The 68,541-nt window shown below is 53.3% G+C and overlaps 1 protein-coding gene across 5 annotated transcripts; it reads left to right on the top strand.

The window, feature by feature from the left end:
- The first annotated feature begins 4,180 nt into the window (after positions 1-4,180).
- PMEPA1 (prostate transmembrane protein, androgen induced 1) lies at positions 4,181-59,562 on the top strand. 5 transcript variants are annotated; one of them, XM_070381504.1, is made up of 4 exons: positions 4,181-4,308; positions 53,548-53,702; positions 56,753-56,806; positions 57,309-59,562. In XM_070381504.1, the coding sequence occupies exons 2-4, from the start codon at positions 53,592-53,594 to the stop codon at positions 57,855-57,857; spliced, it is 714 nt and encodes a 237-aa protein (XP_070237605.1). In that variant the 5' UTR covers positions 4,181-4,308; positions 53,548-53,591; the 3' UTR covers positions 57,858-59,562. The 5 variants fall into 5 exon arrangements, with proteins under 5 accessions (XP_070237605.1, XP_070237603.1, XP_070237602.1 ...); XM_070381502.1 differs by lacking the exon at positions 4,181-4,308 and adding an exon at positions 4,730-5,323; XM_070381501.1 differs by lacking the exon at positions 4,181-4,308 and adding an exon at positions 4,731-5,283.
- The last annotated feature ends 8,979 nt before the right edge of the window (positions 59,563-68,541 follow it).

The raw sequence follows: 68,541 nt of genomic DNA on the forward strand, positions 1-68,541 counted from the left end.
AGGCCCCTTAAACCACCAGCAGGACTAACGGGTAGGGAGCTGGGGGAAAAAGTGACTCAGCCGGAAGGGGTTTCCAAAGGTGGTAAGTTGGGAGTAGAAGTGGTTAAACCACTTCAGGCCGTTGGAGACTGCTTCTGAAAAGGCAGCTCTGTCCCACAGGCCTGGGGGTAGCAGGAGGTGAGAGGGCAGAGCTGGACCGCAGAGGCTGGGATCTGCCTTGTCCCCTCTGTCCGCTGTCAAAGCAGGCCCCAGCAGGCACAGTCAGGACACGGCCAGCCACCCTCAGCCACAGCCAAAACCCACGCTGGCTTCCTTGGTCCCCAACTGGCTGCCAACCTGGGCTTGGCACCTAAGCAGGACGTCTGCAGGATTTGCTGGGCCCTTTGTTCAAAAATGATCAGTTATGAAGAATTTCAAGATGGTGACAATAGAACATCAAACCAAGCACGGGCCCTTCTGAGCATAAGACACTGGCACCTGGCTGGGTTGCACACCCGTGAAGCTGTGTGCACGAAGCCCAGCCCTGTAGTGGGAGTGAGGCGTCCTCACTGGCCTGGACCACACGGTTTCTATCTGAAAACCTCCTTGTGGCGGATCCAGCCCCTGCTCAGGGCAGACAGCAGCATGTGCTGTTTGGAGGCCCTGAAACACCTGTGCCCAGCGGCTGTCTGGGAACACACACCCATTTCACAACCCCACCACCTGTAACTGGGTTGGGAAATGTGTTCTAAGTCCCAGATTTCCTTTAGTTCCTCTTCCACCAAGAACTTTGGCCTGGGCACTTGCTGTCCCCAGCCTGGGGTTCCTTCCCTGCTGTCCCACTCTGCTGAGGGGCCATCTGACCCCTTGGGATCCAGCTGCATCCAGGATGAGTCCTTTTGTTCCTTTCCGACTCTTGTCCCTCTGAAACCATTGCCTGGACTTACATGTTTACAAATCTGTTGTCTGTCTCACCTGCAAGCATCTGAGCCTCAGGAGGCCCCTAGGAAGATGCTCCATAAAGATGAGTTGAATGAAACTCCACCTCCTCTGAGTGGGCTACTCTGATTACTAACCCGGCCTCTATCTCACTGTTACCATGTCTGATGTAACTTAGTTTAGCTATGGGTTTGCATGCCTGTCTATAGTCTCTCTTGCCCACCGCCCCCCCACACCCACAATGTCACATGAGAGTGGGGAGTTTGTTTTTCTATTTTTTTATTTATGGCCATGCTGGGTCTTTGTAGCTATGTGAGCTTTTCTCTACTTGGGGCGAGTAGGGGCTACTCTTAGTTGCGCTGTGCAGGCTTCTCACTGTGGTGGCTTCTCTTGTTATGGAGCACAGCCTCAAGGATAAGTAGGGTCAATAGTTTTGGCTCCCAGGCTTTAGAGCACAGGCTCAATAATTGTGGTGCTCAGGCTCAGTTGCTCCATGGCGTGTGGGATCTTCCCAGACCAGGGATTGAACCAGAGGCCCTTACATTGCAAGGTGGAGTCTTTACCCCCAAGCCACCTGGGAAGCCCCGGGAGTTTGTTTGGGTAGCTGCCCTGTGTCTACTAGACCCAGTACAGTGCCTGGCACTGAAGAGGGGCACAAAGGAAGGAAATTCTTTCCCCAGCTTTCAGTCTTCTTCCCACGGACTCAGGCTGGTCCCACAGAGGTGGGCCACCTCCCGCTTCCAAGAGGGCAAGTTCTCCCACCCTGCCCACATCACCTCATCCCCTGACTGGTCCAGTAGTGGGCTCTGCCCTTCCTCATCACTGAATTCCCAGCATTACATAGGGCTGTGCCTGGCACACATAGGGTTGCCAGATTTAGCAAATAAAAACACAAGCCATCCAGTTAAATTTAAATTTCAGATAAGCAACACATAAATGTTTAGTGTAAGTATGTCCCAAATACTGCACAAGATACACTTATACAACAAGCTGTTCATGGTTTGTCTGACATTCACATTGATCTATCTGGCAGCCCCACGCACACAAGAACTTTCGTGAGTGTGGGTAGTCAGGTGCTTGCTTCTTCCAGAGCACCTCTGTCCCTGCCTGCTTCCTACTCAGCCAGGGGCCCTGTCATTGTGGGAAGACTTTCCAGTTGTCAATGCCCTCATCTGTAAAAGAGAAAATAATATCATACCAGTTCCTCCCCTCCCAAGATTCTATGAGGATTAACTAGCCTAACTGCTAATATATACATTGCTGGTGGCTCAGACAGTAAAGAATCTGCCTGCAGTGCAGGAGACCTGGGTTCGATCCGTGGATTGGGAAGATCCCCTGGAGAAGGAAATGGCTACTCACTCTAGTATTCTTGCCTGGAGAATCCCATGGACAGAGGAGCCCGGCGGGCTACAGTCCATGGGGTTGCAAAGAGTCAGACATGACTGAAGTGACTGAGCATGCATGCATGCTAATATATATTCAACCCTCTTCTTACCAACTTCCAAGCCACTGCCTCCTTCACCTCTTTGGATCACCCCAGGCAAAGACACTATTAGCATTCCCATTTCGAAGAGAAGGAAACTGAGGTCGGAGAGATGAAGGTACTCACCGAGGTCACATGACTGTGTCCCACTCATCTTTGGAGGTGCAGTTGCCACCATCACACTGACATTCTGCATTAAGGCCTCCAGGCAAAACTCACTTTGCAAACAGGACGGAGACCAATAACTCATTCCCGGTGACACCATCAAAACAGCATGTCCACAGTGTAGGTGCTCATTAAATGTTCCCGTGCTGTTGTCCCAGACAGATCAACCAGAGGTTGGTATTGTGGATTTGTTTTTTTCATCCACTGAATTAACTGGTTATTTTTGCCAGCCAGAGGTTTAACCTGGATTGTATAAAATGCTGCCCCATTTCCAAGACAATCAACCTGTGTGATTCTTGTGGTCGGACAGCCCAGATCAGCTGCAAGACTTCAGGATAGTAGAGACAGCCGCTCCTGGCCTCAGCCAATTCCTGGCACTCAGGGCTCGCTACAGCTCAAGGAATGTCTGTTGTTTGAATGACTCAAGGAATGGCTTAAAGGAGGGGAAATGCTGGTGACCCCCTGTGGCCTGACACGTGAATGGGGCTCAAGGTCATTCCCAGGCCCTGACAACATTCTCACTACCTCCCCCCATAAGCCCTGCCCCCAAGGAATGCTCAAGACTCTCCTGTTTTTCCTCTAAACTGCTGAAGTTAAACTGCAGCAAGACCTTCCCCCTCCTTCCTTAGACGTGTTGGTGAGACCTGCCTCTTCTTTAAGGGAGGGGCTGAGACTGCCATGAGTCTGTGACATGGGTGCCCTCCATGGTAAGTCCTGAGCAGGCCCTCCTTCCAGGGCCCTGGGCTTGGCTTCCTCACCAGCAAGTCACCCTGAGCTTGAACCCTCTAGAAAAAGCTTCCAGCTTGTGCTAAGAAAGCAAGAGGCATCACTGTGCCCAGTTGCAGAACAGAGCTCACCACTTCCTGGGCTGGCTTTGTCTGAGTTCTGCGAGATACAGCTATGGTTCCACAACTTTTAAGCCTCCCCCCACCAAGCTGCCCGCCTGGTCCCTGCCCGCCCTCGCCTCCCCCACCCCCCACCCCCGGGCCAATGCAAAAATTGTCTCTGCCTATTAAAAAAATTCCAGGCAGTACAGGGATATGTGGAGGATATTTCAAGAACTAAAAATATCTGGGGTAGGGGGTCTGACCTGGGTTCAGCTTAGAATTCCTTCATTGTGTGACACCCCCACCCCGCCAGTTTCCGTGTCTGTAAAATGGGAACAATAATATACCTGCCCCTCAGAGTAGGTGTCTGATTGCCTTCTTGTTTGGTAAGTTTCTGGCACAAGGTAGTAAGTACTTGTTAAATAAATAGAGACTCAGGGCAGGGTCTAGGAGAGGATACACCGAATTGTTGAGAGGATGGAGGTGTGCCAGGCAGGGGGGCCTCTTACATAATATTTTAATATCTTTTTAATTCCAGGAGACTGTGTTCTTGTAGCACTTGTGTAATTAAAACTTGAAATAAAAGTACACCCCCACACTTCCTCCCCCGTCTTTAGAACTCGGGAGCCGCTTCTTCCCCATCGCCCACCACAGGCCAGTGGCCCTTTGGGCAGCAGACGTAGGGTGTGGATTCGCCCCGGGCCTCGCTGGCCGGGACTGTGCAAGTCCCCAACACGTATTTACATGACAAGGGTTCCCGGGCGTTTCTCGGAGCAGTCCGGGGCGTGTCTACAGGAGTTCTAGTTTTCCCCAGTCGACCTCCTCTAGGTCGAGATAAATTGCGCGGGGGGCGCAGTGGGCTTGGGGCCTCTTGGAGCTGCAGATCTGGAATCGGGGAGTTGACTGCGAAATCAGGTAACGGATGATCTGAAGGGCTCCCCGCCTTTCCCTAATTTCCCTTGACCTGAGTCCGAGGGACCTCGTGCTCCTCTGAAGGGGGACAAGCTTCCCCCCAAAGCCTCGGTCAAGGACCCCGAGGTCCGGGTTGTGGGGAACGCACCCACAAAGGCTGGGACCCAATCCCGCTCTCCCGGGCCTGGCCTGAGAGGGTCAGAGCTTCCAAACTGACCGCCGTTTGGGAGGGGACGCTGCACCCTTCTTTCGCTTCGCGGGTCCCGGGTCTACGCGGACCGCCCTGCTCTGGCCCTTTAAGAGCCCGCCCCCTTCCCCGTCACCCCGCCCCGCGGCCCGGGGAGGGGGTGCGGGAGAACCTCGGCGGGGATTGGCGCAGCGCGCGCCCCCTCCCCGGCCCCCGCGCGGTGGGAACCGGCAGCCCCGTCTAGCGCTGACGTCAGACCGTCTGCCTGCCTCCGACCGCGGTCTCGGAGCGAAACCCGATCTCCTTGGACTTGAATGAGGAGGAGGAGGCGGCGGCGGCGGAGGCGCTCGGCTGGGGGAAGCTAGCAGCAGAGGCTCAGCCCCGCCGGCAGCGCGCGCCCCGGCTGCCAGCCCATTTCCCGGACGCCACCCGCGGGCACTGCGGACGCCCCCGGGGCTGCGGAGGGGCAGCCGGGGGGGCGCAGAGGAGCGCGGCCCCGAGCACTGAGTCCCACGGCGCCCCGGTAACTTGGCAGCGCCCAGAGCCCGGCTAGCCGGGGCGCGCCTTCCCCGCCGCGCGCCTCCTGCATGCGGGGCCCGAGCGCCGGGCGCCGGCCGGAGCCCCCCCCGGCCGCCCCCGAGCCCCCTGCGCCCCGCGCCGCTCCGCCGCGCCGTCCATGCACCGCTTGATGGGGGTCAACAGCACCGCCGCCGCCGCCGCCGCCGCTGGGCAGCCCAATGTCTCCTGCACGTGCAACTGCAAACGCTCTTTGTTCCAGAGCATGGAGATCAGTGAGTGACCCCGCGCCCCCTTCCCCGGAGGCCCCGTCAGGTTCGGACCCCGAATCGAGATGCAGATGCGGGGCGGGGGCCCGGGCCGTGCGCGCCCCCTCGGGCTGTGCGCCCTGCGCCCCGGCTGCGCCCGCCGCGCCCCGGGCGCGCCCTCCCGGCTCGCGGCAGCTGGCGGCCGGCCCGGCTTTGTCCCGCGGCGCTGAGAGCCTGGCACGGCCCCCGCTGCCCGCGCCCCGCCCGCCGGGACTCGGACCCGGGGCCGAGCAGCGCAGAGGGCGGCAGGGCGCCGTGCGCGGGAGGGCTGGGGCGGGTGGATCCGTGAAGTTTCCATTTTATTTCCCTAAGGGGCAGTCGCAATGGAGCAATTAGGCCGGCTCTTTATCAACTTTGGCTTGGGGGCAGGGGGGGAGTCCGGCGTGTGAGACACTGTCTGGCCTGCGCGGTGTCTGGAGCTCCGGGTGTGTGTCTGGAGTGTGCGTGGCGCTGTGGGTCTCGGTCTATGGGAGTGGGTTTCCGTGCCGTCCGTGGAGTGTGCTGTGACTGTGTGTCTCTGTCTGGGTCTCGGCTTCCCTCTCTGTGTGTCTGGCTGCCCCAGGAGTGTGTGCCCGAGTCTTCTTGGTCTCTGAGTCCCTCTGTGTCCGGGTCTGGGTACCTCTTTTGAGTGTGTGCGTCTCTCTGAGGGTCTGGGGACCATTTGTGTCCAGGTTTCCGAGTCCAGGGCTCAGCGCTGGCTAGACGTGGATCCTGAGTGTGTGTCATTGTGTGAGTGTCTGTGTCCCCGACGCACCTATAAATAGCCTCTGTCTGGACAGCTTGGCTCAGTCTGGCTGGGACGGTGGTTACAAATGAGTCAAAGTTTGGGGCTGTCTGTATTTGGGACTGCCTTGCTCCGAAAGGGGAGGTAGACTTAGGGTGGGGAGGGGAGTGTTTGAAGCTTGATGCTGACTGGCCCTGCACTCGGAAGAGTTGAGAGGGGAATAAGCCTGGAGTCCCAACATCCGTAGCCCACCCATGTGGGCTTTGGTCTAGGTGGTGAATTGACTGCCACTGCCAGGGGACTGCCTTCTAGCCTATACTCCCTACCCCTGCCCATCCTTTTGGGGACCTCTTGCCTCTCTGAGCTTTAGATTCCCAGTCTTTGCCCCCAGTCACTCCAGGCGGGGGTGGCACACAGCCCTTCCCTGCAAGGGCCAGCCTTCCAGCTGGGACCAGGAGTCCAGAGTCAGCCGCCACCAAGGCGAGGGCAGTCACTGGGTGACTCATAAGCCAGTTTCCGCAGGCGGCTGCCACAGTTTTCGGCCCCTGAGCCTGTACAGTGAAGCGCAAGAGGTAAAAATAACCCGTGACCGGCCAGGCTGGGGCAGGCTGGCTGGCTTTGGTGGTAGGTCCTTCCATCTGCCCGTGCCCCCCCTTCCCCGCCCTCCAGTCCTGGAATTGAAAGCCTTGCTCCGCCCCCCCCCCACCCCTCCCAGCTGCCCCACGCCAGGCCAGCGAGATGCCAGGAGAACCTGCCCAGAGCCAGCGTTTGCGGAATTGAGTTGCACTAAACCACATTGCTTCCAAAGGCCCTTTGTGAACTTGGGAGGCTAATGAAATGCACGAGGATATTATTAAAATATGTTCGCACACGTTTGGAGAGCTTCGTCCCTCTGTGGTGCTTTATTTCTTCCCCTCCTGTAAAGCTGTCTTAGGAGCTCCCCCTGCCCCACCAGGGGTTGGCGGTGTCAGCCAGAACTTATCCATTATGAGGGCTGGGCACAGTCAGACATTCCACTCTTCTTCCTTTGTGTTCAGGACTTTTTAAAAAATTCATTTTTATTTCTGTGCCTTCTTGGGCTAACTAGCCCTGACAGTATCTTGGCTGACACGGAGGGGCTGTTAAGTCCGTTGCCTGTTGTGACTGCTGTGCATCGGCATCCGAGAGGGACCCTTGAGGTTAGTGCGCCTGGAACCCGGGCCTGCTCCAGCTGGCCCCGAGGTGGCCCATTAGTCACCATATTCCGTGTATTTTTTACACATGGCCCCTGCTTCCTGGAAGAAAGCCCAGGGCAGGGAGGGAAGCGGTCTCTAAAGCGCAGGTATAATATAACAGTTTGTTGCAAGTGCTAATCAGGTTTCCCGGAAATGGTCTGATGAGGAAGCCTTTAAGGCCTGGAGTTTCTTTATACAAAAAGAAAGAAGGAAGGATGAAAGGAAGGAAAGAAACGGACAGTGGCCACTGTGCATTTCCCGTGGCCTGAGTTGGGGGTTCAAGTAGGTCAGAGTTGGATTTGGAAGTGGGCTGAAGGGCAGTGTCCAGGTGGCTCCTCTTCTAGAGATGAAGAGATGTCCCTTGGCAGTCCCTTAAGTTCTCTGGGCCTCAGCTCTCTCATCTGAAAAAGGAGACCATGATGGTTGAAAAAACAAACAAACTCTACCATCTTTTAAGATGAGACCTCTCCCCTCCAAAGTCTGGCTTGAATAGTGCTGGGCCCTGGTGTGGACGTCAGTGGCACCAGATTTCACAACCGGGGTTCATACCCTCAATTTAGAGATGCAGGGAAGTGACAGTGAAAAGCTTTGCCCAGGCCCCCAGTCAACGCTTAGACGTAGGTACTCGTGGAATGCACACACCATCTTGATTATGGAATGGGGGCCCCAGAGTAGGGGTCCACCTTCACCTTGTGGGCTGGAGATCAGCAGCATCTCCTTTGCCCCCGAGAGACTGGGAATTGGGTGGGCTCTGAGGATCATCTTGACTTTGACAAGACACTGCCCAGACTCTCCAGGGGCCCCCATCTTTTCTGAGCCTTGAGGGGTGAGGGCTGCTGTCTGATGGGAATTCACTGTTCCCAGAACACACCCTTGAAAAAATACACCCGTTTTGTAAATGAGCCAGGGGTCTTAGAATCAGACACAGCCAGCTCGAGTGACAGCCCACTGGAGATGATCGCTGAGGAGTCGGATGCACTGACTTTTGAGGAAAGGATTCCTCCTGGTATACGTTTGCATTTTTCTTGGCATTCTTTGACCTCGTTTTAGTTCTTCTGCGCCTGTTAGAAATCACCCCCTTTCTCCTCCAGCTTCTGCTTGAGACTTTTGGGGGCAGCCAGGTGCCCACTCTGCTTTCTGGACAGGCTGAATTGTGGGGCCAGACAATAACCAACTGTTGGTTCTGGTGGCAGTATTTCAGGAGGATCCTGGGAGGTGCCCCTGACCTAACCCTGCCCTGCATCTCTGCAGCAGTGTCTAATGTGGGAGCGTTTATTTTTTAAACAGTGGCATCATAAGTCCCTGATTCCTCTTCTCTGACCTCTTCTCCGATCCCGAAAATCTTCTTCAGCACTAGAGACTCAGAAGCTCACAGGACAGCCCAGTTTTCTGGCAATTTGTGTGGCACGTGTGCTATGCATGTGTAACACTTGAATGCCGGGGAATGTCAACCCGGGCTCTAGGATGCCTGGGCCAGACAGTTCCTTGCTGGGACGAAGGGGACGGTTGTCTTGGGTGTTGGTGTTTTACTCAGCATCCTGGCCTCTACCCTTTAGAGATCAGGAATAGGATTGTCCTTCCCCCACCAAGTTGTAACAACCAAGAATGTCTCCAGACTTTGGCAGGTGCTCTCTGAGAGGCACATTGTCCCTGGCTGACAACTACTGTTATAATCAGTTACTGGCTTTTCCAAGGGGACTGGGTGGGGGAAGAGGACAGAGATGATCATCAGTTCCCTTCCGAAATCAGTCCCCGTGAAGCCCAAGTTGGCATCTGCCACTCATCCACGTAGCCTTTATTGAGCACCTGTTGTGTGCCACACAGGGAGGATTGGAGCTCCTTCTTGATGAAATTTCCGGTTTTCGCCTTAAATTTGCTTTTACCACCGGGAAAGACGCAGGCACCCATGAAAACAGATATTTCAGGTTTCTGGTTAAACTATTGATTCAACATCAGCTTTTACACCCGTGGGCCCTCTCAGTTGGGACTTCTAACCCACATGTTTTCTGCCTGGGTTTTAGGTTGAGGTGCTGTAAGAGGCTGAGTTTTGACTGGATCTCAGGTCAGGCCCTTGGCCATGGCCTCCCAGGAGGCCTGGGTCAAGCCAGCTACATCGCTTAGTGTGATCTGAGGTCAGGGGTGAGCTTAGTGTTTGTCCAAACACAGAACCACTAGTGGCTCTTGTGCACACATGCATACACAAGCACACACGTGCGTGTCCACACACACCCCTCGGCATGCAAACACACACGCACACATATGGGTTCACATAGTCAGCTGCTAGCCCTTTCTGCCTTTCCTACCAGCTTCTCTTGGTGTTGGGAATGGTTACAGCTTCTTCTGGGCATGTGAGAAAAATAAAAAGGAAAAAAAGTGCACACACACTTCCTCCCTGATGAGTTGTGCAAATATATGCACTCTCCCTTCGAAAGAGAAGGGAGATGGAGCTGTGGGTGAGGCTGCAGAGGAGAGGAGGCTGGAGGCAGGGAGTGGGGCAGGCACTTCTTACGTTTGGGACTGCAAGATGCGAAAGATCCATTTGCACCTCAGTAATCCCAGAGCAACCAGCTCAGGTGTGCCTAAGTACCCGCCTCCATGTACCTGCCCCACCTCATCTAGCCCAGGGCCAGGGTTTTTAAACGCTTATGGGTCTGGCAATTGTCAAATCATAAGAAAGTGTTGGAGAGGAGGGTGCTGGTGGTGGACCCCCACCAGAAGGCCTGCGTGGCATTGTCTCCTCTGGTGTTATCACCCAGAGAGAAGTTGGCAGGCAGCTGGGCACCTGGGATCCTGAACAAAGAGAAGGAGCTCTGACAGGTTGAGTGTTGGAAGCTATACTCCTGCCGGCCTTGGGCACTTTGGTGCATGTGCTGAGTAGCAGATCAAGGCTGAGGACCCATTCTGTGCTTTTTAAAAGGTGTTGTATGCACGTGTGCCTGTGTGTGCGTGTGAGGTACCCTTGGTTGGGGTAGGGCTGGGTGCTGTGTGTGCCGCATGCCCGTTCATCTTTGTGAGCCCGTGGAGCAGAAAGGATGTACCCGCTGCTTGGGGGCTTCCCAAGGCCCGAAGAGGACAGCTCAGGGTGGCAAACTTGTTGTCCTCGGGGTGGGGGGGGCGGAGCTGCAGAGAACCAAGGGCAGAAGTGCCCCATGAGGCCAGATCTCCCAGTTTCAGGGGACCGAGCTAGATTTTGTTGTAAAACTCCTGGATTTTAAGTACAAGCTATTTCTTGTTTTCTCACCTGCTTGCAGACCCTTTCCAGCCCGAGGACCACAGTGGGTTCAGAGCCAGAGGGATGGAAGCTCCGCCCCCGTATCAGCATGCTGGCTATGTCCCATGTCCCTCGGCCCATCTGTCAGGCTGGGTGACAACAGCTCCCGTGTGCTGGGGTGTTGTGAGGATTCTCGAGGAGTCTGGCCTGCTGTTTGCACTGTGTGTTTCTGGGGGTCGGCAGTGACAGTGGGTGGACTTGGCCTGATGACCTACTTGTCCTGTCCCCAGCAGTCACACTCTGGCCCATCACCTGTTGAGAAGACCTTCAGAAGAGGGTTTCCCCACTCTGAGCCTGGGGTGCCAGAATTGGCTGGGAATGTTGGAATGAACAGGCCCGTGCGGGATCATGACCTTGAGAGTGGAGGTGACTGAATATTTGTGTGTGTCATTGTCCCTGGCTGGCAAACCCCCAGCACATCCGCCCTTGGTCTAGAAGCTCCAGACATCTCTTAGGGTCCCCTGCTGGGTTCCTGGAGCCCACAGCCCACTTTGGAGGCAGAAGCTGGGCTCTGGGGCTGTGTGCAGCCCTGAAGTCAGCACCACCCTGACCTCAGATACCCACTGGATCCATTCCTTAAGATGGGAGCTCACAGCCCAGAGACTCAGAATGTGGGTGTGAGGCTCTTGTTTTGAAAATTCATTTCCATTTTTAACAAGTGACTGTATGGGGGTCGGGGGGTGGCCATCATATAGATACTCCATTCTTCTTTTCCGGGGGGTGGGGGGTTGTCTCAAGTCTCAGCCTCTGAGCCACCAGCATCTGAAGTCGTGTCAACTTCTCTTTCTTTTGGGTGACACCACAAAGCCAAACCCTGACACCGCAGGGTCTCGCCAGGGCCTCCTCAGGCATCCGTGAGGTGTCTTTCGGCAAGCTGGGAAAGGGCCCGGAATGGCTTGCCAACAGGAGCTGGGGCTTCAGCACCCCAGGAGAGGCCGAGAAAGGTTTGGGGCATCCCCAGGCTTTCCCAGAGCCACAGAGCAGCTTCTGTCTTCTGTTTCCAGGGTGACTGATGGATTTTTGTTTCCACTCCCTTTCCTAGCTGGATATGGAGAGCTTATTATGTGCCAGGCACTAGTGACGCATTTTTCTCCATCTTCAAAACAACTCTGGAAGAGAGCTGTTGCTGTCACCAATTTGCAGATACAAATAGTGGGAATCAGAGAGGGTAAGACACTTGCTCCAGGTCACACAGCCAGGAACTGATGTTCTGCTGGGATTTCACATCTCAGTGCCCTGACCCTGCAGCCCATGCTCCTGTGATTTCTTCCCCATGACACCACAGCAATTCCCATTCATTAGGGAGAAGCACCAACAAATCTCAGGCCACACAGTTGTGTCCTTTTCACTCTAGCAGTGCGCTGGCTGACTGTTCATTGGAAAGGTCTGCATCAAACATGTATCTTGCATCAGGCTGTCGCTGTCTCCAGCTCCTTCCCCCACCTCCAAACTACCACCATCTGATCTGGTGTCAGGGGCTTGGAAAGTCACCCAGGACTGTCCCTGGAGGGGCCATATCTTTACTTTTCCAGGATTTCCAGGTCGTCCGGGGTCTGGGCATGCCAGCCTTCTGGCCTGGTGAAATGATGATTATCTAGACTTTACAGGGGACCTGCGTGGAGCAGAGCATCCCAGACTAGTCATTCCTGTTTGGGCTCTGCGAGCCCTCTCTGGGTCTCTCCTTCCAGACCTATCCATAGTGTTGAATGTTGTGTAATGAGTTGTGTCATCTCTCTCTCTTCTGGTTGCCAAGTGCCAAGAGGTTGGAGATAGTATCAGTTTTGTTCATTATATTCTGAACCTGGTTGGTACTTTGTGTATGAAGGGGGATGGAAGGGAAGGACAGGCAGACTCCTAAGAGATTCCAGGCAGGACAGGATGTGGTCAGGATGTAGACCTGCAAGACCATCCTTTTGGGGTTCCATCCTGGGCCTCCGCTTGCCCCTCTGCAGAACAGCGGGGAGGTTAACACCCACTTCAGAAATTGTCAAGACAGTCTCCCAGCAATCAAAAGCACCTCTAGCACAAAATGCCGTTTTGAATACCAGAGACATTTCCACTGTTTGGGGCAGGAAGCTGTGTGCCCTCCCATCCTCCTCCCACCATCTCTCCTGAAGACCTCAGAGCCCTATGTGAGGGCGGGTGCAGAAGCCCACGCAGACACACCCCTGCCACCGCCGACACGCCCCTGCCACCGCCGTCTCGCCCAGGGAGGTTGGGGGTCTCTCAGTGTCACTTTAGTGCCACTAGGCTTCCCAGGTGGTGCAGTGGTAAAGAATCCGCCTGCCAGTGCAGGAGACTCAAGTTCAATCCTTGGGTCAGGAAGATCCCCTGGAGAAGGAAATGGCAACACACTCCAGTATTCTTGCCTGGAGAATCCCATGAACAGAGGAGCCTGGCAGGCTACAGTTCATGGGGTCACAAGAGTTGGACATGACTGAGCACACACACAAGAGCTTAGAAGTGACAAAGGCACATCACCAGGACCTGCCCCACATCCCCAGAAGGAGGATTTCTAGGGTAACTCTTTTCTGCACACACTTGCTTTGGTTGCCCTTTCCGTTTGGCATTGGCTCCAACGTAACTGTGAGACCCGTAGATTGGAAGGGGTGAGGCAGCTACTGTGAGGTTCCAGGTAGTGAGTGGATCTTCCTAATTTTCCCACACAGTCTGATAATGCATTTGTTTTGGGGTAGGGGTGGAAGGAAGAAGGGGTAAGTCTCTGGACTTATTGTCGGAGCCTCTGCAGTGCACTTGCTCCGATGTCGAAAGCTTCGGGAAATGTGGAGTCTGATTTCTCTTCTTTCCCTTCAGATGTATTTATGGAAAGAAAAAGTGAAAGTGTTTGTCACTCAGTCATGTCTGACTCTTTTGTGACCCCATGCACTGTAGCCCACCAGGCTCCTCTGTCCATGGGATTCTCCAGGCAAGAATGCTGGAGTGGGTTACCATTCCCTTCTCCAGGAGATCTTCCTGACCCAGGGATCAAATCTGGGTCTCCTGCATTGCAGGCGTTTTTTTTTTTTACCATCTAAGCCACCAGGGAAGCCCTTAGATATATTCGTAACTACAGTCATGCACTGTTGTATCAGTGGGCTTGGGAAACGGCTCTCCTGGCCCAAAAGAGAGCTTTACTTATTTAGTAATGAGTGTAAAATCTGAGTGACTCTGACCTCCACAAGCCAGCTCTTAATGTCCCACTGTCCACTGTCCTCTAGAAACACCTCCTGGTGCTCCATGCGTGGCGCCAGGGCTCGGCTCCCCGGGGCTGGACAGATACAACTGAACCATTAAGCAGTCACGTGGGTTTGAGACACCAGCTTCCCTTCGATGTTTGGAGAAGTGGTCCCATATCTTTTGTCCCTGATATGGCCTTTGGTGGTGATGGGGGCTGGCAGCAGTGCCACATTCTACTTGGGATGGATACCACTTCTGTGTGATACTGGCACAGAGTAGATGTTCAATAAATAATGAAACAGTGGGTGAAAGAGTGGATTATGGTGTTCCTTCATTGCCCCCAGGGCTGCTGGGAACCCACAGTGAGGTTTTGTAAACTCCGGGCCCTTGGCCTGCCTGCCAACCTTGACCATACAGATGGGGAAACACGTGCAGGTCACGTTGGGCTTTAGGGACAGGAGAGTCTCTGTTGGTCCTTAAGGTCTATAGGAGCTGGTGTTTCCATGCCTGGCTTTGCAGGTGGGGACAAAGTGACACATTCAGCCATGAATCTGTTTGGGTGTCAGTGGTTAAGGATACAGAAATATATGCTTTAATATATAAAACCATGTTCATGCACGTGTGCTCAGTTGCTTCAGTTGTTTCTGACACTTTTTGGCCCTTTGGACAGTAGCCATCCAGGCTCCTCTGTTCGTGGTATTCTCCAGGCAAGAATACTGGAGTTGGTTGCCATGCCCTCTTCCAGGGAATCTTCCTGATCCAGGGATCAAATCCACATCTCCTATGTGTCTTTCATTGTAGGCAGATTCTTTACCAATGAACTACCAGGGAAGCCCATAAAACCATGTATCACTGGATATAAGAAATATACATACATGTATTGATAGTATAAAACATGCAGAAAATTTTAAGATGGGTACATTCCACCCAAGACTAGGAGACATCTCTGAGATCCCTGTACTCAAGGCCATGGGAGGACCTCCCCACCTCTGCCTGCAGGTGTGCTAGGACTGAACCTGAGGCTTTCCTTGGCTTTACCCTGGGCTCCCTTGCAGATGAAACCTTCAGAAGCAATAGAAGTGGGTGCTGAGTCCGTTTTCCTGCACATGTGTGGCAAAGAAACTGCCCTTTCTCTGAAGAGGTTTTCTCAGCCCCACTCGTCTTGGGTACCTGGTTGCCAACTGTTCATCCAGAGTGGATTTGGCAGGACGGCCCCGCTGCCCCCTTGTTCTGCATTGCCCGAGTTGGTCCAGGCAGCTGCTGGTAAGACAGGCTGCTGCTGAGAGTATCAGCCAGGGGTGAGCTCAGATTTGTTCTCACTCATGGGACTTTGCCCACCAGAGTCAGACATTGCTGAGGGGGATGCTTTCTGCTGTGCTCAAGCTACCCCATAAGGTTCAGATGCCTGGCCCACAAGTGTCAAGTCACAGGTTCGATCCCTGGGTCAGGAAGATCCCCTGGAGAAGGAAATGGCCACCCACTCCAGTATTCTTGCCTGGAGAATCCCATGGACAGAGGAGCATGGCAGGGAGCCACAGTCCATGGGGTCGGAAAACAGTCAGACATAACTTAGCAACTAAAGAACAACAACAACAAAAGGTTCAGATGCCTGGTCAACAAGCATCAACCCAAGCCCTGTGGGGTGATCGGTCCCAGAGGCCACACTTCCACTGGCGAAGCTCAGAATTTGCACGTGGCCACCACAAACTGTTTCTGAATCAACCTAAATTTTATACCAGGTAGAGTAGCTGATATTCCTCCAGTGGATGTCAGTTGAGAAGTGACAGAAGAGTTTGGTGACTGTAGGTCATGTGTTTCAAAACCCTGATCAGGGAAAGGAGAATCTGTATGGTCTGTTGTGGTTGCTACACTTAGATAAATGAAATAAACGTTAATACCAAGACATTTGGTAAGACTCAGTGCATATGTGCTTACATCCAGACACTGCTCATGTGGCTATACATTTTAAGGTCTTAAATAAATGTCCAAAAGAAAGTAGAAAGTGAAGCGGGGGCAGGGAGGCTCCTTTCAGCCTGGAGAGCCCTGCAGGAATTTGGTGACTGCCAGGGCCCCCATTTTGCAAATTTCCAAGTCTGAGAATTCAGGCTGGTCATAGGTCTAATTGCCTTCCTGAAAACAGTTTAGTCGGTAATAATTCTGTAAACCTATGAATCAACTTTGCGCAAACACCCTGAGTAATTTCTTTGTTCTTTTCTTTCTCCTTTGTAATTGGTGTCTGTAAAAGCCAAAGGTTTGGTCCTGGGGAAGGCATGATTCATTTATTGGTGTCTGTGCCGCCCCGTTATCGTGCAGTCATTTCAGAATGCCGTCGCGGTGAGCCCAGACTGATTCATAAGGGGCTGAACTGAACAGCCAACGGGGGTCACGGCCATAGGGAAATGATTTTTCCTCCTCTGTTTATGATATGCGAGAGGGAGGTGGCTGTATCGTAGTGATGGGAAGGGTGTCAATTACATTGGTGAGTATAACCGATTAAATAACGCCGGCCAGCCCTTTGAGCATCCCTGCATTTGCTACTGTTGATGGTCCTTGATGGACCACAGCTAAATGCACTCCTATCTCGGGTGTATCTCTCCCACATTTATGGTTGCCGATCTCTGAGCAGGCTGACATGTAAGGACACCCCCATCAAGCCTCAAGCAGAGTTTTCAACCCAAAAGCCACAAAGGCAGAGAATGTTGCCTTTTTAAAAAGTCTCTGCACTGGGTCCACCATGGAACAGTTTAAATATCCAGGCTTAAGGGGCTTCCTACATGGCTCAAGTGGTAAAGAATCTGCCTGCCAGTGTAAGAGAGGCAAGCTCAGTCCCTGGGTCAGGAAGAGCCCCTGGAGAAGGAAATGGTAACCCATTCCAGTATTCTTGCCTGGAGAATCCCATGGACAGAGGAGCCTGACAGGCTACAGTCCATGGGATCTCCAAGAGTCAGACACAACTTAGTGACTGAATACACACAATACACATTCAAGGGCTAGGGGCCACGCCTATCCCCTCTCCATTTCTCTAACAAGGATAGTTACTAGCTGTTTGCGGTTGTCAAGGCTTTGCATTAACCTTAAGTATTTGGAGACTTACACGTGGAGCCACTATTTTGTCTAGTTTTATTAGTTACTTTTGGCCCTAAATAAAAATATCACTGTCCTCCCATCTGGAGAGTGATTAGAGTCACCTGCTACTTGGCCTAGAGGTACAATTAAGATTCCAACCTCCAATCGTCCACATAAATCTAGGCCCTGGCTGCTAGTGCATAATCCAGAAGTTGGTCTGTTGAGATAAGGAATATTTCTTCCTGCAGCCCTTTCTCCCGATGTCCTCTTGTCCGGTTTCTTCTGTCCGTGTGACTTGCTCTATTGTTTCCTGTCCTCTGCATCAGCTCAGGTATCTGTGGATTCCCAGCTCCTCTATGTCTTTAACACAGTTAGAAGAGAATCTAGCTGGTACTTACTGAGCTGCTTTGCGACTTTCACAGTGTGGATCAAGAATGAGTACATGGCATTTGAGGCAGCACTCCGCTTGTTGCCCGTGGCAGACATTGCTAATCAGTCCCAGCACGGGGAAGCATCAAGGGCTGCGGAAATCCTGGAAGAGGAGGAATCAGTCCTGCACGCAGCCACCGAGACTCCCCATCTGCTCAGCATGTTACATGGAGGCCCTTGGGCTGCCTGACAAGTCAGGAACCGTCCCTACTGTCAGATCTAAGGCTGTGCCGCCACCTCGATGTGACCCAAATCCCAGCTTCAGCTGTCAGGCCTGGGTTCCTCACAGTTCTCTGGACTTGTTCCTGATGAGATCTGGAATAAGACCCCTACCCATGTTACTCTTGCCCCCCCAGACAGTACTTCAGTTGTCTTTCTTTACAGTCGGGGTCACCAACTCAAACGTCACAGAAACCTCTGTTTTCACCTTGAATGTGCGTTGTGGCATTCCTTTACACTCTAGTGAGAATGAGCTCTGGATGGGGATGGGGTTAAAAAAAAAGAGCAGGAGAGGAGAGAAGCTGGACAGTCAGTATCTGGGGGCTGAGCCCCCAGTGACTTTGTTTGTTTTATTTTCTTGGCGATCTCCTTAGTGGTTTTGTGGCTCTCAGATGCTCACCAAGCATCATGCACGCCCTTGTGGCAGCCTCATTGGCATGGAGGAGGCGGAGCCAGGGCATGTGCCAGGGTGCAGAGATCGCCAGCCAGGAGCAGAGCAGGACTTGATCTTGGGCCGCAGGGCTCCAGAGTCTCTCCCCCCAGCTTCATAACCACCTGTCACCCGTGTGCTGGTGTGGCTGACTCCAGGCCTCCTGCCTTTGCCCTCCGGCTTTTGCAGCTGGCCTGGCGTCCTGTTCCTCCCTCCTCTGCGCACTCTCCTTCTTGGAATGGTCATGGGCAGTCATCCCGGGGCTCGGGGCCAGCGGGAGCAGAGCTCTGTCCTGGGTCGGATTGCCGTTGACAGGAGAAAGGGGTCATGATGACCTGTGGGGTACTGGGCTTCCGGCGAGGTTGCTTGGCAGAGGGGTGAGAAGAGGGTCTGGAGACCATTCCACTGAGGATCCTCTCCAGTCCCCTTCTCAACCCTGCCCTTCTCCATTCTGCTGACCGTGGAAGCCACAGCCACAGTACCTCTGCAACCCTGACCCTCAGACGCACCCCAGGGTGGGAGCGGAGCTTCTTTAAACTTCCCAGGGAATTCCAGGGTGCAGCAAATCCCGCTGGGCTGGCCCCCACCTGGCAGTGCTTGCAGATAGAGAAACTGAGATCCAGTTGAGGAAGTACAGGAAACCTGGGCACGAAACCCTTCTGTGGCTGATGGGAGCACTGCCACTAATAATGTCATCACCGTGAGGACAGCGGGCTGGCGGGACTCCGCGCGAGCCAGGCTGGAGCAACGCTTGCAAGCTGCACCGTGAGTCGGGCAGCCGGGCCCATGGGGCCCGGGCCTCGCCTTCCAGCACCCGTCTGGCGTTCTGGGCCAGGTGCTTGAACAGCCGGGCAACACCTGAGGCCTCTGCCCGCCATGGTGCAGGGGGATGGTCTGGGGCCTGGTGGCTGGAGTGGTAGCCAGGGGCTGTATGTTATTGTCTATTGGGTAATGGTGGGGCACCTGGTTTCGCCAGGATGAGGACAAGCACCTGGTGTCCTGGCTTCCTCTTCTGCTTCCTGTGGCTGCCAGCCACGGCCTGAAACCTGGCCTTCGACTGGATCTGCCCTCTCCTTTTGCCTCCGGCATTCTTGGTTTGCCTCTGTGTGGCTTTCTGCTTCACTGGGGGTGGCACCTTGCTTCTTGAAGGGACATCACTCACACAGGGCACTGGTGGGCTTGTAGCCAAAGGCAGAATGTTCCAGACTTAAGGCTTTCCCATCACTGAAGCCCCCGATGAGCCCTGCTCCTACCTCTGTCCCCTACCATCTCTCCCCATCTCCTCCCTTCTTAATTTTGTTCTCTGTAAAACAGGCTTAATTGAAACCCGGGGTTCTTGTGAGAAGGAAGATACTGCAAAGGCCCAGTCAGATCTCACCAGCTGCCCCTTCTCTTCCCTTCAGTTGTTAAACATCCTTTTGGAATCTGTGTTTTCCCCTGCTGTGATGTGTTTATTGAGGTATAATTTATACGCACAAAGTGCACAGACGTAAGTGTACACTGTGATGAGTTTTGGTAAGTGTCTGTGTCTGTGACAACCATCCAGGTCAAGAGGAAGGTCCTTCCGGCTCCCCACAAGCCCCTCTGCCCCTGCCCCTCCGAGGCAGTCACTGCAGATTCCATCACCAGAGATTAAATGTTCCGAGTGGAGAGCTTTGCATAAATGGAGTCACACCGTATGTTCTTTTTGCTTGCTTTCAGTCAGCCTCCTGACTTTGAGATCCATCCGTGTTGTGTGTCTCAGTTGTGGTTCCTTTTTATTTCTGAGCAGCTCTCCATTGTATGGATGAACCACAGGGCTGCTGTTCACACAGGGGAAAGCCTCGTCAAAGGGGTACATGAACCCAAAGGAATGACTGTTTAACGGTGGAATTCCAGGAGCCTTCATGGGGAAGAGGTTTTATAACCTGAATCTGAGCCCCTGAACGGGCATCGAGGACCTGGGCGTCTGTCCAGCTCTAGCACGGGGGGCTCAGGATAGTGGCAGAGGCGTTGGAAACTCAGCAGTCCATACCTCTGCCGCTGCCTGGCACGACTGCACCAGCCGCAGAGCCCAGTCCTCCAGCCTGCTTCACCTGGCCCGCATTCCTCTGCCAGGAATGAGGATGTGGGTGACCCCAGACAGGTGTGAATCATGTCTGGGGAGGTGGTTACTCAGAGGCAGAGAGCACTGAGGCTGAGTTCCTGCTGGCTGACGCCGATGGACAGCTTGGACCTTGGGATAGAGCTGTGTGGGCATGCCTCATTGGAGAGTGTGGAGCTGGCAAAAGGGGTCCTTGACACTTGGACTCGAGTGTTTACTGAAGAAGGAAAGGACCCTCAAGAGTAGCTTTAGAGACAGAATGCCAGTTTAGAATCACGGCTCTGTCACTCCCCAGGCCTCAGTTCTTCATCTGTAAAATGGGGATGCTAGTAAGTGTGCTGACTCTCTGGGCTGCATGTGACAACACACAGCTCACTTATAGGTATTTACTGAATGCCAGGCACCATGCTACCTGCAGCTTTGCAGGAGCTGCTGTTACTAGACCTGTTTTTCAGATGGGCAGCCAGACTGAGGCTCAGAGGACAGGAATCACTTGCCCAAGGACACACGAGGATACTTGGCTGAGTTGGATCTGGGACCCCTTGACACCACTTGAGTCGTAACCTCCTGACTTTGTAAGTTCAGAGAAGTTGACAGACCCAAAGCCGACTGGCAGCCCGTGAGAAAACCTTAGATGGCATGTGGACGGGCATTTTAGATTTAATAGTTATGTCCTTAGGTTACAAGATGTTGAATGTAAATTAGGAAGGATGGGACAAGCAAAGTGCATCATTGATTTCATGAGTGTTGCTTAAAACAAGGCTGCGTAGTCAAAGGGACTGAATATTTACTTTTTTTTAAATATCAAGAAATGTAAATTCCTGTAACAGGGTATTTGGAAATGGCAAAGCTCAGAAAGGCTGGTTGAAGTGATGTTTAAGGTGCACTTCGCAAGGAGTCCTCAGGGGACTTTAATAAGCAATTATAGGCTCACAGCACTTTGCTCTTTGCCCTACTAGGGTCAGCCGGCCGTTTGAAGGTCGGGGTCAACTCAGTTCTAATGAAATCAAGGTCGCAGGGTCATGTCAGAGGCAGGAAGCCAAGGGGATAGTTCATGGGCATGGAGTTATGGATGGAGGGGGAAGCCCCCATCCTTCCCCTAGACACACAGCTCCAAGCAGCTTCCTGCAGGTGACAGGCTTTGGCTTTATGCTCAGGAAGGTGGGGAGAAGCCAACCCATTGCCCTGGCATCCATGACCTGCTCCACACAGCTGTGTGTCCTCGGATCTCTGTATGTGTTGGAATCAAGATTTCTGTGTTCTTTCTTTGTAAAAGAAAAAAAAATTCTCCCTAGCTTAATTGCCCTCCAGTGCCTGGAATGATGTGGTATTTTGCAGAATAGACCTGGTTTATTGTGTAGGCGCCTAATGCACCTTTTTGGCTTTGGGGAGAGGCAGGCATAAGGGAAGTACAGAGTCCCATGGGTCCCAGCTCCGTCCTGGGCCTCACACGGGGGTATGGGCTCCTGACCGGCCATCTGCTGCACTGCCCCCACCATCCCCTGATTATGTCTGGGTCATGCCCCTGCGTTGGAGGAAGTCCTGCCGCCTGTCTGACTTGGGGGTTGGCAGAGCTGTGTTCATTTCAACTATTTTCAAAACAGTCAAAGCATGTGACAGATGGTGGAGAGAGCTGTTTGAAGACCCCTTCTGAGGCTGGTATTGAGTGTCTCGGCGGTGTCACAGCTCCCTGGTGGGCCCCACTGGAGAAGCTGGTCCGATGGGGAGAACCAAGCTTCCTTCCAAAGAGCCTCAGACTCAAGGACCTTCCTGCCCCTGCACTCCAAGTCTCAGATCCCAGGCCTGGGGCCAGCCGGAAAGATCTGAGAGGAAAGGGCAAAGAGGCCGCTCTTTCAACCCGCTGGCCTTACTTGTGGGAGCACACAGCCCCGGCTCCCCTGCCCTCTGCTCATCCGGGCCTGCCGCCTCCCTGACTACCTGTCTAGGAATTTTTATTGCAGCCCACAGAGGCATTGCAGCTTCGCTGGAATGTGGAAGATCCTGGGCGTGTGGCAGGCGTCAGACCCATGGGTCCTGGCCCCTGGGTGGGAATGCAGGCTCAGCGGCCCCTGGCCTGCTCACAGGTGAGCTGGGCCAATGTAGTTCCACTGCCCGGGGGCCTGTCTGGCCTTTGCACCCCCCGGTCCCACCTCCTTGATTCTGGGTAGATTTTGGTCTGATCACTTCCCCTGAGACCTTAACCCATGCCAGGGGCTAAATTAGGAGCTGATTGTGATCAGGTGTGAAAGCCAGGAAACTAGTCCTATGAGTAAGAGCTTTTAGGCAGCCGCACTGTGTCCCAGAGAATGAGGGCCAGGGCTCGCGCTGTAGTGTGGAGTCCTCCCGGCGCCCCCCGGCAGGACTGTGATCTCTAGGTCCCTTGTATAGACACGCACAGGCTGAAGCTGGGAGGGCGCGGCCTGAGGGCTCATGGCTGGTGAGTGGTGGGCCGGGCCCTGAACCCTAGCAGTCTGGCTCCCACACTTATCTGTGTGGGCTACGGGCTTGGCCAGGGAATGGTTATGGTCCTTGTGGATCTGGTCAGCCTTGCCATTCAGCGCCAGGAGGGACTGGCCTGGCCAGTCCAGGGTGGCCTGGGGTCGCAGAGCTCTGCCCTTTCTCTCGACTGTGAAGAGTGTCCAGGTGAGGTGGCAGTGGGCAGAGGGGCCCCAGACTCCAGGCTGACTGATTCCAGCTTCCATGGGTCACCCCGTCAGTGGGTTTCAAGCCAGTGGTGCTTGCCAGTGTGGGAGAGCCGTCCTGCCTCTTCTCCATCTGGCAGCCTCGGCCCTCGAGGAATTCTGTGACCAGGACTGGCCGTGTCCATCTCTTCCCAGCCTTAGGCCACATGGACACCCAGCTTCCCTGAAGGAGCAGAGGAGGGGGGCTTCTGGGGGAGGGACCAGGCCCTTGATCCTGGCTGCCCCGTGGGTATCAGCCCCACCCTGTGGTTCCAGGAGCACATCTGATGTGCATTGAAGGGGAGCAGCCTTCAGAGTCCTTGTGAGGCCAGGCCTGGCGTGCAGGGAGTGAGCGGGCAGAGGATCCAGATCCAAGAAGAAGAAAGCCAGGTTCTGACCTCTGAAGCTTAGGAGAATGTCTTTGGGGTGGCTGCTCTCTGAGCTTCTGTTTCCTCCCCTGCAAAATGGGGGTGGTGAGAGCCACCCACGTTATGGGGTCATAGTGAGGACTTCGGGAGAGAAGACCTGCTCAACTGAGTGATAGGTGCCTTGTAGATGCTCCACCAATGCGGCCTCTCCTATGGTTAAGACGTGGCCAGTATTGAGGGAGAGATGGCTTTGGGAACCCTAGGACCTGCCCATGAGAAGGGAGGAAGGAGTGGCGTGGAAGCCTTTGGCTGTAGTGGGGAAAGTTAGACAAGGCTTTGAGGCATGAGTAGGCGTTCTACCCAGGGAAAGTTTTCTCCCGTAAGGTTAGAGGTACCAGCCCCTCCCAGGCACATTCAGGGTTCTCTTCACCCCGCTGTCCACAGGAAGTAGAGGCACAGTGGGGGTGGCATCAGTACTGAGGCTGGGTACCAGCGAGGTGATCTGAGCCACCTGTGGTAGGTGTGTCGTGGACAAGACCCAGACCTGGAGTTGTGGACCTGGCCTCAGCCTGCTCTCTAGCCTCAGGCCAGTGTCTTCCCTGCTCAGGGAGGGATTGAGGGTGCTGGCATCTTCCCGTCTCTACTCTGACCCATTCCATTTTCCACCGCAGACGAGTGCTTTCTTCGGGGGAAAGTTCCTTCTCCCCTCCCCCCAGGGGCCAGGAGAAGAGTTCTGAGGAATGGGAGCTGCTGCCTAACAGGGGGCCCCCCTGCAGACCCTGCCTTGCTTACCTGGGCTCCCCGGGCACCTCCTTCACCCTTGTCCCATCCTTCCCAAGAGACCCTGGTGACCCAGCCCTGCGGCACGGTGGGGGACCTTGACCCCCGTGAATCTGCCCCTTCCCCTTCAGAGCCTGCTCCAGGCCCCTGCCCAGCCCCCCACTCAAAGCTCTTCTGTGGGTGTAGGAAAGGAGCCCTCAGCCCATCCTAACTAACAGGTGTGCTGGAAGGCTGGGTGGGTGTGTCATCTATTATTTTGTGCTCATGTAGGAGCCTCACTAATGGGTAGTTTGCCTCAGTATTTCATTCGTGAATTCAACACATTTACTGAGCACATTAACTTCCCACGTGGCTCAGCTGGTAAAGAAAGTGCCTGCTAATGCAGGAGACCTGGGTTCGATCCCTGGGTCAGGAAGATCCCCTGGAGAAGGGAACAGTTACTGAAAAATCCCATGGACAGAGGAGCCTGGCGGGCTACAGTCTGTGGGGTCGCAAAGAGTCAGATGTGACAGAGCACGCACACACAAGGCGCCACGCTGAGCACCTACTGTGTGCTGGGTCTAATGCTCTAGAAGTTCACAGCCACGAGAAGCCAGCCCCACTTGAGTGGGGCAGACAGGAAGTAAGGGAACCAGTGAACATGAAACAGCTTTCCCCAAGTCCCACAGGAAGAGACTGGGGAGAGGCGGGCCTGGAGGCTGGGGCTGGCTTTCTCTGTTTCCTCTGCTTTTCCATCAGCCTTGTAAACGCGGGTGTCCCATAGGACCAGTGCAGCCCGTTTTATCAGATGCATGGGTTCTTAACTCAGACATGGAACTGAAAAACAGAAACTTCTGGACTTGCCCACTGGGGCGCTGATCTGGAAACTGGGGGTGTGCCCGGAGCCAGAATTTTTATGTTTTCTTGTAGGAGATACAGATTCGAAACCCCACGGTCTTGGATTCTGATGAGCAGGGTCCCCAGCAATGCCGGCGTCCAGGGCCCACCCCCAGGGTTTGTGGTGGGTCAGGACTGGCCTTGAAGCCCTTGTGCCCTCTCTGAGCATTTCCTAGGACAGAGGCCCAGCAGAGGAGTTATCGGCTAGCCCAGCCGTGTGCTTGCTTTTCAGGCTTCTGCCTTTCCATGAAGACCTCTTGGAATGCCCAAAGCAATGTTTACCCGCCCTAAAGAGATAATGATAATTTCACAGTGAAAATAGCCTGATTCTTCTGATAGAAAAAAAGTGATACATGCTCCTTATTTGAGAAAAATTCAAAGAATTTGATAAATGACAGAGACAGACGTCTAAATGCTCACAGCCTCGTCACATGGAGATTAGTTTGTTCCACAGGCCTGTCTCCAGGCACCTGCAGTGCAGGCTGATAAAGGGGGGATAGCAGTGGCTGGAGAGATGGGTGCAGGGCCCCCACCACGCCTCAGCAGTTTTGGGGAGGGGGAGGGAGACGTCCCCTCTGGGTGCCCTGTCTCCTCCCTGAGATGTGGAGTCTGAGACTGCCGTGGGGACCTCCTGCTCATCCTGGCTGCCTGGGTAGCAGCCTGTGCCTTTACGTCTCAAACGGGCTGATGCCCATTGGAGAGGCTGGGCCAGTGCCCAGAATGAAGAGGGTGTCTGATGGACCCCAGTTGCTATGGGGGGTGGTTGTACAGTCTCTTACCTCCAGGCCTCACATTGGCCAAGCAGTGCTGCCTCTGTATCCACTCGATAGATCAATGCTCCTGAGTCAGACTTCTATTAAAGCAGAGGTCTTCCTGGTAAAACATAGTCTGAGAAACCACAGATCTTACTCTAGCCTCTTTTTACAAAGGTGTCCTAGAGGCCCAGAGAGGGTGAGTAGGAAGGTAGAGTCACACAGCCAGTGTTTGCCGCCCAGATGTCCAAGAACACATCCCCTCCGCTACTCGAAGCAAGTCCTTCCAGATGCAGGAAGACACTCCTCACCTCCAGGGTCCCTGCTAACCCAGCCTGGTCACCTCTGCCCGGAACGCACTTGAAGCTTCTAAACTGGTCATGATAAACAGCTGACTTTTATGTGCGTGTGTTTACAGGCTCAGTCACTTTGGTCATGTCTAACTCTTTGCAACCCTGCAGGCTGTAGCCCACCGGGCTCCTCTGTCCATGGTATTTTCCAGGTGAGAATACTGCAGTGGGTGCCATGCCTTCCTCCAGAGGATCTTCCTGACCCAGGGATCGAACTTGTGTCTGCTTGTGTGTCTGCATTGGCAGGCAGATTCTTTACCCACTGAACCGCCTGGGAAGCCCCTGACATTTCTGTACGTGCCTGCATTCAGGCGCTGCTCCTAGGGCTTCCTGTGAATTAGTTCCTCGAGTGAATTAGTTTTTTAGCGATGGGCCGAGGGATTCCCTGCATTTCATTTGGAGATGGCACATCCAGCCTTGGCAGCCACCCAAACCGGATCCTCGGGACTGAGCTCTGGCCACATCCCTGTCCCCCAGGAGGGCGGGCAGGGGGACCCCAGAGGTGTCGGGCCCTCACACACCCCTCCCGGCCCCTGCTGTGCCCCGACCTTTCCACCCGGGAGGCAGGCCTCCGTCCCTGTTATACAATGCCCTCTTCTCACGTTCAGACCGGCGGTCTAGACGCTCACGCTCCCTTTTGTTCTGGAGGGTCAGGGGTTGGAGAGAGGCCCCAGAGAAAGGGACTTGGGCCGAATCTTCCCCCAGAGAAGAAAGGGGAGGGGAAGGGTGAAGGGACACCCATTTCAGAGGAAGAAGCCCATTGTCTCCCCTCCTCAGCCAGTGACCAGCCTCCCAGCAAAACACGCACTGATTTGTAATGCTGGAGGCTGCTCCCAGCGGAGACGCGCCGTGAAACCTGATGGAGCTACGCCCACTTGGGCCTGTGTGCCCAGAGCTGCCCAGCGGACACCATCTAAATAAAACCCCACAGCCCGTGCCAGGAGATCTGGGCCAGGCTGCCAGCCGGATCCCAAGGGTAGCGCTTGGCCCAGCCCAAGCCCAAGAAACCCCGTGGGAAGAGATGTGTCCCTACCACATCCCCCAGCCTCCAGGCTCTGTCCGCCCCATATTCTCCCCATGTCTGGGTGCTTCATCCGGGGTGGAGTAGACCAAAATGTCCCTAAGACGCCTTGTCTGTGACCACTGGTGACAGGAAGCTCAGGGCGTCTCTGCCTGGGAGCTGGCGCTGACCAAGGAGAGAGACAGTTGGAAGCTCTAATTCTAGGCCTGGTTCTTAACTAGTGAGGTCTGTAGGCACTAAAAGCCTCAGCTGCCTCATCTGTAAATTGGGGCAAACATGAGCTAACCCATCAGCTAACCCACTCAGCTCCCTGAGTGCCATCCCTCTTGACCTTGGTAATTGTGATGCTGTTCGTCTTGGGATAGAGCCTCCTAACCCCCTGGTGAATTCAGAGCCAGTAGACAACCTGGGCAGAGGCCATGGCAGTCATGAAGAGAAGCATCTTAGGGTGCAGGATGGCATCGGGAGGTGGGGGTGGCTGGGGAAGCCAGGGGCTGGGTTTGGGGTGATGTGCCCAGGATGAGAATCACCCCAATGGGGCTGGGCCCTGCCAAGGACTTGCTGTGTGATGCAGCCAGTCGCTTGCTCTGAATGACCCCTTCCAGCTCTGCTGTGCTGGGGAGAAGCTCCTAGAATGGGGATGCCACACGGTATCCATCACCCATTCATGCCACAATACCTGTTGGTGCAGCCTTGCAGAAGGAGAAGCAAGATTTCATCCCAGGGATGAAGAGTTCCTGCAGAGGTCAGAGAGCCTGTGAGTTGCCTTTGAGACCTTCAAAGCCACGAGGATGGCTGGAGCTGAGGGGTGAAGCGGGGGCCCTTAGAGCTTGGAGGATGGGGTCTGATCTCACCAGGTTTCAGGGGAGTTTGGAATTGATGCTGGGGTAATGGGGAGCCTGCAAGGGTTTAGAGCTGGAGGGGGAGGGGTAACAGAGGCCAGTGGACACCCATCTCCAGCTGCAGCGTGGAGAATGGGGTTGAGACAGGGCAGAGGTGGTCCTGCCATGTTCCAGGGTACCAGGGACGGCAGTTGGACCTGGTGTAAGGGGAGGGAGGGCAGGGTCAAGGTTATGGTGAAGGCCCTGGACCACCAGCTTGACCTCGAGGTGGTCACAGCTGAGAGCAAGACAGAAGGACAGAGGACCTGGGATGGTCAGGGTCAGTGGCCGTGGTGAGGGGAACTAGGCTTCTTTCCCTTGGACACTTTCCTCCACTCATGGGAAGAGCTGCTCCTTCTCAGGAGCCATCTGGGAGGCCCTGAGGGTCTGAGATGTGTCTGGGAAAGTGGAACGGGATGGAGAGGCAGGAGCCCACACAGCAGGAGCCTGTGTGGGCAAAGGTTCGGAGAGATGTGTCTGGGTGTTTGTGATAATCCCTGGGGTCAGTCCATCAGTGGTCCTCCCAGCTCCCTAGACCTTGTCCTTCAGGACTTCTAGTTACTCCCCATGTTTTATCATTTCCTTTCAAAGACTCCCTACATCTATGTTTGGAGTAGAGTTTGCAGAAAAATGTTTCACTTAACTTCCTGGGACTCTGGGGACAGGAATCTCCCCAGGCCTGGGCTGGGGGTAGGGGTTGGGGGGGGAAGCGCACTCCTTGATTAGTAATGTCTGCTGTGGTTGCGGGATGAGACTGGCAGCAGGTGTGTGTAGGAGGAACTCACAAGTGCAGGAAGCGTCTGGGTTCTCTCTAGTCCTGCATAGGTCACCCGGCCAAGTCACATCGTCAGTAGCCTTGGAGTCCAGCTGTTAGACAGCAGTGCTGACCAAGCGCTGGCCCTGCCCTGGGCACAGGAGACCATGGGCTCCCATTTCCTGTTGCTCTGGTTGAACTCTTGACCAGAGAGAACACTGTTCTAAACCCCAGCGTCGTATCCCCCACAGCAGTGGGTGTCTTCCAGAACCTTCACATCCGTGTGTCTGGGTGAAACCAGGGGTTCTGCCCACAGTCGGCAGAGCCCGTGGGCTGTTCGCTGTGGGAAGAGCAGAGATTAGAAGCAGCCTCTTAAAAGCAGTTATTAAAGATGAGTCTGGAAACCAAAAACAGAACAGGGGGAAGTGCTTGTCATGAGTCCTCTGACATGTAGCCCACAATCAACACCCCCCCCCTTTATTTGAGTGGATTGGGGTCCCTGTAAGTACCAGCAGGGGAGGCCACTGAGGCTTTATGTCATCTGCACACTGTCCTCCCAGTGGATGGTATAGACTGTGGGACCCCCGATCCTGGTGGTATTCTGTGTGTTCCCACTGCCTCCCCCTCTCTGCCTACGAGTAAGGCTGTACCCACTTCCCAGGTGAGGGCAGTGAGACCCAGACCAGGGAGTGGGCCTGCAGGGTGTGGAGCCAGTGGTGGGGGCATTTAATACTCAGGACAGCCCTTCGGGTCAGGTGGCCAGGACCCCCTTTCAGAGGTGGGGAGACTGAGGCTCAAAGAGACCAGAACCCCAGCACCCTGGCAGAGAAGGCAGTGAGGGTTGATGGAAAGAATGACTCTTTGTTGGGCTCCCAGCAGGCGCCAGGCCTTCCTCTAGAAGTTGGCAAATCTGAATGGAAGAGACCAGACACCCCATGTTGGGGACCCCCCCACCCCACATCAGGCCCCCCCAGGTCCTGGCCACACCCTGGGCGGGGGCCCAAGACCTCAGGTGCGGTGTCTCCTCTCTCTGACGCAGGCTGGCCGAGTAGAAACACGTCCCCTGGCTTTTGGAGGTGTTTGGAGTACCCTGTGTGCCGGGCATGCGCCCCTGTGGCTACCCCACCCCCATCCCCGTCCCAGCATGGGAAGGGAGGACGTTTTGCCTTTGCCTGACTCTGCGGTGGGGCAAAGGCGCACCTGCACAGCGCAGTCAGAAGTGCTCCAGATCCCCGCTCCCCCTACTTCTTCTCAGTGTCCCCCAGAGGCGGGTGGAGACAGCCTCTCATCCCACCGCCTCCGGCCCCCCAGCCCCACCTGGGCACTTCCACGTTACCCCGTGTTTCTGCCACCCTTCCAGCGCACAGAATCTGCCCAGCCTGGGTGTAGACAGATTTTAGCAGCCGGCTCCTTCAAACAAGATCGAGAATCGTTTGCCAGCGGGCCGCGGACTGTCAAACAGTCCTCTTTTCTGCGCAACCTGGAGGACGGCCCAATCAGACAGGATGCGTTTTCTATTTCTCCTGGGGCAGCCTGACCCCGCTCCCCGCCCCGTCCACCCGCAGACCCCGAACCAGACCGTTAACTTAGCATTTCCATTGAAGTCCATCTGACAAATGGTTTCGACGGAGAAAGCAACACTGCATCTTTAAATGGCGACTTTGTCAGCGCGTCTCTGGGCGCCGTAAAAAGTCCTTTGTTATCTGTGTCTAGACAGCACGCCAGCGGGATATTTGGTCTGCGTGAGGGAGAGAGATCTGACAAGGTTGAATTCATTTACCGGCTTATTTAAAGCAGAATTTCAAAACACTTGCTCATAAACTGTTTTCGGCCCAGACTCCCCCCTTTCCCCCCACCCCACTCGCCCTAGCCTCCCCCTTGCCCACGCTGGCTTTTCTTGTTTTTATAATTTTTCGCCTGTTTGGGCAGTGAGCGGGCTGCAGTCGGGTGCCCTGGAGAGGAGGAGGCGAGGGGTGACTGGGGCTTGCAGCTTTTTTCTTTCTTTAATTGTCCTCTTTATGACCGTCTAGACGCCCTGCAGATGTGCGCTCCCGGGGGGGGGGGCGGCTGGGGGGAATGGCTTTTCCCTCTGGTTACGGGACGCTGAGTAGGAAGGTTGTAGACGCCACCCCTCCCACCATCTGACCGACCTTCTCTCTCCTACCCCCCACCCCTCCCCCCCACCCTCACCCCCCCTCTGCCCAGAACCTTCTTCTTCCGCCATCTTCCCTCTCTTAAATTAAGGCACTTCGCCTTCTGGCAGCGTCTTTGTGTTTATAACACATTTACTTGACTGTGCTAATTTTATACCATCACCAAAAAAAGAGAGAAAGTGACATCCAGGTTTTCTCCTTTCTGAAGAGTGAGCGGAGACCCCTCCCACCCCCTCCCTACAACTTCCCCCACTTCTTATCACTCTTTTGCATTCTTTTTTTTTTTTTTGGTGGCACATATAGACTAATGAAACACCAGAGGTTAGCTTTTTGAGGATGAAAACATTAATATCAGGGCAACTTGAGTGGGGTCCCGGGTTTTAGTTATTCGAAATAGATGCATGCATTAACCTCGTTGCCATAGTGACTAGGTGATTGTTGCCTCAGTGAAGTGGGGGCAGCCTGTGAAGCGGAGGGTCTTGGGCCCCCAGACGCCAATCGCCAGCCCTGTAGGACCTGAACCTGCAAACAGACATTGTCCTGCCAGTGGTTTGCAAGTGGCCGCTCTGGTTTCCTAACCCTGCAGTGCAAGTTGGGGTGTGTTTTGAGGAGTCTTCTCAAGCGCTCCTCCCCTTTGGGGCAGCCACAAGGCCCAGGAGTTAGGAAATGGAGTGTAACTGCCATCCAGCTGAAAGTTAGGCTGGGAGGGAGGCAGACTCCAGAGCTCCCCTCTAGAGTGGGAGCTGCTGGATGGAGAGCCCGCTGCCCTGCCTCCCGCCCCTCCCCCATCCAAACCCAACTCCCCCCACCTCCAGAACTATTGTCATCACTGTTGACCTGGCTGCCAAGCTGTAAATTTTCACTCTCCACCCCGCACTCATCAATCTGCCCTCTGGGTTTTACATGTAGGGGGCACAAAAGGAGGGGGCTGGGGCCGGCCAGCCGACCAGATGTCTCCTGGGATCCCTAAACTGCATCTCATTTTTGCCAGGCCAAGCAGATCCAGCACATCGATCTACTTCTTTGGGCAGGTTGGGGAGGGGGCGGTGGGTGGGCCTGGACATTTCATCTGCAAGAGATGGGAGATCTGGCTTCTTGGCCCAATCCTTTTATTTCTTCCCCCAAACAGACAGAACCCACAGGCAGGAGTGGCCCGTGACACGGCATCTCCCTTTGTGCCTGGCACTGGTTTATTACCGGCCTTGTGGGGGCAGGTGAACTGAGTGCCAAAGGGGAACAAGAGGGCCGTCTGTCCTGTGTGTCACCTCACCCTGCAAGTCTCTGAGTCCCGATCTGTAAGTTCTGATTTGCGGCTGAACTGTAATATTTTTAGTTATACAGTCACTGGGGTCTCTACCTGCTCCCACATTACTATAACATCCATCTTGAAGGAGAACGATCCAAAAGGAAGGTCAGGGGCCTCTTAAAAATAAGAGAGAGAGCCCAGAACAGTATCACCAGTCTGTACTGCCTGCGAGCACACTGCTGGCCCCACTCCCCTTACCAAGCTTCTGAGCAGGGATGGTCCTTAAAGAAGGATGGGCTATTAAATATCGGATCCTCGGGCTGGCAGACATGTCTGCACTTAATTGGGTCTGTCTTGGAGTAATTAAAGGAAAATGATGATATTAACCCAGTCACCAAGCCAGCGTGGCATAGAGAAACGAGTGCCCCCGCTATTGATGTACGCTCCAAAAATTGGCCTTTTCCAGCACATCAAAAATGCACTCTTGGCTTGAGTTTGGGGGGACTTTTTTTGTTGCATTTCTATACTTGATCATATGTCTCCTGGTCTTCTTTTTCTTTTTAAAGAACAGCGGGAACCCCATTCCCTCTAATATAAGCAGCTTCTGTTCACACTGGGAGATGTGAGCTTTGAAAGCCGAGTTTAAGGATGTGCGCGTGGCTCAGACGCCCCAAGAGCCTGCAGCTTGAGAGAGGAGATTGAAAAAAGTCTCGTGTCGGAGTCTCAAATCTGGGAGGCCTGGCCTTTTTTTTTTTTTTTTTTCTTGGGGAAGCTGGAATTTCAAGACTGCCTTGGTGCGCGGCTTTATTTAGGACGCGAATCGCTGCTCATTTGTCAGGCAAAACAGATGTGGCTGGGAGACAACATCTATTTTCATAATTCGAAACAAATCTGGTGGGCCGCCTTTCTTTTCAGTGGGGCCTGCTCAGCCAGAGAGCCCAGCTCCCCAGCAGAATTGAACAGAAATATTTATAGCTCGTCAATTGAACTTTTCTTCCTCCAGAAGTTGGTTTCTCCTGGCGACTGGCAACACTGACTCTTGTAGGCAGTGGGTACTTTGTAAGGAATTTTTTTTTTTAATGCAGGATGGGGGGATGCCAACGTGGCACAGCAGCTGTACTTCACCCCATCATTGGGTCTTCTCAGAGTGGGCTGTTTGCTAAGGAACCCCATTTTGCTGTTGCTGTTTGCAGCTCTTTGTCAGAAGGGGCAGTTGGAGGCTGGTCTTGGGGGACCCATCTGGGCAAGCAACTGGCATTAATATGAAGACCTTGGATCTGGACCTCGTACCAGTGGGGAGTTCGTGCTTAGGTTTGTAAGGAAACATGGGTGTCCGTTCCCCATTTTATGGATGCAAACACTGAGGCTCAGAGAGAAGCAGCTTGCCCAAGGTCAGGTGGTAAATTGATGGTGGAGCTGGTCCCCTGGCTCTGGGGCTGGTTCCAGAAATGACCCAGATTGTTCAGACTCTACTCAAGCATTCATTCCCAACTTCAGCCTTCCACATACCATTACTCCCAGCCAAACATAGCCTGGTGCCTGTGTCCATGCGGCTTGTGGAGGGAGGTGGGGGGCAACCCCAGTGTCTGGGGCACTGAACACTGTGCGTTCATCCATCAGATTGTTGAGCTCCTACTGTGTGTGCCCCTGAGGCAGCTATAGATGGACAGTGGTGACTGAAAAGCGTCTGTGCCAATGCTCAACGGAGCTCAGGCTCTAGTGGGAGAGCAGAAAGTAGTTATTTCAGACAGTGGTAATGCCAGGAAGGAACTAAAACAGGGTCACATGACCATGCCAGAGGTTGTGCTGGACGGGAGTTGAGAGGCCTCTCAGAGAGGCTGACATGTGTGCTGGGACTTGAAGGGTGGACCCAGCCAGCAATGGAAAGACGTGGAGCAGAGAATCTCAGGGAAAGGGTGATGGTGAGGGCATGGGGATCTTCTGGCTGTGAAACCTGGATCGGGGAGGAATCAGGGTTTAGTCCTTGCTCTGTAAAACAAGGATTGACTAAAAGGTAGGGAAGTTTCTGATTCACCTGGGAAAGCCACAAATGATGCCGTTCTATAGGATGAAGAAGAAAAGAAGAAGAAAAAAAAAAACTTATGTTCACCTGCAAATTGTAGAGTCTAGAATTAGAGGCTCAGGGCAGCTTGCCCACTGCCCCTTACTGCCCTGGCAGGAAGGAGACCCATGCCAGGGTCAGGGTGCCCTTTGGGTCTCAGGTAGGCAGCAGGTTTGGAGGGCATAGTAGATCCCAGTGAGGCAGCGTTTCTTGTAACCACCAGAAGTTGGAACCAGCGTCTCTTGTGTGTCCTGCCAGGGGCAGACATCACTAATCGATCACGGCACACTTTGTTGTAGGCCTGGACACAGCCTCACCCCATTGGTGGTAGAACCTGGGATGGATGAGTAGGAACTCAAGGCTCAGGAAGACTGGCCAGGAAGATGGCCATGCCGAGTTCCCCAGCCATCAGGGGCCCCTGCTTTACATCTGAAGGCTATACCCCAGGCCACCCGGGGCACTGCAGCTCTCTGTCAAGACTGAGTGAAGACACTGGGTTTCTTAGAGGCACCGGGGCTTACAGTCTCTCTGTGTTTGGGTAAAAGGGCTCTCAGATAGTGACTGCTGTTTGTGTAAAAGGCAGAAGCCAGACGTTGTCAGAAACCCTGGTTTTCCTACGGGTTGACATCTCATCTAGAGATCCTTTTCATCACTGATACAGGCCCCACATATAGTCGGTTCATTCTCCATCCTCCAGAGAAGAGCCTGGAAACAACACGGGCTGCTTTCTCTCATGCTCACTCATGTACTCTTTCACAGGGCTTCCCAGGTGGCTCAGTGGTAAAGAATCTGCCTGCCAGTGCAGGTGATGTGGGTTCGATCCCTGGAGGAGAACATGGCAACCCGCTCCAGTATTCTTGCCTGGAGAACCCCATGGGATCACAAAGAGTCGGCCACACCTGAGCACACATGCATCTTTTACAAGCATTTATGAAGCACCTACTGTGTGCCTAGGACAAGAGGGAGTTGCTCCATCTCTAACCCTCAGAAACGTATAATCCGGGTGTTCATTGAGCAAGGGCTTTTCCATCATTTGTCTATTTTCACATCAGATTTACAGAATGAGCTGTTGTTAGTCCTTAAACCAGCCACGTGTAACTCGCGTCCTTGCCACTGTCTTCATGCTGAGCCTAAACGAGGACTCTTGTGCTGCCTGACTGCTGTTTAGGGAGCAGGTTTTATGTACCAGGCACTGTGACTCCAGAGTCTCTGGACCTCGGCACTAGCAGCATTGGGCAGGATAATCCCTCTCTGAGGGGCTGTCCTGTGTGCTATGAGGTACTCAGCAGCATCCCCGGCCCCTTCCCCCCCGTGATGCTAGCAGTACCCCTTCCAGGTGGGAAGACCAGAGTGTCTGCAGGCATCGCCAGAGGTCCCTTGGTGGCAGAATCATCCCCAGTGAGAACCACTGCCTTTACCCTCAGAGCCTGCCCTCAAGGTAGTGTGTGATTGTGGGCAGGCTGGCGGTCTCTGCATCTGTCCAGGTAGGTGATGACAGAGGACATGTGGCTGGTTGGGAGCCTTGATTGGCAGATAGACAGACAGATAGATGATAGATGAATAATAGAGATAGATGATAGATGACTGAAAGGCATAGACATGATAGATGAATGATAGATACGTATAGATAATTAATTGATAGGTAGGTAGATAGGTGAATGATAGATAGCTTGCACGTAAAGCTTATAGCACAGCCCAGCCAAGTCATAGAAGCTAAAATGCTCCCCACTGGTGTGTCTGATGGGCAGAAGTCATGCCTACCATTTATTCATCACACCAGGCTTCCTTGGGGCTTTCAGTGAGTATGAGGCAGGCTCATGGAAGGACAGGCAAGATCATGTCCCTTATTCTCTGGAGTGGTGCATCGTGCTGACCCCAGCCAGGTATGCCAGTGTGGGCAGCTGATATCTAAGGGACTGGTAAGCCTATGCTGGCCCCACCCCCAGCTTTGCCCAGGTAGCTATGTGACTCTGAATAACCCTCCTCCCTCTATGGTCCGTCGTTTCTGTGTCTGACCATATTGGGGGTTTCCAAGCTGCTGCCTCCCCCAGAGGCCCAGCATCTCGTAGGTTTGTTTTCAGCCAGCCTCATTCATGACCCCCATCGCTGCAAGGTTCTCTGAACCACTTAGGTGTCCACCCCTTCCTCTCCCTGTCATCATAATTAGTTTAAATATTGTGTACTCAGACCCATGGACTATAGCCTGCCAGAATCCTCTGTCCATGGAAATTTCCAGGTGAGAATACTGGAGTGTTCTAGCTTCTCCAGAACTACCACAGGGCTGGACTGAACCCCAGGTGAAGAGGGACCAGTGCTCATGACAGGTCAACTCCAGATCCAGTCCAAGTTTCCAGAGAAGACAGGTGAACAGTATTTGAGAGGACACTCAGGTGTCTCCCAAGATGCCCTGGTCTGTTGTTCACAGACCCCTGTAGTTCCTGACTGCTCTGTGCCTGAGGTGGTGACTGGCAGCAGAGCTTGCAGGTACTTCGTCATTGGCAACACATTGACACTTAGCGGTGCTTCTTTACTTTGGGGACATGTGACACTTTGACCTGCAGAATTGGGGTCCTGGATTGTATTGGGGATGTGGTGATACTTTGGGGGAACTCCAGCTGCTCTCCCTCCCTTTGGGAAAGAAGTAGGAGGTGCTTTGGTCTTTGCTGGGGGGATGACAGGGCTTAGAGGTTACTTAAAATCTTTCTTCGTTTCTAAATTTTAAATGGCATGTTTAGAATTTAATCTTCAAACCTGGGAGCCAGACCTGCAAGTTGAAAGATGACAGCCGAGAGATGGTTTCGTTTGGCTGGCTGCAACAGCCAGATGGCAGATGCTGTGAGCGGGAGACGGAGGGAGGCTGGCGGGGTAGGGGGAGCGGCTTCTGTTTCGGCTCCTAACCCCCCATCCACAAGTAAACCACTCGCCCAGCACCAGGCCTGGGCTGTGCACACCCCAGGGGTGGCTTGAAGTAGCTGGTGTTGCCCTCTACCGGACGGGGCCCCAATACGGCCTCACTTTTCTTTTTAAACTTTTTGAGATAACTGTAGATTCGCATGCAGTTGTGAGTAATGATACAGGGAGAACTCTTACATGTATCGTCCGGCTTCTCCCGGTGCTGACGTCTTCCGTAGTGATAGTTCAGTATCCCAACCAGGAATTGACATGCACTGACCTTGTTCCAGTTCCCCCCGTGTACATTCATTCATCCGAGTGAGTGAGCATGTGTGTGCGTGCATTTGTGGATGCCTGTGTGCATGCTCAGTTCTATGCAATTTTATCAGATGAACCACTGGCAACCAGTAATCTGTTCATCTCTATAATTTTTTCATTTTGAGACTGTTATATAAATGGAATCATACCGTATGTAACCTTTGGAGATGGGTTTTTTTCCCACTTGGCATGACTCTAAAGATCCACCCAGGTCATTCGATGTATCAATAGTTCATTCCTTTCTGTTGTTTCTGTGCCACGGAGATACCCAGGGTAAGTTTGACCATTCACCTGCCCAGGAGCATCTGGGCTGCTTCCAGGTTGGGGCTGAGACAAATAAAGACCCCATGAACATTCACGCACAGGTTTTTGTGTGAACATAAGTTTCCGTTTCTCTGGGCTAAAAGCCCGGGAGCGTAATTGCTGGGTCATATGGTAGTTGCAGATTTCGTTTTCTGAAAAGACCTTCCACGTTACATCAACACCCATCTATCCCCTGGCCTCTGGGAGAGAGATGTGAGTCCTGGAGAGTGGACCTTGGACGTGAATTCCTTCCTCCTTCAATTATTAATTGAAGGCAGCATATTGTGCCAAGCATGGTGTTGCCCTCCAGGGATTCAGTGAGAACGAGATAAACAAGGGTCTTTGCGTGGAGCTTTCCTGCTGCTGAGGTGAGATCAGCAGTCAGCAGGCAGGCACGTCAATAAAGACAGTTACTCTTATCAGGCGCTGTCCTACACGCTGGGCACTCTGCAGCTGCATTACTGTCCTCGAGCAGACCAGGGAGGGACTGTCCTTTGCCCCTAGAGCCATGGTGCATGTGTGCGTGCCCAGTCATATCTGACTCTGCAGTCCCATGGACAGGGAAGTGTGGCGGGCTACAGTCCATGGGGTTGCAGAGTCGGATGGACTGTAGCTCGCCACACTCCCCTGTCCATGGGATTCTCCAGGCAAAAATACTTGGGTGGGTTTCCATTCCCTTCTTCAAGGGATCCTCCTGACCCAGGGGTCTAACCCGCGTCTCCTGCATTGGCAGGCAGATTTTTTACCACTGAGCCACCTGGGAAGCCCTGTGGGAAAGAGCAGACAATCCAGGCTCCTAACATACACTGCATTGCCCCTCGTGGCCAAGACTGGCCATCGGGAGATGCAGAGTGAGGTGAGAGGTGAGTATGTTTGGGGTGGGGCCACTGGGAGGCCTCTCTGAGGTGCTAGTGTTGTTGTTCAGTCGCTAAGTCGTGTCTGACTCTTTGTGACCCCATGGATTGTAGCACACCAGACTTCCCTGTCCTTCACCATCTCCTGGAGTTTGCTCAAAATGTCAGAATTTGCTGACAAAACATGGTCCACTGGAGAAGGGAGTGGCTAACTGCTTCAGTATGCTTGCCTTGAGAACCCCATGAACACTGGCTCAGGTAGTCCTCAGTCATCCTGGCAGGTGACGCTGTTACTGATCCGTGCTTTTTGATAGGGAAGCAGAGCAGGGGGCCAAGGTCACACACACAGGAGGTGGGACGTCTGGACTCAAGTCTGAAACCAGGCCGCTTGCCTCCCACTGCCCTGCTGGTCCACATCTCAGTCTTACCTTGAGCCTCTGCGTCCCTCAGAGAACCTTGTTCTTCCCATTGTTTGGGATTTCTCTGCTGCTCGAAGATGTTCAAGAGGAAATGATACAAGGGCTGGAGTAGCCTCACCCGTGGGGTGGAGACCATGGAGCGGCAAACCGCTTTCGGGGAGGCGTCTGGCGTCTGGAAGGCTTGTCACTGCCCTCTGGGGATTTGCTTCGTTCATCATCCAAAAAGGAAAGAGGAAGGGATTCATGAGCACCACAGGGAAAGACTGGACAGATTTAGACACCAGACAATCTTAAACACACACAGAAACACACGTGCACACATGCACCCACAGGAGACCCTCAGAAAGAGAGCTCAAAGAGAAGGACATATGGACATAGGAAGTCAACAGTGGGAGACAGATGCACAGACACCCTCAGACAAACCCTGACCTGTGGGCCCTTGGAGAGAGGCAGAGACAGACGCTAATACTTCCACCTGCTGGGGCGTGGGGGGCGGGGTCCTGCAGGGGTGCAGTCACCCCCGCAACCTGAGCTCCTCTCAGCCAGGGGGTCCATGCAGTGGCCAACTGTCAGTATATCCCTCCTTGGTTCCTAGAGCCCCCACCCAACCCCCCAAGCCTATAAATAAACTCTCCCCCTGGGTCCGGACGCTCCCTTGGACCTCCATCCCACGTCCAGGCGATGAGCCATCCTACCTCCCTGGCCAGCATGTGGTGCGTGTGTCACTTTGTGGTCCAGCCTGGCCCCTGGTGGATCGGCCTTTGCCGGCTGCTGCTCTTGTTACGAGACAAGAGGAAGTGAGCCAGAGTGAGGGACCACTTCAGCTGGGGCTACCGGGAGGTGGTGGCTTGTGCTGCGGCTTTGTGTTGAGTTTCTGGTCCAGAGGACAGCAGTTAGGATACCAGGCCCCATGAAGAGATCTGTGTGAATTCCAAATCTCAGGTTGCCTGTCCGTGTGACAAGAATGCCACAGGACTAAGCCCCCCAACCCTGGAGCTGCTGGGAAAGGTCTGTGAGATGACAGCTCAGACCTGGGAAGCCCTGGGAGCTGGGGCCATGCCTGTTGTAGGTGTGTTGTTAGAATGAATGGCCTTGGGAGAGTCCAGACCATCAGTTATCTGTACCAGAAATAAATTTAGCCAGGTTTCTGGCAGCACAGGTCTGGACCCTTTTGCTGTGGAGAGCAGGATTTATTTATCACCCTGGGAAACCTCAGCTCCCAGGGTCTGGGCCCAGCACATAGCAGGTGCTTGGTGAATGCGCTCCTAGAATGATCGTGTGGGACAGCAGAGTTCCTGAGGTTGGAAGTAGACCACAGAAGAGAACATCCCTCGTGGAAAATAAGATCACAGAGGCCCTGGGCGTCATGCATGGGCTTGTGGGCAGGCTGCTGCTATCCCCACAGGTACATTTGTGTCTCCACAGACCCACCCCCCACCCCCCAGCCATCTGCCCCCCACGCAGGGCAGGTTTGCCACTTCCACAGCTTGCAGCCAGCCAGTCTCCTTACATCAGCTCCTACTATTAGTTAGTGAGCTCATGTCTAAGTTCAGGGTGCCAGTGAGGGCTCTTCCTCAGGCATACACGGCTGCCTTCTTGCTATGTCCTCAGATGGGCTTTCCTTGGCATGTGTGCAGAGAAAGTGAGCTCTGTGGTCTCTCTTCTTTTTTTTTTTTTTTCTGTTGGCCACATTCTGCAACTTGCAGGATCTTAGTTCCCCAGTGCAGTTCACAGTTCAGTCACTCAGTCATGTCTGACTCTTCGCAACCCCATGGACTGCAGTATACCAGGCCTCCTTGTTCATCACTAATTCCCGGAGCTTGCTCAAACTCGGGGATTAAACCCAGGCCCCAGCAGTGAAAGCTCTGAGTCCTAACCACTGAAGCACCAGTGAATTCCCTTTGATGTCTCTTTTCATAAGGACACTAATCCTATAGGACCAGGGCTCCACCCTTGTGACCCCAGTTATCCTTAATCACTTACTTGGAGGCCCCATCTCCAAATACAGCCACATTTGGAAGTTATGGCTTGAATGTATTATATGGGATTGGGTGGGGAGACAGATTGAGTGCGTAATACAAGGTACCCTTCTGCTCCAAGCAGAGGATTTGGGAAGGCAGGTGAGAACTGCCACTCCTTGTTGGCTGATCTTAGCACCAGCCCCCCACTGTAGGTCTACATCTCGAGCCCCTGCACTGCTCTGGATGTTCCAGGCTTCTGGCTGCTTGCCTGACTGTGTGTTGACCAATGCAAGTTTCTTTGCTGCCTGAGCACCAGGATAGGCCAGATACCAGAGAGAGACCAGTAAAGGGGATGGCCTCCTTCCTTGGAGCTGGGAGTCCCACATGGTGATGGCCAGGGTTCAGCACTGTAATAGTATGTAAAAGTTGCTCTGGAGTAACCATAGCTGGGCTTTGAGGGTTGAAGAGGAGTCCTTTAAAGACTGGGCAGAAAGGCTCCTGCTTGCCAGTCTCATGCTGGCTGTGGGGAGGCTGCAGGACAAGGAGACCTCATGCTGATGGGCAGACGGACAATGACAGTAAGACGCAGACCAAGGGATGGCTAAGTCATGACATGCATTTTCCTGGAAGTCATAGCAGATAAGCTGGCTGCTGTTTACAAAAGAAGCCTCCAGTTACATGGGAGAGCTTACAACTGCCAGAGAAAGCCAGAGAAGGAAGTGGCTGCAGGGGCAGTTGGACCTGGGATCAGAAGCTGGATTAGGAGGAACAGGAGGCGAGAAGGTGTCCCGGGCAGGTGGATCAGCCTGGGCAAAGGCCCTGCCAGACGGAAGCAGAGGTTCTGCTCAGAGGGCAGCTGAGATGCTGCCGGGCCGAGAGGACCGTGCAGGCTGTCAGGAGGCAATTGTCGTGAAAAGTGGGAGGCCCGGGTCCCAGGAGAGTCATGCAAGTCCTTGAGGATAACAGCTGATGCTTATGGGCTACTTGACATGTACTGGGCACTTGATAAGGAATTTAGCCATGTCCTTAGGTCACACGTCTGGCCACGGATAGATCTGGGGTTTGGGCCCAGGCAGCCAGCTCCAGGGCTTCTGCTCACCCTGCTCCTGGTATTTGCTGAATCCGATTCCATTCCAGAGAGCCCAGGGGTGCAGGAGAACCCATTCTGCCCTCACAGTTTCTCCGGCCTCTCCTGCCATGTGACCTTGACCATCATTGCATCTCCTGCCTCTGCCCTGGATGAGACCTAGAATAGCTGGGCTGTTTGTGGTCCTAATGGAAACGGGCACCCCCAGCTGGCGCTGAGACCCATCCTGACCAAACCGGTCCCGCCGACCCCAAAGGCCCCCAGCACGCGGCCACCGTTTTGATGGAGGAGCTATTGAGAAGTGGCTCAATCCCGGCCGCATTGTGGGCCAATTCAGAGCGGAGCTCTTTGTCAGAGAGGCTTGGAGACCAAGCCCCCTTCACATCCCCTCTCCTGGCGCTGCCCCCAAGCCCCTCTGAGCTCATGTTGGGAAACACCAGGCTCTTGAAAATCAGTAATTGAGAGAAACACTGCTGGTTTCCAAGGAGCACACGGTGACTCCCGAGTGGCGAGGGCAAGCCAGAGTCACGTTGTCACCATGTTCGGAAACTCACACACACACAAGCGCACGCGCCCCGGTCTCTTTCGTATGTAAATTAGGATTGGTGAAACTAAAGCTGTCCGTGTGTGTTATAAAAAATGCAACCAACATAGAAATACAAAAAGTATAAAGGATAGATGCCTTCTTTCATAGTAGTCATCATGAACAATTTGATTTTTATCCTTGTTTTTGCTATAAAAATGGGTGCATATTATAGATACTGTTCCAGTTTCATTATTTCTCGGCAATAATTGCAAAAATAGCCATCCATCCTCAAACCTATATAGGTCAGCTCTTCTCAGCCAGGCATGGTTCTGTGCTCCCCAGGAGACACTGGGCAGTGTCGGCAGACGCTTTTGGTTGTCACAACTTGACCGTGATGGTGCTACTGGTTTCTAGTGGGCAGAGGCCAGGGATATTGCTAAACATTCTGCAGTGCACAGGCCCCACCACAGAGAATTATCCAGCCCCCAAATCTCAGTAGCACCAAGGCTGGGAAACCCCACTGTAGGATTTACCTGTCTTTTTGTGTGCTCGTAATTTTTATTGGAGTTTAGTTGCTTTACAGTGTTGTTAGTTCCTATTATACAGTAAAGGGAATCAGTTATACCGCTACACATATCCACTCTTTTTTAGATTTCCTTCCCATGGAGGTCGCCACAGATCACTGAGTAGAGTTCCCTGTGCTAAACCGTAGGTTCTCATTAGTTATCTATTTTATGCATAGTGTGTGTATGTCCATCCCAGTCTCCCAATTCGTCCCACTCGTCTTCCCACAGTGGTACACATAAGTTTGCTCTCTACAGCTGTGACTGTGTTTCTGCTTTGCCAGTACGTTCATCTGTACCATTTTTCTATATTCGACATATAAGTGATACGGGCTTCCCAGGTGGCAGAGTGGCAAAGAATCTACCTGCCAATGCAGGAGACGCAAGAGACAGGGTTTGATCCTTGGGTTGGGAATATCCCCTGGAGGAAGAAATTGCAATCCACTCCAGTATTCTTGCCTGGAAAATTCCTTGGACAGAGGAGCCTGGGGTCATACATGATTGAGCATGCATGCATGCATAAATGATATTTCTTTTTCTCCTTCTGACTTACTTTGTATGACAGTCTCTAGTTTCATCCAAGTCTCTGCAAATGGCACTATATGTTCCTTTTTGATGGCTGAGTAATATTCCATGGTATGTATGTAGCACGTCTCCTTTATCTATTTCTCTGTCCATGGACATGCTTCTATGTCCTGGCTGTTGTAAATAGTGCTGCAGTGAACACTGGGGTGCATACATCCTTTTGAATTATGGTTTTCTCTGGATACATGCCCAGGAATGGGATTTGGGGGTCATATAATGCCCAGACAGTGAGATACATATATACGAGGGTTAGCGTAGTGGAATTTAGATGGTCTCTGGTTGGTCACCGTCACAAAAAACCCCGCAGAAGTGTCCTTATACGTGTATGCTCTCAGGTCCTTCTGCGGATTTTTCTGTTGGGTACAATCTTAGAAGTTAAAATTGCAAGCTGGAAAGGTAGCGTGCCTTTTAGATTTTGATAGGTCCTGCCACGACGCCTTCCAAGCTGATTACGGTCATTGACGCTGCCACCACAGACAGCTCACTCACCCACTCCTCCTCTCCTCAATTAACAAAGCGCATTTGATTTATTTTAAATAACTTTCCATTGCAGCTCCGTGTCCATTGACAGAAACCGCTCTCTCTCACCGCAAATTCACTCCATTCCGCCAATAACTCTCGAACGGTGATTGATATTTTGCTGACAGTGGGTGTTTAAAGATGTTCAGTGTCGGTGACAATAGGAAAAAAAATCCCATTAGTTCTTTCCATTTGGGTAATAGCAAGAAAGATAAAAGGCACGGCTTTGTCTTTCCTTATTGAAGGAGCGTTTAATCACGAGGCTCTAAAATGATTACACAGGCCCTCTGCTCGCCCTGGAGTTGATTTTACCTCCCCATTCCCACACACACACTTTGAGACTCAGGGCTCACCCATCACCCAGCTGCAGCCCTCTCTCAGGTGACCTCCTGCAAGGTGACCTCGGGATGTGTGGGCTGAAGCCCCAAAATGAGTGAAGCTCTGCACACTTTGCCACTTGGGTTCAAGAAGGCAGTTCGCCTACATGCAGGACTAGGTGTCTTACTAGTTAAAGGAGATGCACAGCACAGAAGGGTATGTGGGACTGAAGACTTATCGTTCACATCCTTTAAACCTGGCCCTGTATCTGCTGGCTATTTAGTGCACCTTGACTGTATGGTCCCCTGGGCTTCCGAATGCTTCCACCGACACCGGGACAGGCCAGTGTGGAGCCTTCTCTGTTAGGCTCCACTGGACAGGCCACAGAGCTGACATCTGGTCCTCCCATCCTGAGATGCTCTTGAGCAGAGTAGGGTAGACAAGAGTTGAGAGAGTGATGCCCGCATGCTGGGGAGCTCAGGGAGGGGTCAGGGGGAAGCCCAGCAGAAAAGTGTGTGTGTGTTCATACATACTTGTGCACGCAGGCGCAGTCCAGTGGGGGAAGAGGGAAGGGAGGGAAGGAGTCAGCCAGGGGAGGAAAGGCTGGAGGTGGCTCAGGTGGACGGAGGGAGAGGTGTGAGTGTGGCCCATCTTCTGTCGTCCCATTTGCTCTACAATACAACACTTTCATCCCCAGAGCGGCTGTCAGTTCAGCTGGTGCTGGAGAGAGTCGGGAGACACAGTCTCACAGGGCAGCTTTGTGTTCAGCCACACTTGTCTCCCCTCTCCAGGTGAGGGGACTAGACAACCACCTGGCACCTGGTTATCACCTTGGCCTCCTCAGCCAGGGCACCTCGCCTGCCCCACGAAGAGCAACCCTAGTTCAGCACCTAAACTCCCAGGGCCCATCAGAGGCACCCGAGGCCAGGGCTCCACTGCCCTCAATCCCAGACTGAGGGGCTTGACCCAGCCTCCCCCAACCCCGAGAAATGCTGCCAGACCCAAGATGAGAGCATCTTTGCCAGGAGACCTCTGGGAAGCCCCATTCCAGGGACCAGCCACCTGGTTTGGAGATCGACAGATGCTTTGTCTCTTTTACTGTGAATGTAATTGCACGTGCTCGAAGGTGAGTGTGCAGGAGTGTGTATTACAAGGAAGGAGCCATCCCCTCTCGGGCACCCCCAGGGTAACCATGCCTGACCCTTGGGCCATGTAGCTGCATGTAGTCACTCACAGAAGTTCATATGCCTCACCCGAATCACTTTTATTAAAAATACACGTCTGTGCTTTTTTAAACAAGGATGGTCCCGTCTCATTGGATAGCTTCTCTTGCTCAGGAAGAAGCACAAATCTGTGTGTAATTTGTCACTGTACACAAATCTGCTAGCAGCGCCTTCCTAGGTTGTGTTAGCCCCTTGGAGGGGGCGGACTTCAAGTGGTTCCCAGGGATTTTGCCTTTTCACCTGCAGTGGGCCTTCCTGCACTCCTCTTTATACTTGAGAACACTGTAATCCTTTATGCCATGCATTTCTTGTGTGCCTGCCCTAGGGAAGGTGCTGGGGACACAGAGAATGAGCGATGGACACTGGCGTTCTGGGAGGGAGAGGCACAAGCCCCTGATGAGGGCTACAGAGAACCGTGAAGCAGGCTTGGGACATGGGTCCCAGAGACCAGGGCAGACATTGATGCAGACAGGATGCTCAGCATGCTTCCTGTATAAGTGACACTGGAATGGAGACCAGGAAGGAGGTGAGGGGGGAGCAAGCACAGGCTCGTAGGTAAGATCATTCCAGACAGAAGGAGGGGCTCATGCAAAGGCCCTGGAGTGGGCTGTATTTGGTCCTCTTACAGAGCACATGGGCTTCCCTGCCTGGTGGCTCAGATGATGAGGAATCTGCCTGCAATGCAGGAGATGCTCTGGTCAGAAAGATCCTCTGGGGAAGGGAATGGCAACCCACTCCAGTACTCTTGCCTGGAGAATCCCACGGACAGAGGAGCCTGGTGGGCAACAGTACATGGGGTCGCAAAGAGTCAGACATGACTAAGCGATTCACACTTTCACTTTTTTTTTTCACTTTTTTTCACAGAGCACAGAACAAAATCCTCACTAGAGCAGAGAGCTAAAGGCAGAGAATCCCAGGAAACCTGCGTGTGGAGATAAATACCCAGGAGGTGATTTGTCTGGTCAGGAGTTCTCGCTTGAAAGTTTTGAGAGATTGTTACTTTGCTTTTCAGAGATGCTCCCAGCTTGCACCATCTGTCAGCTACGGTGCTGGCAGAGGGATCCGCCTTGCTGGGCCTTCTCCAGCCACTGTGATTCCACCGCCCAGCTCAGGTCTGTGTGGGGCAGAGGATAGGTGTGGCCCAGGGCATGGGGTTCCGGATTCCACATAATGAGGCTTCCCGGGTGTTTTCCTCGCAGAGGCGCTGCCAACCTGAGTCTGTGGCTGCAAACTGACCCATACAGTTCTCACCACAGCCAGATGGGATGGGGACTGGGTCAGCCCTCTGTGTTTTCTCCCCCAAATGAGGACACTAAGTGATGTGCCTGAGGTCACAGTTAAAGTGGCAAAGTTGGGATTTGAACCCAGGAATCTTGGGGGCACACTTCGTGTTCTGAATCAGTGCTCCGAATTCTGCCGTGAGCAGCAGTGCGGGGAGCCCCAGGCCCCAGTGCAAGGCTTTCCCCCGCCGCCCTGCACCCAACACTGGACAGCGTCGTGGACAGTACTCATGGTTACGTGCTCCGCTATCAGGCGCCTGGCGCCCAGCTGCATGCTTGGCACAGAGTAGGGGCTGGGTAAGCGTACAGTCTGTCTTTAAAAATGAGAAAACTGGCCTAGATTTCTGCCCACCTCCCGAACCTTAAGAGAAAGATCCGTTCTTTTACTCACAAATGGTCTTACCCTAAGAAATCAATGTACCGTCAGGGGTGTTTGAAATGGCACCAGGAGTGATCAGAAAGTTATTCCTTTGACGTCTGGCTCAATTTTATTTGAAATTCCAGGGGGGAAAAGGAGCTGGGTTCTTATTCAAATGCGGTGGGGGGGAGGGGCAGTAAATGAAATGGCAGGAACCCCAGGCTGGCTGGGGCTCCTCAGAATGACAATGAGGCCTGCCCCGGCCAGTCTCATCCAGGCAGGCCTAACGAGATTAGATTTTCATAAATTTCAGACAGTGCCAATTCCTAATTCCTCAGTGTGCGGCCAGGAGGCCAGACAGGGCCGCCTGCACGGACTGCTTGTTAACCAGGGAGCACGCCGGCTGCCCCTCCGCCCGGAGCAGACACAGGGCGGGGGGCGGCAGGGGGTCGTCTGGTCTGGAAACCTCCTGTGGGCTGGCAGGAGCTGGATGGACTCTGGCCCAGCTCTCTAGCCAAGGAAAGAGAAAAGATCTCCAACATCCGGCTGCTTTTCCGATGATTAACTGAAAACCCAGTGACGGTTGTGCCCACACGTTGCATGGCAAATTCTGCACCAGCCCTCTCCCCATTTACAGCCGGGAAGCAGCCAGACAGGGGTTTGAACTGAGGCTCCTGCGTTTGGTTTTGGTCTGGCTCCATCACTCAGAACAGGGAGCCATAAACTTGGTTGCAAAAGAATTGCATCTTCACCTTAACCACCCCTAACAGGAACACAGGTACCAAACCACAGGGCATCAGCAGCTACTTGCAATCCGGTCGCCAGTAGAAACCACAGACTTCCTATCCATGGAAACCTGCCTGGTCGCATTTAATGTGCTAGTATCCCAGGTCACTTGTGTGGTCCTGTATGTTCTTTATCGAAAGTCTGGTTGAGAGTTTGAGAACTATATTTTGATAGAGTTGGGTTCCTTTTAAAGCCTCACATGAATTTTTATTCAGTTTAATTTTATTTTAAAATACGCATTCTGAGAGCTCATCCTGGCTCCCCCAGCTGCCAGGGAAGGAAGCCATGGGGTCAGGACTGCTCTCTGACTCCTGGCCTGACGGGACCGACACTGCCCCTCGGGGGTTTGTGGGAACTAAGTGGGGAAGGATGTCCTGTCCTGGACAGGCGCTTGGCACTCAGATAGAGACAGAGGAGAAGGCAGCTGTGTCTTTATGCAGTTTCGTGGGAGGTGCCCAGAGCTCCCCCGAATGCATGGCATGAGGCCTTTCTAACAACCATCCTGTGGCTTTCCTCTGTGCTGGTGGGGAGGTGGGGACCACTGGGCAAGATACTGGCTTCATGGACCACATGGCAAGTGATCCTCTAGGCAGTCTCGATCTACCCTGGAAACCAGTCCCATTCCACACAAGCGCCTGACTTGAACCAACACTGTTCCTGACATTCTGGGACCACGGTACCCAGGACCATTGGGTGTGGGGCTGTTGGCCTAACCCATCCCTGAAAGCACAGGCTTGGGGGTCTGGGGTCTTGAACTGTGTGGCCTTTGGCCAGTCATCTCCCGTCTCGCAGCCTCAAGTTTCCTCATCTGTAAAGTTGGCGGCGGGGGTCATATTAGTGTCTATTTCACAGAATGCAGCTGAGGATTCAATATGATGATACCCAAAGAGATTCGGGCCACACCTGGCCCTGAGGGGGCTCCCAGACGCTACCCCTCACTAGTGTCAGGCGAGCTGGAAAAGGACCAGAGATGCCCGTGTGCACACCTCAAAGTGACTGCATCCGTCTCTGGAGGAGGAGACACAAAAGCAGTCAGGCTGCTCCAATGAGGCGGACGAAGCTGTTAATTTGAAGTTATTCATGAGGAAAGAAGACCCTCAATTAAATAAGAGTGACCTTACTTTGCATGTGGAAGATGGGCTTGGCCACCCCCAGAGAACCTGCTGCATCCATCACCCGCCCCAAAGGGGAAATTACCAAGAAAAATGACAGGACCGCTGCCCCATGGGAAGCGGACCTGACGCCCAGATCAGAATGAGGGAAGTGTGATGCTTCCTCCCCAAAGACTCCTGTTCTCTGCACAGGTCCTCTAAGCCGGGACTGGTGCCCCTAAGTCCAGCCACCACCCTGGGTGACCTTTTCTGACTGACCCTGTGACAGAGGCCCGTGAAAGCATGCTCAGTGTTTCCAGGGCATCAGCCTGGATGAGGGGAGCCTGCTGTCCCAAAGGCATGTAGGGGTTGTGACGGTGGTGATAGTGGATCACCCACTGTCTCCTGCCCCATTCTGAGCCCTTGACATGTACTTTTTCATCTTTCCTGGAGCTCTCAGGGATGCATATGCCCAGGGTCACACGGCCAGCAGCTGGCAGATGGAAGGATAGGCATCTTCTGAGGTGTTCCCACATAGGTGGGAGAACTGACAGATACTTCGGGAAAGCTGGGAGCATTTATCAGGAGATAAAGGCCCTTTCCCCTCTCACTCATGGATTTGGGACCGGCCCTGCCCTTTGATCTGGAGGAACTTCTGTCTGTCCCCTGGTTGGCTTGTCTACACAATAGCATGGTGATGGCGCTCGTAGACCTGGGGGAGGTGGGCTCAGCGCAGGGTGGTGCACGTGTTGTACATGTTAGCATCCTGACTGTAGTCCCAGTGAGTGGTTGCTATGACAACAGGGAGTTTGGGCTGGGGACCAGCCCGCCACCCCCTCCTGCTCTGATTCCCCTTTGTTTGTGACCAGGCTTTGCTGTGAGCCCCGTGGTCACAGGAGACTTGAACTGAGTGGAGGGGGCAGCAGTTGGACCTATGCCTTCCGCCAGTGTGCCGGGCACCTGGTCCCACGTCCAGGTAAAGGGAGCCTGTGAGATTGAGGACGCTGAGGCAGGATCAGTGTGGCTCTGTGTCTTGGGGACTCCTCTCTTGGCTGGAAGTCTAGAAGCCACCCATCCTGCAGACTTTGGCCTCTCGTTGCTTTTAAAATTCTTTGAATATGCTGCCGGTGTTAAAGGCCAGGCAGCTTCACCAACTGTTTCTAGGTTCTGGAGAGATGGGGAATTATGGCTGCACTGACCCAGCCTGCCTGGGAGCTGTCTGGCCTGCTGGGGTTTCAGCTAGCAGTGCATGTCTGGAGCACCCTGTGGACCTGATGAGGAGCTCTTGCTCAATTAGTGTATTCCTGCAGTGGGAGCAGGAGTGAGGAGCTGAGCACGAAGATCCAGAGGGGCCAGGCAGATGAGGTCAAGCAGAACTAGGGCCCAGGTGGAGCTTGGGGCAAGTGGACAGCACAGCCTGTGTTAAGAGGGTGGCCACCCACAGCTCTGTTTGTTGCTTCAGTGGGGACGGGACTGTGGATGCAAATGCCCTCAGGCCCCCATTTGCCCCGTATTCCAGCAGATGCTTTCTGATGCATGTCCCAAAGAGGTGAGTTCATGTCCCCTGAAGGCAGAGTCTCTAGGAAGGAGCACCCTGAGTGTGAAAGTTCACTGTGCTATCCAGGGGACCAGAGCCCCCTCACCCCATGGCCAAGGTCAAGACACCCAGCCTAGGCTTATTTTTGCCTTATGGGTTGGGATGTATCACCTGTTGGCTGGGGGGCCTCTCCTTACCCCCTCAATCCCCCTGTCCCCATGTCTCCATGTCTTTGCACATGCTCAGTCGCTCAATTGTGTCCGACTCTGTGTGACCCCATTGACTGTAGCCTGCCAGGCTCCTCTGTCCATGGGATTCTCCAGGAAAGAATACTGGAGCATGTTGCCATGCCTTCCTCCAGTGGATCTTCCTGATCCAGGGACTGAACCCATCACTTACGTCTCCTGCATGGGCAGGTGGAGTCTTTACCACTAACACCACCTAGGAAGACCCCGTGTCTTTGCACACCCTGGAATATCCAGCTGGGTCCTGCTTGACCCTCTGTCTTCAGACATATGGGTTTGGACTGTCTTTGTTTGCTTTGGCTGGTGTGCTGGGGAGCCCCTACTAACCATGGTCACATTGAGGGAGTGTTCCCTGAGTGCTGACCATGTGGGCCCCACACAGCCTCTCCCTTCCATGTGGGGAAAGCGGGATGGACTCAGAGTGAGTGAGGGTCACAGAGCCAGCCTGGGCGTCCCCATGGAGTGCTGTGCCGGCCCTGGAGCCACCTCAGGGACTCTGCAACCCTTAGGAGTCTCCCTTCCCTTCTGGCCACGACCCCAGGCCTCTGGCTTCCAGAATAGAGCCTGGAAGCACTTCGTGGTCTCCTGAGAATTTCGCCCCGTCGTCCCCCATGTGGATTTGTGTGGGGTTGTGGCCCAGGAACCAGTGCGGTCATGTTAGTGTCTTCAGCACCCTGGGCTCCTTTCTGGGGGTGATTCTCTCACTCTGACACTGCACCCCAGAAATCAGGTCCTCCCGCCCTTTGGGGGTCAGGAGAGATGTGGGCTTTGTTCACGCCCACTCAGCCCGTGGGGCCTCATCTGTTGCCCCAATAGGACACCTCCAGCCCTGTTACCTCCTCACTGGATGTTACCTGGAGGAGGGCAGCGACCTGGCCAGGAGCCTGCAGGCCACCAGGCCTGGGACGGAGACGCAGACACCTCCCTTGCTTCAGGCCAGGCGTGGGCAGGGCCCCTGGAGACGGGCGGAGGAGGGCAAGGGTGCCTACCCCCAAGTCCAGGCTGGGGTGAAGAGTGCACGGTGTTGGAGGAGGGGTTGTGGGTGTTGCACAAAGCCAGCCTGTGTGTCCCCTGAATGGGCAGCTTTATCCCAGGCCCTAGCGCACAGGCCCCAGACCAGCCTGTCTGGGGAGGCAGGAGGTGTGGCCACAGCCACTGGGTTCCAGGCCAACGTCCTGGCCTTTGCCAGCTCAGGCCCCGCACCCTCCTGGCGGGAAAGGGAACGAGTCCCTCTGAGGGTCTGAGGCTTGTCCTATTTCCCGCCAGGCGGGGCCCAGCCTACTAGGGCATCAGGAGGGACTCACCGAAGTCCCTGGCTACTTCATCGTCCCTCCTGGTCCCTCCCAGGGCAAGATAAGGATGTGGCTCCCACCCCCATATCCAATGAGGGAGTCACCAGCGAGCAGTCTGTCACGTGACCTGAACCTGGGTCCCCTCACCTGTGAGGCGGGATAATGAAAAGGCAACCGTATATAGGCTCAGCGCTGCACAGACGCTGAGCCCCGGCACATTCTTTGTCCCTGTGGTCTATGGACTGTAGGCTGTTAAGCAACACCCTGGCTCTCACCCTCTAGATTCTGGGAGCGCCTTCGGTTGTGTCACTAGTGTGTCACTAGTGCCACCAGTCTGAGCCACTAGTGTCCTCAGACATTGCTACGGGTCCCCCAGGGGGCAGACCCACTCAACTAACAGCATCAGGCAGACTTTGGCACGCCTGGGCAAAAAGGCTTAACATGGTGGGAGAAGGTGGGTGTCCCGCAGAGCCTGGGTAGGAAGAAGGGGTGGCCAGGGCTCCAGAGAGGGCGGTGGGCGGGCTGCGTGCGGAGGGGTTCTGCTGAACCAGCAGGAACGTCCACCTGGGATGCGTCGATCTCCCGCTGGAAGCAGAGGCTGGTGGCAGGAGGGGCTGCCCTCCCAGGCCCCGGCCAGGGCCCGAGTGAGCGGCACATGGCACACGGGACACAGCGCACCTCACTGCCTGCTTTCCAGGCCCCCCTTCGCCCGCCCCCACTCCTCCAGCTTCCTTGTGTCTGTCTGAAAAGAGGAAGCGCTGAGTCAGTGGCCCTGAGCTTGAACCTGTACCCCTGGGGAGACCTCGGCTAATTGCTTGTCAGTGCCAAGGGGCAGGGGGGCGGGGAGGGTCTTCCTGCCTGCCCTCTGGGATCTGGGGAGACACATTTCCTGGCTTGTCCGTGGGCAGCCTCAGACCAGGGGAGGCTGGCTGTGCCCCCCAGCCCCCTGCAGCCAGGTCACTGCCCGGGCCCCCAGCCTCTCACCTGCCACTGCTGGGGGCTCTGCTGGCAGGGCGCATGGCCAGCTGCCGATCGGCCCCAACACAGACCCGCTCGAGTCAGCAGAAACCGCCCCGACTCTGGCAGGATCAAAATAACCTCTTTCCTTTTCCAGCACTTGAGGGTTTTTCCGCTTTCTGGGGGAAAAAAACAAAACAACCCCCAAAAAAAGAAATGAGAGTTGCAGTGTTTGCAACCTCCCGGAATGTGGTTTTTCTGAGGCCTCTTCCTGGAGGTGGGGGTGGCCCTCATACCCTCCCGTCTGAGGTGGGGGTGGCCCTCATACCCTCCCATCCTGTCGAGGGTGGTGTCTCTGTGCGTCGTGTGTGTGATAAATATGTCTGTGCGTGGGTGTGTTATCTGTGTTTGTGTTTGTGGGTATGGGTGTGGCGGAGTGTTGGGGGCGTATAGGGATGTTGGGGTGCGTGTGCTGGTGTGTGTGTGTGTATTGGGGTGTATGGGTGCTCAGGAAAGCTGGCCCCGAGCCCCTGCCTGCTCTGGGATCCCCAACGTCTCACATGTCCCCTTGGTCTTGCAGCGGAGCTGGAGTTCGTTGAGATCACCATCATCGTGGTGGTGGTCATGGTGATGGTGGTGGTGATCACGTGTCTGCTGAGCCACTACAAGCTGTCCGCTCGCTCCTTCATCGGCCGGCACAGCCAGAGCAGGAGGAGGGAAGATGCCCTGTCCTCGGTGAGTGCCTGAGCTTCCAGGGGCCTGGATGCCCCCATCAAGTGCGTGTGGTGTTGGGGTTGAGTGCTCACAATTGGGGCAGACAGAGCGGCTCCCAGCAGGATGGGCCCTCGCCCTCCCCCAGATCTCAGCACCCACGTCCCCCCTCATTCGCCTGCGCCTTCGGGCCACCCCTGCCTGCCGGTGGGTGTTGCTCAGCAGATGGACCAGGAGGCGGTGCAGAGTCCATTTCTAAACAGTTTCCATCTCCACACCTGTGAGGTGGAGTGTAACAACCTGGACAGGAGCAGGTGCGTGACTGGCAGGCTGCAGATCACAGAGAGGGCAGCCCCCGGGCTCTGCGGGGAGCACGTCCTTGAGCCTGTGTTGGGGGGGCAGTGACAGAAGCAGGCCGGGGCGGCCAGCGTGGCCTCTCAGCTCTGAGGGACGTCTCTGGTCACGTTCGGGCTGGCAGGCCTATCCCTGGCGGGTTCGGGCATCTCTGCTTGTGTACGTCGCCAGGCTGCCAGGGCAAGGAGCACGTCTGCTCAGGTCCCTGAACCGCGAACACGGGGCGCCCCAACCCCCAGGCCCAGTGTGCCCGAGGGCACTGCGCTTCTGCTCAGAAGCATCTGAGGCTCACCTATGTGTTTATGTGCTGTTGCCCAAGGGACGGAGCCAGCAGCTGCACTGCCACATCTGCACTTAGTGATCTGCCCATCTTAGGAGAAACTGGGGCTCAGAGAGGCGGGAACATTTGCCTGAAGCTACACAGCTTCTATGGAGAAGGAAATGGCAACCCACTCCAGTGTTCTTGCCTGGAGAATCCCGGGGACGGGGGAGCCTGGTGGGCTGCCGTCCATGGGGTCGCACAGAGCTGGACACGACTGAAGCGACTTAGCAGCAGCAGCCCCAGCACACAGCTTCTAAGCAACAGCTTGAGGCCTATTTTACCCCTCTCAGATCCTGGTGCAAAAGAGGGTACTCTGGACAAATGGGAAGACTGCAGCCCGGTAGCTGTGCTCCAGGGCGGGGCATCTCACCCCTTCTGAGCCTCAGTGTGCACATCTGTAAAATGGGAGGGGCGAGCCTCTCTCCTGCCCATCCTCCCGCATGGTCACAGGAAGGGTGATGTTAGTGGTGAGAGCTGGGGAGATGGCAGAGGTTCCCATGTGAGGGATCCTGGTCACCATGGAAAGGGGACAGCCATGTGGGCAGCACTGGGACTTCGTGCACAGATGGAGGCCAGGATCCAGGTTCTGGTTCCTGAACATCTGAGGCTAAAAGAAAGTACCCCTCGACATCTACCAGCCACCTGCACGGGCCCCTGGGGATGCCTGGCTGGGTAAACACAGGCTTGTTAGACCTGAAATACGTGTAGCGGTCCCCTGGGGCTCCTGCTAGACAGGGCACATCTGCACAGTCTTGGGGCCCCGTGACCTCCCAGAGAGACCCAGAGACAGCCATTGTCTGCTTGGCACAGGGACCACCCCTGCCATAGCTGTCCTGCTGTGGCCTCTTTTCAGGGCGACCCCTGGGAGTTCATTTCCTCATCTGTCAGAGGGTGGGGTTCATGTTCAGGTAAGCCCTGTGCCCTGAGACCACACGTCCCAGCTGGTGCTGCGCCAGAGAAGCTAGAAAATACCGCATGATGATGACAGCGGAGATGCCAGCCACCGCAGTGACAGATCGCAGCTCGAAGTCTGCAGCTGAGGGCAGGTCGGAGGCCACCTGGGTATAGACAGACCTGGGCCGGTTGCCCGCTCCATCAGATTCTCCTGGCTCATTCCCTTGGACTCTTACCGTGGCTGCTTTCACCGGCAGCAGCCGTGTTAGTGGTGTGACAGACCCCCCGGCCCTTGATGCAGTCAGCTTTAAGACCCCTGATCTAGATGGAGAAGCCATGAGCAGGCTGGACAGGCTTTCAAGGGATGCTTTTAGGAAGAGAAGGAAGTGTTGGGGAGTGGAGGGGGTGAGAGAAGGAGCTGCCAGAAGCAGCGCATGGGCCTGGCACTGGGACCTGGAAAGGTGTCAGGGCCATTCACTGAGTCAGGGAACAGGGTAAGTTAAGACTCAGCCGGGGGCAGGTGCAGGGCAGCAAGCTGATGCCGGGTTACTCACAGCGGGGCCGGGCTGGCACAGGAGCAGAGATACTGTGGGAGCCTGGGGAGGGGCCTCTGGTGGGTGGGTGGTCCTTGGAAGCCTCCCTGGAGGAGGAGGTGACCTCCAGGTGCACAAGTTGGGGTTAGTCAGGTGACAAGGATGGCGGTGATCCTGGGGCCTGCAGTGGGGCCTCGCAGCATTGACTGGTGTATTCCTAAGCTCCCTAGTGGAGACTCCCTGGGCTAGTGGGTGGGCAGACATGGCTTGAACCTTGAATGGAGGGGTTCACAGAGGGGTTTTAGGCAAGTTCACATTGATCCAAGCTGACCTTGGCTGCTTGCACCTCTTTCCAGGGCTCCCAACTTAAATGGGGAGCAGGTAGGTGTGCCCTCATCTGTCTTCCTGATGCCCATGTGGGCTGTGCCAGGGGCCCACCCGGGGGCCACAGAGCCTGCCAGGGCCGGCTTGAGTCGGAATGAGTCTGGAGGCAGCAGAAAAGGTTTGGATCCCAGCCCTGCCTCTTAGCAGCTGGGCAGATGCCCTTCAGCTCCATGGTGTTTTGTCGGTAGAATTGAGTTAGTGCTTTAAAGAGCTGAGCACAGTGCCTGGCACCAAGGCATTCCTAACATCAGTACCGAAAGGGCCCTGGGTGACCATATTAACAGTAACAGTATGTATCTGCTCTCTGTATCCACACGCCGGGAATAAACTAGACCCCAGTGAGTCTGTGTGGCGTAACTGCTTTCCTGATGGGATGGTGTTGAGACTCACAGAGCCCCCTAACGGCCATATCAGAAATTACAATCTTCCAGGCGATGCCCCCCCCCGCCCCGCCCCCCGCCCTCCACCCCCCAAGACTGCCGGTGATAACCGCCTTATCTGGGGATCCTCAAGAAAACAGGTCCCCAGGGAAACTCTGGGGTGATGGATATGTTCATTATCTTGATTGTGGCCTTCTACCCATACAGGAAGGATGCCTGTGGCCTTCAGAGAGCACGGTGTCAGGCAATGGAATTCCAGAGGTGAGTCCTAGCACTGCCTACCCTCCATCACTCTCCCAAGTGATGGAGGGGGACTCCCTCCGTCCCCTGCTCCCGAGGCCGCTGTCGTGGACGCCCCTCTGCCCAGTAGCTTCCCTTCCCCAGGCTGGAGGCACCTCCCCTGTTAGTAGAGTGGCTGCTCGAGGCCCACACCTACTCTTCTCTGAAGAACCCTCCTGGGCAGCCGGGATGGTCCCCGCCAGGACATTGTGCGGTCCCCAGCCCCAGCAAGCAGCCCTTAATCTCTGCGACACCGAAGGACTCGGGCTGCCCCTCTTTCCACCGTGTGACGCCACTGTGTGACACTCCAGGGCTCTCCAGGCATCAGGCGCTGGACTCCGGGCTCCGCTCCCTACCCCCATCCTCACTCCCCAGAGAGCAGAGTCATAGGCAGCACCCTCCACCAACTCCCCAACACCCCCACCCCCACGCTGGGCCCTGCTGCACGTGGGGGAAGGACCCTCACTTGGCTCTTGCCCTCCAGCCGCAGGTGTATGCCCCACCCCGGCCCACCGACCGCCTGGCTGTGCCCGCCTTCGCCCAGCGGGACCGCTTCCACCGCTTCCAGCCCACCTACCCGTACTTGCAGCACGAGATCGATCTGCCACCCACCATCTCGCTGTCGGACGGGGAGGAGCCCCCACCCTACCAGGGCCCCTGCACGCTCCAGCTGCGGGACCCCGAGCAGCAGCTGGAGCTGAACCGGGAGTCAGTGCGCGCACCCCCGAACAGAACCATCTTCGACAGCGACCTGATGGAAAGTGCCATGCTGGGCGGCCCCTGCCCCCCCAGCAGTAACTCGGGCATCAGCGCCACGTGCTACGGGGGCGGCGGGCGCATGGAGGGGCCGCCCCCCACCTACAGCGAGGTCATCGGCCACTATCCCGGCGCCTCCACCTTCCAGCACCAGCAGAGCAGCGGGCCGGCCTCCTTGCTGGAGGGCACCCGGCTGCACCCCGCACACATCGCCCCCCTGGAGAGCACAGCGGCCTGGAGCAAAGAGAAGGATAAACAGAAGGGACACCCCCTCTAGGAGTCCCGAGGGCGGGCCGGGGCCGCAGTAGGTAAAAACCGTAAATCACTCCGCACTTCTTGAAAGAAAAGAGAGAGGAGGCCGGGGCGACACACAGAAAATGCGACGCGTAACCATCCTCCTCCCCCCGTCCCCCACCTCTCTGTGTATAAATATTTACGTGTTCTGTCTGGTCTGAATGCACAAGCTAAGAAAGCTTGCAAAAAAAAAAAAAAAAAAAAAAAAAAAAAAAAAAACAACCCCACGTTTCTTTGTTGAGCTGTGTCTTGAAGGCAAAAGAGAAAAAAAAAATATTCTACACTAGTCTTTTCTGTTTCTAGTTGAGCTGCGTGCGTGAATGCTTACTTTCTTTTGTTTGTTTATGATGATTTCACTTAACTTTAAAGACATATTTGCACAAAACCTTTGTTTAAAGATCTGCAATATTATATATATAAATATATATAAAATAAGAGAAACTGTATGTGCGAGGGCAGGAGTATTTTTGTATTAGAAGAGGCCTATTACAAAAAAAAAAGTTGTTTTCTGAACTAGAAGAGAAAAAAAAAATGGCAATTTTTGAGTGCCAACTGAGAAAGTGTGTATTACCTTGTAAAGAAAAAAAAACTACAAAGCAGGGGTTTAGAGTTATTTATATAAATGTTGAGCTTTTGCACTATTTTTTAATATAAATATGTCAGTGCTTGTTTGATGGAAACTTCTATCCACGTGTGTCAAGACTTTTAAGGGAGAAATGTCGGAATATCCCGGTCGACTTCAGGCAGAGCGTGGGCTCCACGCTGGGGCTGGAGAGAGGCTCCCCAGGGCTGACCTCCTGCAGAGTGGAAGCCTTCATCTAGTGATAGGTAATTACCTCGGTCTACATTCCCTCCTGAAGGAGACCTGTTTAGCCCTCCTCTGGGCCAGGACAGCCTTTGGATCGCAAATGAAATAGGAAAAGTTAACTCCAGGCCCCAAGTTCCAGGAAGGTGGGCTTTGCTCTTCCCGAAATGAAGACTAACTGTTACTGAAGGAATCTTAGTTTTTGGGTGTTTTTTTTTTTTCTCTTCTTTTTTGAACCATGAAGGTCCCCATAGGAAGGGGCTCGCCAAGGTGCTCCCTGCCTGCATTGCCAGAGCCCTGCCAGAGGCAGTTAGGTGGCTCAGGCTTGCAGGATGCTTCGGCAGTTCAGCCGGCTCCACACTGCACCAGCTGAGTGGTGCAGCCTGCTGGTGTGTAGGAAAGGCCCAAAGGACTAGCCGCATGACCTCACCCCTGTCTTTATATCAGTTCTCACGTAACAGGCCCATAACCAGAAGACCAGAGACGAAAGAGCGGTATGCCCAGGTTTCTCCCAGGACACTGCAAAAGGGTGAAAATGAGAAAAACTGTCAAACCAACACAAACTCAAGCTTTAGGACGTAGAAGCAGAATTCTTTCCCTTCTCTCTTTTCGCATTTTCATTCCCTTCCCTGTGGAAACCATCGTTTTTAGTGTCTTTGTGTGTCTGTGTTTTCACAAGCGTCTTTGTCAGACACAACTCTTGTTTACCAGGATTTTACTGCTTAGATATTGGTGGGACCCCTCACTGGTGGCGTGTGTGTGTGCAGATGGAGATGACCGGGAGAGAGTTGAGCAAATGAGAGTCCTTCCTGCCACCAAGGACGGGCTAATATTCCATGGGGTGACACCCCTGGCAAGAGAGTAGCACCCCCCCACCCCGCCCATCCTGCAGAACTGTCTCTTCATTTTCGACAGAATCCCAACTAGCCGGTTAACAGAAAAGAAAAGGATAAGAGGCAATAACTATTGTTTTAAACAACCTTTTTTATTGCTTGAAAAACTTGAGAACAGTTTTGAAGTTCTGACCATTTGAACTATTTCTATTATATACCTTGTAAGAACATGGTGACCAATAGGTGACTGAGGTGTCTGAGTGCCCGCTCACCAGCCTGGCAGAAAGTTCTGGTCCCTTGACAATAAAACCTGCCTCTCTGTGGGGTCTTCAGCCTAACCTCTGCCTCTCTCTTGAAGATTCTTTGTAAAGATCATTCATGCAGAGACATCCCTAGAGTTTGTCCTGAAAGGTACAGGGACACATTTATAAAGTTTTTTAAAAAAAACGTATCTTTCCTTTATGTGAAGCGTCTCCCTAGTGCCTTACTGAGGAAGCGGTTGACCCCTTCTGTCCCCTGGCAGCAGTGTTCCAGGACAGCGCCCCTAACTCACCCAGGCCTGCCTTTCCCACTCGTGGGCGACAGAGGTGACTGCTTTAAAAATGCCCCCATCACCCTCGTGCCGTGTCCCACCCACCCTCCCTCCACCCTGGCTGTGCCTCCCTTGGTCAGGCCACCCCTCCAGCCTCCTGTCAGTACTTAACTCCCATCTGGGTCAGAACCTAGATGCAGACCTTGTTTCCAGCGTTAGATGAAGGCCAGACCAAGGGGTCCCCGAGGTCCTTCCTCTTGAGCTAAAACTTGCATCTTGTTACTGGGGTTGTAGGGGGGAAGGTGTGGTCTGCATTTGCCAGATGGGCAACGAATTAGAAAAGGAAGCAGGGGCGGGGGTTACTGACCTCAGCTGGCTTGAGGGCAGAGCATCCTTTCCTTGTTGTGCCCCAGTATTGTAGTCCAGTCCTCGATGCCACAGTATCATGCCTGGGCTCCGTGCCCAGCAAATGACAGTTGCAGAAGTTCATGGTGGAGCAACTTGTCAGGGCCAGGGCACCTCCCAAGAAGACCATGGGTGCGTTTCTGCAGAGCTCTTGGTTTCCCTGCCGAACCCAGAGCCCTGAGGATACAGCCTTCCTCTGGGTGTTGGCTGTCATGCTCTTATTCTTGAAAGGCCTTTGAGCATCCCTTGGGAGGGCCCACTTTTCCAGGAGAAGGTTGAAGAGGAGGGGTCCTCGGCAGTGGCTGGTTGGAGGGGGACCAGGCTGCGCTCAGAGAAGGTGGCGGAGCTCAGCTTTTTCTACTCACGTTATTTCCCTGTATTTCCATCATCACATTTCCTCTGGAGGAAACGTTTCCCCCGCAAAGCCCAGGTCTACACAGACGGCCTTAGCAGAGTGCACTCAGAGCCGTCCGCGTCCTCACGTTTTTGCCAGGAGCTGAAAGCGACTCCCCTCCACGTCTAGTGAACACCGGGGCAGGCCAAGGACTGAACCCATTCCCCTCCTTGTCTGTCTGCTCTGTGAATTGTACGTTTCAGAGAATTTGTTTTTTTTTTCTACATGCAACACCAAGCTTCCAGATCCATAAAACATCCTGGTGATAAAGGAGAGAAAAATGTTCAGTTTGGTTTTCCGGAAACTGCGCTTCACATTTTGCTGTACTATAGAGCTCAGAAGGACCCGCTGCGCTCTCATTTGCCTGCCTGATTCCACGGTGGTTGTGCTGATGGCGACGCTTTTACGTTGCTCCCTTGGTGTTGGAACCGCTCTCTTTTGCAGCCCCGTTTCCCAAGTTCTGTTCAAGTTACATGTGTGTAAACTCCGTGGCACGCTGGGTGCAGTGCCCACGTTGCTGCTGCGTAAGACTCTGTATTTGGATGCCAATCCACAGGCCTGATGAAATCGCTTGTTGTGTATCAGTAATCATTAGTGGCAATGATGACATTCTGAAAAGCTGCAATACTTATACAATAAATTTTACAATTCTTTGGAGCCAGGCTCTTCCGCTTTCTTGAGCTGCATTGCTTTCCCCTGTCCCTTCTGCCGCTCTCAGCACCAAACCCTGGATGGCTTTCGAGGGCAGGAAGCAAATTCTGCTGGGCTGCTCTGTGGCCTTAAGCAATTCCATTGACCTCTCTGTTTTAGTTCAGGCAGCATTCAGGGCGCTCAGAGAAAGCACTTGCACAGGCAGGGAGTACATTGGGCCTCGTGGGGGTAAAGAGTTTACAAAACATTGTATATTTCCTCTTGGGATATCATCTGCCAGGACATGATGAAAGCTCTGATAAGGGCTGCAAGAAACTGTCTCAGGTGGGGCTCTTCCCAGAGGCGTATACTTGTGTGAAGGCACATATCCAGGTTGTGCTCCCAAGTGAGACAATGAAGGGAGTCAGGAAAAGGGCAGAGGAAAAAGTTGTGCAAGGGGGACTGTTTTAGGCAAAGCCCCAGCCTCAGGCTGATCTCCAGGGGATCTGTGGCAAGCTCTGCAGATCCACCTCCCCTCCCCCCAAGAGAAGCAGGCTCTCAGATGCTCCCGGTTCTTCCTGCCTAAGAGTGAGGCAGAGAGGGGTCCCCCAGGTCCCAGGGTGGCCCCCTGAAGATGTTGCCAGGTGCAAGCCCTTAGCAGCCACTCACGTGGAAGCAGGGACAAGATGCCACAGGGTCTGGCTGAGGCAGTGCCCACTACTACTTCTTATTACTTCCCTGGTGGTAAAGAATCTGCCCACAATGTGGGTAGACCCAGGTTCAATCCCTTGGAGAAGGGAATGGCAACCCGCTCCAGTATTCTTGCCTGGAAAACTCCATGGACAGAGGAGCCTGGGGGGCTATAGCCCATGGGGTCACAAAGAGTCAGACACAACTGAGCGATTAACACTTTTCATGTCTAGTCAAAGTGTTTTTTTTTTTTTTTTTAATCTGCCAAAACTGAGTTGATCTCCAGGGATGAACACTTTGGCCTCATTCCAGGGTTTTGTAATCTTCTGGGCCATAGAGCCCTATGATCAAGCCAAAACACACCTCTGCCTTACCTGTTCCTCTTATCTAGTGAAGATAAGCCTCAGATTATAAAGAACTGGGGAGACACCAAGAGAACTCATTACTCTTGGCTGGTGTGAGCAGGGACCATGGTGCTGTGCCCAGCCCAGCTCTGGAACCCAAGTGCCTCTTTCTGGTGGCCACTCCCCTTGCTGACCCTTGCTCACCTGGTCTGCAGAATGGGTTAACAGCAGTGCTTGTGAGGTGGAGTCTGATTGGATAATGCCAAAGGGTGCCTGGAAGACGTAAGTATTAGCCACTTATTAATAACAGGCTCTCTGGGACAGTTTTCATATCACTGAATATCCCTCGAAGCTTCTGGATTAGGTTTCAGGTCCCAAGCACACAGACAACACCACCTCCCCAAGCCATAGTGTCAGAGTAGAGCTTGTCCCCCACCTGAGAGGGGAGTCACGAGTTCTAACCAAAAAGATGACACTCCTCCCCACTTTGAGTTTAGCTAAAGCAGACATTGTTGTATTGGCCCAATAATGGCCGAAACCTCTATAGCTGTTACTTACTGAAGGGCTTCCCAGGTGACTCAGTGGTAAAGAATCTGCCCGCAATGCAGGGGACCTGGATTCTATCCCTGGGTCGGGAAGATCTCCTGGAGAAAGAAATGGCAATCCACTCCAGTATTCTTGCCTAGAGAGACCCATGGACAGAAGAATAGGTCTATAGCCCATGGTGTTACAAAAGAATCGGACACAACTTAGTGACTAAACAACAGCAACAATACTAAACAAAAACAACAACAGCATCTACAAGCTGCCAAGCATGATGCTAAGATCTGAGTGAAGGGAGCAGCTTCACCTTGCACTCACTGCCCTTCGGCCCCTGCAAAAAAAAAAAAGCATTTTCTGAGCCCTGCTGGAGGCTGCTGGTGCATCAGATCCAATCCTGAACTCAGTGAGCTCACCTTCTGGTTCTAGAGACAGAGTCACAGCCTAGGATCATGGCCCAGGACAGTGAGGGCAAGAAGACTGGACTGTCCGGAGCCAGAAGAGTTTTATGAAGGCTGGATTTGGAGCTTAGGGACATGAGAAAGGAAGACCAGGATGGTAGAGACCAAACCAGGTGACTGCATGAGCAGAGGCAGCAAGGGGATTCACCAGGCAATGTGATGCCTTGGAAGGGGGGAAGCTGAGCACCGGACAAGGTGGACGTGGGGGCACAGAGAAATCCAGCAGGGTTAGGAACACCAGGTGGACCACGTGACCAAGAGAGGAGTGAAAGTTTCATTTAGAGACAATCTGATAAGCAGATATTTCACACCTTCCGTGTGCCAGGGACACGTGACAAGATACCTCCTGCCCTCTGCACCCCCAAGGCTGGTGTGTGCTGCAGGAAACAGGAAGAGCCCCTCCCTGGCCTCCAGCAGGTCTCACATGGACTTGAGATGGGTGGGGGCAGGCAATGGGCCCTCCTAGAGACTGGAGCCTCAGCAGTTACCTAAAAATCAAGTCAACTGGTCGCCTCATCACCCACCATCCTCATGATCCAAAGCCAGTGCCTTCTACACTACTATGATCCAGGGATCAAATCCCTAGCTGCCTGGTTTTGTAATAAAGTTTTATTGGCACACAGCCACATCAGTCTAGTTACACATCATCTTTGGCTGCTTTTGTGCAATTGAAAAAATTGACCAGTTGCTACAGAGACTAAATGGTCCACAATGCCTAAAATATTTACTATTTCGCCCATTACAGGAAAGTTTTCAGTCTCTGCTTTAGAACGTCACATGGCTGCAGCTCCAGGCATCACACTCAGAGGTGAAAAAGAATCCCATTCTCCTTTGCATCTTATTAAAAAACATAAAGCTAAACATAAGCCTTATTTTTATAACACTTTAATGTTTATGGAAAAGCTGATAAAATAGTAGAGTTTCCATACATCCAGCTTCACCTATTATTAACATCTTGTACAGCCTGGTATACTTGCTACAGTTAATTAATGAATGTTGATATACTATCATTAACTAAAATCTAAACTTTATTCAGATTTCCTTAGCTTTTCCATACCATCCTTTTCCTGGTCCAGGATGCCACCAAGGACACCACATGACTTTTATTCATCAGGTCTCAGGCTCCTCCTCTCACTGTGACAGAGCCTCAGACTGTCCTTGTTTTTGATGATCTTGACAGTTTGGAGTGCTAGGCAGGTACTTTGTAGGATGTCTGATGTATCAGAATTTGCCTGATGTTTTTCTCATGGTTTAGACTGGGGTGATGGTTTTTGGGGAGGAAGACTCCAGAGGTAAAGTGCCCTTCTCATCACATCCTATCAAGGGTCACATATTTCCAAAGAAACGGTACTTAGGTCAGCACCGTTTCCCCCAACCCCTTGGTCACACATTTCCAAAGATACTCAGGTCAGCACCACTTCCCCCAACCCGTTTCCCTGAGGCCGTGACACACATTTGTCAGATAGTTACATTGTCTTGCCATGTTCTGCCATCCTGGGATCCTCTGACCTCCTAAATGCTTTTTTAATTTACATACCTCAAGATTCATTCTTTATATTGTCAAGCTTTGACACATGCATGGTGTCATGTATCCAGCAGTACAGTATCATACACAAGAGATTCACTGTATTGAGAAACTCCCCTGGGCTTCTTTCACCTGTTTCACCACCCACCCCCCAAGGTCCTGCAGACGTGAGTTGTTTTATGAATCTGAATCCTAGTTTCGTCCCGGAAACAGGCCTGGGCGGTGAGTCAGTGAGTCCTGTCCCCTCACTGAGAGCCCCCCTGAGATCAGCAGGATGTTGTCCCTTATCATCTGTAACAGGCGAAGTTACAGTTCTTTTAAATTGTGTATATTTTACATTTTTAATCAAAGTAAAACAGCAAGTCCAAAGCAACGGCCCATGCTCCATCTTTCCCAAACTCACAGCCCAGTTCTTGGAGGTGATGACAGTCCTTAGACCTCTTCCTTCTGAGAATGACCACTTTGTCATCAAAACAATAATCTTCTGCCTCTAAGTCTGTGGTTTTCCAAAGTCTAGACATTACCTACTGGCTTCTTGCTTTGACAAACGAGGATCTAACACATGGGCACATCTCCCTACTTCCCATAAAGATGTTCTTATTTTGGGTTCCTTTTATGATTGTCTTTGTGACTTCAACTACTGTTATCTACACTATTTTGTGCTCCCTCCAGGGGACAGGATCTCTGGACTCCCCACCTGGCAAGTTGAGACTGTGCTGCCGCCGGCCTGGTCTTTAGCTCACCCCCTCCTCCCAATCTTATTTCACCTCCTTTCTACCTGCCTTCTCTCCATTTTTACTTCCAACTTATCAAGACAAGTGACATTCCTATTCTGCCTTGTATCCTAATTCAGTCCTCTGTGCTTTATTTGTGAGTTGATCCTAAAACTGAAACTCAGTAAATGCTCTTTACATTGTTGTGACTACATGTATATTGTTCATTGTGTTGCAAAGTCTCATTCAGTAAAAAGGACTGTTCTGTTATTTTTTATTACAAAGAGCTATGGACTAAATTTTGTCCCCCACCTCCAAATTCAAATATTGAGCCCCTAACCCACATATAGAAGGCAGAGTGCTGAAGAATGATGTTTTCAAACTGTGGTGCTAGAGAAGACTCCTGAGAGTCTCTTGGACAGCCAGGAGATCAAACCAGTCAAACCTAAAGGAAATTAACCCTGAAAACTTGGAAGGACTGATGCTGAAGCTGAAGCTCCAATACTTTGGCCACCTGATGCGAAGAGCCGACTCATTGGAAAAGACCCTGATGTTGGGAAGGCCTGAGGCAGGAGGAGAAGGGGATGACAGAGGATGAGAAGATTGGATGGCATCACCAACTCAATGGACATGAACTTGAGGAGAAGGTGAGGAGACAGTGAGGGACAGGGAAGCCTGATGTGCTGCAGTCCACGGGGTCACAAAGAACAGGACACGACTGAGCGACTGAACAACAACCCCTGAGATGAGGCCTTTGAAATGCAATTAGGTTTAGGTGAGATAGTGATTGTGGAGCCCCCAGAATGAGATTAGTGTCCTTATAACAAGAGACACCAGAGAACTCCCCCAAACTCCCACCTTGTGTTCTCTCTACCTCTTTCTCTCTTACTCAATCTTCTGAGGACACAGGTGGAAAGCAGTCATGTGTCAGCCAAGAAGAGAGAGTTTTCACCAGAACACAACCAGGTCGGCACACTGATCTCAGACTTCCAGCCTCCAGCACTGTGAGAAAACAAATTTCAGTTCTTTAAGCACCTCCTCCCCACCATTCTTTTGCATATTTTGTTATGGCAGCCCCAGAGGACAAGACATACAAAGCAATCCACATGTATTGTAGAAAAATATTAGAAAATATGGAATACAAATCATCTGTGTTTTGCTAAAAGATAATCCATACTCTCTCTAGGCACTTTTCTGTGTTATATGTAATCACATGTATTTAAAAATGGAATCATACTCTAGTTTTATAAACATCTTTCTTTAATATAATATGAACACTTTTCTCCATAAATCAGTTCTATATATCACATTTTTTCATATGTCCAGAACATTCTATTGTGCAGATTTCCAAATTAACTGGTCCCCTTTGGTTGGACATCTAGGTTTATAATTCCTTCACCTTTATATATATATAAAGATATATATATATATCTTTTATATATATATGCAAGAAGATCAAACCAGTCAACCCTAAAGGAAATCAACCCTGAATATTCATTACAAGGACTGAAGCTGAAGCTCCAATACTTCGGCCGCCTGGTGTAGAGAGCCGACTCATTGGAAAAGACCCTGATGCTGGGAAAGATGAGGGCAGGAAGAGAAAGGGGCAATAGAGGATGAGATGGTTGGATGGCATCACTAACTCAATGGACATGAGTTTGAGCAAGCTCTGGGAGATGGTGAAGGACAGGGAAGCCTTGGGTGCTACAGTCCATGGGGTTGCAAAGTCAGACACGACTGAGCGACTGAACAACAATACCTTTATAAACTAAATTGTGATGAATAGTTCATGCATACAATAGGGAATAGTATCTCATCAGGGTAAAAGAAAGAAGCACCTAATATTAATGTTGTTACAGAACAGAGTGTTCCAAACTGAGGGTGAAAAAGCTGAGGCTACATACCAAGCATGTGGCAAAAGGGTTCTTGTCCTCTCTCTCTTCCTTCAAAAATGCTTTCCATCCCTAGATGCCCACCAAGTGGCCTTGAATCAGGTCCTCCAGTATTTTAGCTTTCTGTCTGATAATAATGTATGCTCTCATTAATTCTTTATATAATAAGTGACCCAGGGACTTCCCTCGTGGGTCAGTGGTTAAAACTCTGACCTTCCACACAGGGTAGATAGATTCAATCCCTGGTCTGTGAACTGAGATCCTGCATGCCATGCAGGTGGCCAAAAACAAGTGACTCAAACCAACTGCCACTGTGTTCAGCAGAAGACGGAATTGTTGACTCTTGTAACTGGCTGGGAGCAGGGCTTAGACCAGGTCCAGATGTACACACCATGATGTTAGGAAGGTGTCTGTCTCCATCAAACTGGTCATCATCTCTCCCGATTTCTTTTTCAGGCAGATTATCCTCTCACTGCCTTTTCTCCAGATTCATTTCCTTACAGCTCTAAGTCAAGTGAGAAGAAATTTGTTCCCAATCTTCCATCATAAGTCCCGGAATAGAATCCTATTGGCTGGCTCAGGTCATGCACCGATCTCTCAGCCAATCACTGCAGTCACAAGAAGAGAGTGCTCTGATTGGCCTGGTTTGAGTTGTACGCCCTGCTCTGGCCCTGGAGCTGAGGTCAACTTACTCCCATCTTTTGTGGATGAGATGGGAGTGAGGGAATTCACCAAAGGAAAACTGGAGTGATTGTGTCAGAAGAAGGGGGCTGGGTGCTGGACAGTCGAAACCAGTAGGTGCCATTACACTGGACAAGTAAATGCATGAATAATGAAAAAAGAAAGCTTTTTATGAACACGGCAACATTCTTGCCTTGTGTGGTCCATGCTGTGTCCTTTGCA

Source organism: Bos mutus, chromosome 13 (assembly GCF_027580195.1).
Source record: "Bos mutus isolate GX-2022 chromosome 13, NWIPB_WYAK_1.1, whole genome shotgun sequence".
NCBI classification, from domain to species: domain Eukaryota; kingdom Metazoa; phylum Chordata; class Mammalia; order Artiodactyla; family Bovidae; genus Bos; species Bos mutus.

Bases quoted from the DNA above. Each gene is read 5' to 3' on its own strand.
- PMEPA1 (XM_070381501.1), top strand. From the start codon at position 5,169: ATGCACCGCTTGATGGGGGTCAACAGCACCGCCGCCGCCGCCGCCGCC. The intron at 5,284-53,547 runs GTGAGTGACCCC...TTGGTCTTGCAG, and splicing joins GTTCCAGAGCATGGAGATCA to CGGAGCTGGAGTTCGTTGAG. The intron at 56,807-57,308 runs GTGAGTCCTAGC...CTTGCCCTCCAG, and splicing joins CAGGCAATGGAATTCCAGAG to CCGCAGGTGTATGCCCCACC.